At 31.8% G+C, this 71,747-nt stretch overlaps 7 protein-coding genes and 2 long non-coding RNA genes across 10 annotated transcripts; 5 read left to right on the top strand and 4 right to left on the bottom strand.

Moving 5' to 3' along the window:
- Positions 1-2,922: 2,922 nt before the first annotated feature.
- Positions 2,923-6,783, bottom strand: LOC121212228 (ADP-ribosylation factor-like protein 8a). The gene is made up of 6 exons (XM_041084625.1): positions 6,558-6,783; positions 4,654-4,735; positions 4,514-4,546; positions 4,269-4,390; positions 3,525-3,686; positions 2,923-3,384 (listed from the first exon to the last, which is right to left on the bottom strand). The coding sequence occupies exons 1-6, from the start codon at positions 6,593-6,595 to the stop codon at positions 3,267-3,269; spliced, it is 555 nt and encodes a 184-aa protein (XP_040940559.1). The 5' UTR covers positions 6,596-6,783; the 3' UTR covers positions 2,923-3,266.
- Positions 6,784-16,995: 10,212 nt separating this feature from the next.
- On the top strand, positions 16,996-19,425 carry LOC121212226 (uncharacterized). Its single transcript, XR_005907395.1, has 2 exons — positions 16,996-17,275; positions 17,393-19,425. It is a non-coding gene; the product is annotated as an uncharacterized lncRNA (long non-coding RNA).
- Positions 17,467-20,225, bottom strand: LOC121212227 (uncharacterized). The gene is made up of 2 exons (XR_005907396.1): positions 19,576-20,225; positions 17,467-19,487 (listed from the first exon to the last, which is right to left on the bottom strand). It is a non-coding gene; the product is annotated as an uncharacterized lncRNA (long non-coding RNA).
- A 12,439-nt stretch (positions 20,226-32,664) lies between these two features.
- On the bottom strand, positions 32,665-34,763 carry LOC121203560 (mitochondrial outer membrane protein porin 2). Its single transcript, XM_041084714.1, has 5 exons — positions 34,660-34,763; positions 33,810-33,906; positions 33,634-33,723; positions 33,319-33,533; positions 32,665-33,238 (listed from the first exon to the last, which is right to left on the bottom strand). Exons 1-5 carry the CDS (start codon positions 34,761-34,763, stop codon positions 32,932-32,934), a joined length of 813 nt encoding a protein of 270 aa, XP_040940648.1. The 3' UTR covers positions 32,665-32,931.
- A 5,403-nt stretch (positions 34,764-40,166) lies between these two features.
- Positions 40,167-41,082, top strand: LOC121212266 (keratin, type II cytoskeletal I-like). The gene is made up of 2 exons (XM_041084713.1): positions 40,167-40,454; positions 40,549-41,082. The coding sequence occupies exons 1-2, from the start codon at positions 40,167-40,169 to the stop codon at positions 41,080-41,082; spliced, it is 822 nt and encodes a 273-aa protein (XP_040940647.1).
- A 424-nt stretch (positions 41,083-41,506) lies between these two features.
- LOC121212265 (uncharacterized) lies at positions 41,507-43,060 on the top strand. The gene is made up of 2 exons (XM_041084712.1): positions 41,507-42,115; positions 42,209-43,060. The coding sequence occupies exons 1-2, from the start codon at positions 41,507-41,509 to the stop codon at positions 43,058-43,060; spliced, it is 1,461 nt and encodes a 486-aa protein (XP_040940646.1).
- A 2,343-nt stretch (positions 43,061-45,403) lies between these two features.
- On the top strand, positions 45,404-49,086 carry LOC121212264 (uncharacterized). Its single transcript, XM_041084711.1, has 4 exons — positions 45,404-45,937; positions 47,116-47,345; positions 47,700-48,083; positions 49,023-49,086. Exons 1-4 carry the CDS (start codon positions 45,404-45,406, stop codon positions 49,084-49,086), a joined length of 1,212 nt encoding a protein of 403 aa, XP_040940645.1.
- A 10,058-nt stretch (positions 49,087-59,144) lies between these two features.
- On the bottom strand, positions 59,145-59,850 carry LOC121212225 (uncharacterized). Its single transcript, XM_041084624.1, has one exon. The coding sequence runs from the start codon at positions 59,683-59,685 to the stop codon at positions 59,329-59,331; it is 357 nt and encodes a 118-aa protein (XP_040940558.1). The 5' UTR covers positions 59,686-59,850; the 3' UTR covers positions 59,145-59,328.
- Positions 59,851-64,130: 4,280 nt separating this feature from the next.
- On the top strand, positions 64,131-69,093 carry LOC107918598 (uncharacterized). 2 transcript variants are annotated; one of them, XM_016848191.2, is made up of 15 exons: positions 64,131-64,788; positions 65,504-65,534; positions 66,049-66,178; positions 66,329-66,409; positions 66,607-66,689; positions 66,785-66,894; positions 66,998-67,108; positions 67,227-67,333; positions 67,474-67,735; positions 67,815-67,892; positions 67,994-68,047; positions 68,111-68,200; positions 68,302-68,391; positions 68,511-68,591; positions 68,837-69,093. In XM_016848191.2, exons 2-15 carry the CDS (start codon positions 65,516-65,518, stop codon positions 68,864-68,866), a joined length of 1,326 nt encoding a protein of 441 aa, XP_016703680.2. In that variant the 5' UTR covers positions 64,131-64,788; positions 65,504-65,515; the 3' UTR covers positions 68,867-69,093. The 2 variants fall into 2 exon arrangements, with proteins under 2 accessions (XP_016703680.2, XP_016703678.2); XM_016848189.2 differs by having other exon boundaries at positions 65,465-65,534.
- The last annotated feature ends 2,654 nt before the right edge of the window (positions 69,094-71,747 follow it).

The following is a 71,747-nucleotide window of genomic DNA, read 5'->3' as shown; positions in this document are numbered from 1 at the left end:
GTTATTCTAGTTAAAACGCTTAGGTGAACTTTTTAAAAAATATAATTTTAACTCATCAAGCTGGCAAGATTTTTCTTTTCTCTTTTGCATTTCAAAGTTTTTTAAGAAAAAATCCACACAATTATTTTAATAGAAATAATTAGCGACAATAATTATTTGGGTTAATTGATGACTTTATAAAAATAGAGAGACTAAATCATGTAAAATTACCGTGAATATTAATATTAAAAAAATAAAAATATTAAATCATGAATTTAAATATAGTTGAGGACCAAACTAAAATTTGACATTTAAAATACTAAAGGGTTATGTTATGGTTATTCACCCAAAGTATGGGGTAAATTACACCGTAGGTCTCCCTAAAATAATGACTCTTATTTTAGTTACTTAATTTTATTTTGTCAATTTAGTCACTTTGGTTAAGATAATTGTTCTAATTGGTCGCTCCGTTAAAATTTCCGTTAATTCACTAACAGATTGTTGGCATGGTAATTTTTTTACTTTTCACTAAAGTTAAGGATTTCTTTATAATTAGTCAAAAACTTTTATTTATTTATTTGCAATATGAAAATTTTAATATTAGCATCATCAACATTTGAATCCTTTTTAAAAAAAGAGAATCCTCCCACCTACCGGCATAACACCAACGGCCACCCTATCGCCACTGACTACCACGATTATAATCAGATTCCTGGAGGAAAATAAACTAGAAATTATGCTTCAGGTTCCTTTTATATGGCTTTTTGTTGAGTCTCTGAGTCCATGGTCAAGCCCCATGGCCTGAACCAGTCAACATGAGTAGCTCACTTGCCCCTTGCTTGAATTACTTCTCATTTTCTTAGCAAACAAACATCACAACGCAAAACCAAAAGAAAAAAAAATTGATTAGATGCATGAACAAACATGGATACGAGGATTTTGAAGAAACCAATGAATAGTTCGAAATAGGAAGTATATATTGCAAATTTATGGTGATTGATTTTTAGTTTAAAAAAACTCTTTATTGTTGTTTATTGTAGATAAAAACAAACAGTACGGCCAACCAGTAGCAGTGCCAGAATTTTTTTTTTGGAGGGCCGAAATTAAATTATATATTTTTAGGATAATAAAAATACAATTTCACCATTTTAATAGTCTATATCTTTATAATTTTTAAAAGTTTTAATCAATTTTTTATTATTTTCGGGGGGCCAAAATATAATTTTACCATTACTAATTTAAAATTTGATAAATTATAAAAGACACAAATGAAATTTTTTTCATTTTGGGGAGGCCAGGGCCTTGCCAGCCCCCTTGGCTTCCCCATTGAGGTCAACCAGGTTAAGCTGAAAGATGATGACTTGGAAAGGTTGGCATCAGTTAGATGATTTGACTTGTTATTGAACCATCTAGAGGTGCTAATGGGTTAGGTATAATCATGATGTTAACATATTTTATATTTGCTTAGGTCCGGCTAGGTACGAAATCTGGCCTTAAAATTTTACTTAAACTCGCTCATATTTATAAAAGACTAACTCAAACTCATTTTAGGCATGTCCATATTATTATTATTTTTATTTTTTTAAAAATATTTATTTTATTTTATTTTAATATTTAATAATTTTATATATTTTTTATTTCATAGTGATCTTAACATTATTTTAATGTTTATATTAGAGTAGTATTATATGTTTAGTATAGGTTTATTTTTTTAATTTGTTATAAATTATATAATATATAAAAATAACATAATATAAAGTATTATAAACTTAAAATAGGTCGAGCCGGGCTCGGACCTTGAATGTTCAAGATCGAGCCCGAGCCATATTTTAAATGGGCTTAATATTTTTGCCCAACCTTCAAGACTAGAGCAATGAATAGTTCTAGTACCATCCAGTTGTAATTATTAAAAGTTTTTAAGCCTTAATAATGTTATGTTTGGTCGACCATGGAGTTTGCCAATTTTGGATGGCTCAGCTACATTGTTTTGAAGATTGGATTTTGGCTAAAAATTGCTATTTTTACATCCACTACCATGCATATTGGGCTTTTTACAGATGGTTTTGAAAACCAGAAACTATTTGAAGTAGAAACAATGATATGAATCTTCTTTTTAACCTTCCAACAATCAATGATTCAAGGAAGCTCCGCACTTTGCTGTCTTGGAAGAAATGATATTGAGATTACCTTCTTAAACAGGATATAAATGTTGATAATTTTATCATTTAATTTTCATGTTGCAAATAAATCTAAAAAGAGTATTTTAAACTAATTATAGAGATACTCTTAACTTTAGTCGAAAGTATAAAAAAAAAAAATCATGTCAGCAATACATTAGTGGATTAGCGGATTTTTTTAATAGCAAAGACTAATTCGATCAATTATCTTAATTAAAGTGACTAAATTAACAAAAAATAATTAAAGTGACCAAAATAAGAACGGCGCTATTTTAAGGTGACATTTTGTGTAATTTACTAGTTTTAAGATATATATTGTAATACTCAATTTGTTGGATGATGTCAACATAGTATTTTAAAAGTAATTAATAAAATTAACTAAACCAAAACCTAATTTCAACATTTTTTATACATTTGGACAAATATCATTCAATCCTATAAAAAGCATCAAAATATATGTCATGGGGCCATATATTTTTAAAAATATACTACATCACTGACTGAGTTTTAATTTAGTTGATATCAATATTATTACTAATATAAGAAGACGTAATATCAAATGCACTAAAACACATTTATCCTCTTATTTAAAAATTAGAAAAAAATTATAAGTAGTTGTATCAATATATATACATATTTAACCCTTTTTTCAAGACAGAAAATACATATTTTGAAAAGTAGGATTAAATCTGCAAAAAGATGCATACTATATGAACTTCATATAGAATTTAACCCTTTTTTTGCATAAACATGAGATCCATAAGAGTGGAACTAAAAATGTATCAATAGCCTTTTATTTGATTCAAAACCACAACACATTAACCATGTTTACAACCAATATATGTACATATAGAGGATCAAAACAAATTTTATGCCCCACTCATCCACCAAACAAATATATTATATAAATACCTTATGATACCAGCTAAGTTTAAAAATCAAGACAATGGTGTCAGACATAGACAAAACCCTGTTAGACACAAAGACAGACCCAACAGCAAAGCCATATTTGACCACCTTGGACCAAGAGAACAAGAAGAAGCAAACTCTAACTGATTATAATCACAAACTGAAAAAACAAAAAAACAATGTTACAGCAACTTTGAGACTTCAATTCTTTGATTTTGAATGCTTCACAAGCCAATCAATGACTGCATCAATGTTGGTGGAATTCTTGCATGAAATCATATAGCAACACACTTCTCTGTCAGTAATGGATTTGAGCCCCCTGCATATATATGCAGGCACCATTAATGAATATTATCATGCAATGCAACAATTAACAACATAAATCTGGTTTTTCTTTTGAGAAATATGGAGAAAGAAGAAATGGTTTCAGAGCTTTCTTATCCGATAGCTTCCACTTACATTTGCTCTGTCAAATCCTCTTTAGATAAGGCTTCTGGTTTGTCAATCTTGTTTCCGAGTACCAGCACGGGAATACCATTCAGTGAGGATTTACTTAACAGGTCATGGAGTTCTCTTCTCGAGACAGATAGGTTATCGTTATCGGCAGCATCCACAACATAACTGCAAATTGTGAAAATCGAAGAACTAGTTGATCATCAATCTGGACAACAATATACTAGTAAAAAGTTACCTACACAAAGAGGGCAATAACACATGCATGTTCGACTCGGCAGAGAGCATGTATCAATATATCCTTCTTACATGAGTGATTTGCCGGTCTTAAAAATAAAAAAGCTATTTCAAAATTTCTCTTTTGGTAATTAAGACAAGGAAACAGGTAACATGGGGTGCTGCCAGGGTTGCTAACTGTAAAATTTGTGGAAAATAAAGATCAAATCATATTCACAACTGTTCAGGGAATGCATAACGTACTTGTCAATAAGAATTACATAGATCCTTTCCCGATTTTTTTAACTGTGTTCAAGGTACGTGAAAGGAACTTAAATGACCAAAAATTCAGATGGTGGCAGTATGGAGAAAAATGAGGAGGTATATAAGAAAACCAACTTAGTTCAACACTCGAAACAAGACAGAGAAAGGAATGTCTTAAATGAACATGGTAACATCAAACAATGTAACATGTTGCAAGGTAATATATATCATACAGAGACATATAAAAGCTTCAAGGCATGAACAACATACACAATAGCTGAAACAGCACGGCAGTATCTCTCCCACATGCTCCGAAACCTTGGTTGACCACCAAGATCCCACAACTTTATCGTGACATTTCCTTTAGTTACCTTCCTCATATTAAATCCTACCTGCAAACAGAAGAGATATGGAAATTTCAGGGAACAACCCCAATAGCGAACCGGAAAAAACATGTTGCATGCCAAATTTTCAAGAATCAATGTTTGAATCTGATTTTTTTCCATATGACTTACCGTTGGTATCATATCTTCACTATATCCACCAGTCTTGAAAAAAGATACAGAAGAATAAGTCTAGCAGTCAGAACCAAGCTAAAAAGAGAAAAACAATAACAAACAAAACAATGTTATAACTCAAATAAATATTCACTTACGGCAATGACATTAACTAGGGATGTTTTTCCAGCATTCTGGAGGCCTATTAAGGATAATTCCATTTCTTGCTTGAAGAACAGACTACAAGAGGAGAAAGATAATAAGAATCACTATGTAAGAAGATACAAATATATATCAGATTAATATGCCGGAAAATGGTCAATCACAAACATGCATTGGGAGCTCTTTGAAAATTGTATGGCATTCCCCAAGTATTACATATAATGCATGCAAAGAATAAAATGGCCAAAGGAAACAAGATAAGTTTTGGGTTTTATGAGCCAATAACCAAAACCTTCCTTTGTTACCATAGGTTATATAATTCCTTCTTGTTTGAGTAATAGATAACAGATACTGCTCTTCGGCAGCTGGCCAATTTGGCTTGAGAAGAAAAGAAAGAGTAGGAGGGCACCGAATGATGCTATTGTAGTTCAATACACCATTAGGAAAGATATATGCTACAAAACCTGTTAGTCCTTAATCGAGAACTGATCCACAAGAACCCTGTAAAGTAACTTGTCTAATTCTCTTAATTTAGCGTCGACCACATCAGCACTTCCATCACAAACACCGTAGCTACCATTACACTATGGTAAATTGGTCAATCATCTAGATGATCCCAGTATAACAAGCGATCCTATCTTCAAGTATTTCATCGAGATAGCCCTATTACTCTCAATGCCCTCTAACTATAGCTGCTGCCACCAGTTGCAACTATGATTTTCTTAACTGCAATATAGAAGAAACAGGACTTCAAGCAACAATCTATGTTGTTTGCTTAAATACCTCCACAAAGCCAAGTACTAGAAATTCAAACATTAAAAAAAAAAAGCGACTTGAGCATAGATGAGATAAACATCCTCTCCAGTCTAATTCCTAACTGAGCATTGTCCACATCAGCAGTCAGCACTTCCCTCATGAACACCATTGCTACCATAACATTATGGTCCATTCATCACCATCTAGATTATCCTAGAATAACAAGCCATCCTTATTTCAATTCTCAAGTACTTCAGCAAGATAATCCTATTACTCTTAACTGCAAAACTGAACAAGCTGGACGTCAAGCGACAATCAACATTGTTTGCTTAAATACCTCTACAAAGCCACGTACACATAATTGAAGTATAAAAAACAAGCCCCTTGAGAATAGATATGAAAAAAGAAATTCCTCTCCAATCTTCTCTATCTTTTTTTTTAAGTTACTACTTACAACGATGCTAATGGTTATTGTCAAAGCTAATCATTACAATCCCTGAATTGAATAATTAACTCAACTCAAACTAACTTGCCAACAAATGATTTGAATAGTTGGGACTCGGACCTGAGCGCTCAAGGTCCCAAGGCCTTTTGCCATTACAGCCAACGCTTCCTTGGCCAGTCTCCTCTTATCTTTTTAAAAGTTACCAACATCAAGCACTTCAATAGAATGGTCAACAAACCATGTAAGCATCAAAGGGCAACCATGTGTGTAATCAACTTAACTACCCATCATCCAATTAGCACCATAAAAATCGCTTAAAATCTAGTCATCATTATAGTAATTTATAATTTTTCTTAAAAGGGCAATTATTATTTATTACATTGATAACTTTTACATATAGAGAAACAAAAAATTGCATATTTTTAGCATCCAGAAAAAAAACAACATTAAAAGGGAATTAAAAAAAAAAACCCAGTCACAATAGATTGATTCCATACGTTTATATACTCAATCCAACTTTCAAATGTCAATAATAAACAAGAAAAAGATTTTCCAGGAAAGATGAATTGAATAAAGAATCTTTCTTTTTAAAACATTACCCTCGCTTAGATTACAACTTTAAAATGAACACAGATATTAAAATTTCAAACTTTCTATTTAATTCCTTTGTTTTCTCAGTAACCAAACAAAACAACTTACCTTCGAAGCCAATTGAGGAAAGCTTCCCATAATCCCATTTTTTTTCCGTAAGAGAAAATTTTCAAGAAATTAGGGTTTGAATTTTTTAGCTGAAAAGGATCTCTAATTTTTTTTTTCAACGATTGAATTGAATTCCCTCTCTGTTTAAATCAATAAAAAGAAAATAAAAATTGAACCATGAAATGATTACAAAGAATGTTCCCTTCTGGTCTTCACGCGCCAGAAAAGGAGAGTGGGATTTAAGCCAATACCGAACCTTGTATTTTACACTTGGCGACATATAAGTGGTGAGTCGTTTACACGATTAGATGCGGAGTGGGTGATGAGTTATTAGATGAAAACAAAAGTACTTTTGGGAAGTGGTAGAACGGCGTCGTTCTGGGCTACACTTGTGCTTTTTTTATTTGTCAGATGAGGGCTATACGGTCCAGCTCTTTAGTTGCAATCTCCAGGTTGTCGCTTACAAGTCCATAGTCCAATGCTTGAATTTAAGATAAAGTGTATTTTTTATTTTTTATTTTAAGTTAGCTTTTTTAAAAATTACTAGTGAATCATTTTGCGCCAAGTTCTATGTCACTTATGTTGTACGCAGGGGTGTCCATACGTAAGGTCGGACCTAGTCAAAAGTTAAGTTCTGTTTGTTAGGCCTATACGTCGGGCCTATACGTCGGGCCCAATTAAAATTTTAGGGCTTGTTTGCTAAGCCTGAGATTGACCCGAAAAACGAGTCTAAAATTTTGTCCAAATACAGTCTGGATAAAAATGCTAAAATTCGGGTTCAACTCACCCATATTAAATTTTTTATATAATTTTTAATATATATAATATATCAAAAATAATAAAAATATTAAAATTAATATTTCCCAATAAGTTGAAAATAAATTAAAAAAATATGTATACTTAAATAACACTAAGATAAATTTAACTTAACAGTAAATGCCTCTAAAATAGTAATAAAATTAACAGTAAAACAATAGTTATACAATATCTAAATAATAACAACAAAATAGTAGCAACATAATAGTGAAATAGTAACAAAATAGTAAAAAAATAGCAAGAAGGAACAATAGGTTTTTTTTTTTGCATATTTGAGCTGGGTCGGAGCAAAAAAGCCTTACTTAAGGCCTAGTCCATTTTTTAAATGGGTTTTTTTTTCTAAGCCTATTTTTAGGCCTATATTTTTATCAAAACCCTTCTACTTTTCGAGCTCCATAGACGGGTGTAGTTGTATGTAATTTTACATATTTATTAAATCGTATATATATTTTTATAATTTTTTTAAAAATATATTTACTGATTAAATGAGAATCGATAAATTTATAATAAAATTCTATTAATTTTAAAAATAATTGAGAGAATAAAATAACTTTTTAAAAGTAATGATGAGAAGGACCAATAGTATTAAATATGATTTTTTTTCATTAATTCTTTAGATGTTATTTTGAATGAAAATGTCCTACTAATGCATATATTTATAGTGTTAAATATTGTAACACTAATTAAGTGATAATTAATAAAAAATAATAAGTGAAATTTAATATGGATTAAAAATCTAATTTAGTGATAATAACTATTATATTGATAATGAAAATAAAATTAACAAAATAATTATAATTATTATATTAATAATTTTTTATGAACTTAATTTTATATTCAAAATTTAATAGAAACATTATTAATAAAATGGTTATGATTATAATTAATTATAATTATAATTATTTTATATTATATTTAATATATATTACAATGTTTAATGATAGAGGGCAACTTGAAATGTTTAGAACCAAATTTGAAAGTAATAAAAAATAAATTATTACAAAGAATGAAAATAAAACATAATTTGAAAAGAAAATGGAAGAACGATAAAAATGATGATGGCGTGATAAACGGACAATGAGGGACAAGGAACCCCCTTTGTTTTTTGTATTTGCTTGTTTTAATTTCCCTCCCTCTTTAGTGTTCAAAGAGAAAAAAAAAGTCTTTTTTTATTTAATAAGATATTGTCTTATTGTAGTCACATTTTAGACATTTATCCCTTGTTTTATTTGAATTTCATTTATGAAATACTTTATTGACTTATTTCATATCATGGATCAAAGAAATTAAATTTAAAATCGAAAGGATATACCCTTTTCTCGAAACGAATATCCAATGGAATTCCTTGAACAATAAGCTTTAGTAAATTCTACTAATGATTTTAATCACCCCTCCAAGTTAGATAACTTGGTAAATCGAAGGATGAAGAACTCCTACGAACAATCTTGAAGAAGATTGAGTTGAAAACTTTTCTAAAACAAATAAGAAAATATTTCTTGCAAGTGAGAAGAATGGAGCTACCCCTTTTTATTCATATCAAAGTTGGGTGACCTTTATGGCCTGTGACTACCCCTTTTTATATAAAAATGGAGCTAGAAAAAAAATGTAAACTATCAAAATAATTATTTTTGTTTGTCTCAGGTTATATCTTAGTCATTTATGTTTGAAATGTTACTTTTAGTCGCTTACGTTATCGTGTTGTAACATTTTAGTCATTGAGTGTTAATTGTCACAAGTTAAATCATCATTTGAAATGAAAATTTTAGGTTAAATTATACAGTTGGTCCTTATATTTTTTTTTGTTTTGAGCAATTTAATTTTTTTTCTTTTTATGTTCTTTGAACTTACTTTTTTTTTTCTTTGTTTTTCATTCTCTTCTCATTCTCCCTTTGTTTTCCTCCATTCTCCATTTATTTTAACGTAGTTTTTTTTATATTTTCCTTTTGTTAAAACTACTCCCTATACTTTTATTTTTTTAACAATTTAATTTTTTTCTTTTTATTTCTTTATTTTCCTTTTTTTCTTCCCCTTTATTTTTCTCTCTTCTCATATTTTTCATTATAAAAACATAATCATTGCTCACCAAAAAACTAAGTCCTTGTTTATTTCATATGATTCCTAAATTGAATTTCACTCAAAATCGAATATCAATATTTCACTCAAGATCGAATATCAATCATTCTTAATCAAATCTCGATTTGAATATAACCTAATTTTGAAACCAAAAATAGATCTAACTAATCAGTATAAAAATTCATATTCTTAATCAAATCTACACATAAATTGAATTCTTTATATTCAAAACAAATTTTTTTCTATTTCTAAACTTTTACAGAATCATGTAGATTATTCATTTCCTTTTCTTTTATTTTCTGACGAATAAATTTAAGCAAATAATAAAATTGATCTAAACTTTCTTGGATATTCCCAAGCAAACTTGATTGGAACCTGAGCATGGATGAACCGAAGAGAGAAAGAGAGCATGGTACCAAACTGGTTTGGGTAAAATTGAGGGTAAGTTTCGTATGGTGGTTGTTTTAGTCAGTGAGAGTGTAGAGCTCGTTTGAAGAATTTGTGAAACAACGTAGTTTTGATAGGGTGAGAATGTTGTAGGTAAGATAAATAAGGTGGTCATTGAGAGATCCAAATTGGTTCATTAAAGTGATGATAGACAATGAGGGTTAGTAATTGTGGGGTGAGAATATGTGAAGCACGTATTACTTTAGTTTTAGCTTTTGCCTGTTCTTTTTTCATAAACATAAAAAAGTTTAACAAAATGAAAAATATAGAAAAACTACGTTAAAAGAGATAGAAAAGGGAGGAAAATAAAAGGAGAAGTAGAAGTGAATGGAAACTAAAGAAAAAAAAGTTAAAAGAACATAAAAGAAAAATATTAAATTATTCAAAATGAAAAAATATGGGGACCAATTTTATAATTTAACCTAAAATTTTTGTTTGAAATGATGATTTAACTTGCCACGTCAGCTTACCGTTACACCATTAACGACAATTAACAACTCAGTGACTAAAACGTTACAACACGTTAACATAAGTGACTAAAAAATAACACTTCAAATATAAGTGATTAAAATGTAACTTGAGATAAACAAAAGTCACTATTTTGATAGTTCCCCCAAAAAAAAGAGAAACAAATCCTTTGAAAGCTAGCCTAAAAAGGTGGGCAGCTAAGAAAGATAACATTTTCTTATTAAGAAACTTAAAGAAGGAAAGAAAAGATTAAGTGAATTTGACCAGCTTTATGGGAATTGTGCATGAACCAAATCTACAAGAAAATAAAGTAACTTTGGCTTAAAAATAAACTTTCTAGTTGGGCAATTGAAAAATTAAGCCAAAAATAAAATAATTAAGTTTTCAAGTGATCTAAACGGGCTTCAAATGAGTTGATCTTCAAAGGTGTGAGGATTTGGGCTGCTCACTTTAAGACTTTAACTCTTTCAAGCTTAAAAATATATTCGAATTAGGTCCAACTTCTAGGCTTATGTTCATGAGCTAAGTTTGTCTCAAAATGGAGTCTTCAATGTTTAAGCCCTCAAAAACACTTCCTTAAAGGCCTCTCGTCACAAACTCTTGGATCGATACATTCAATTGGGCTTTAATATGTTTGGACTTAGGGCATATAATTGGGTCTTGAGGAAAGCTAAGTTAATCATGTCCCAAAGCTGATGTGGACAACTTACTTAACTGCATGTTCACATTGACTTATATGGGGATCTAATTGAGATAATGATAACTCATTCCATGTAATTTCTTTTACCAATTTTTTCTCTCTCTTTGATGTTGAGAATGTTGTTTCATTAAAATGACAATAAACAAATCGAGCAATAAATAAATCTCTAGTTTATTGTTTAAGATACTTAATTATAAAAGGAGATTCATAACCAACATATATTCTCAACCTTCTTTGGGGGCCCATATTAATGCGTTGTGGTAGAGTAATTGAAACATATACCGCACATCAAAAAATTCTAATATGGATAATATTTGGCTCTTGACCAAAAGCCAATTGTAAAGGGGAATAATTACTATAATTTGTTGACTTGATGCACACAAATACTATTGTATGCAAAATAGCATATCCCTATGTTGTATCATAATTCTCAAAGAAACCTGCCACATTCAAATGAGTTATATCATTTAGGCCATAAAAACCATAATCTTTGCAAGCATGGTTGGCTTTAGCGTCATAGTAAAAATCTTCATCTTTTGCAAAAAAATTAGCTTTTATTTCATCATTTTGGGGTATAAAATTTGTCTCAATATTATTTCTCTTCCTTTAAATGTAATGCTTGATAAAGTTTCACTAGATGCTCAGGCGTATGTGTGACTAATGTCCCTTCATATCTCATCGATAGCATAATTTTTCAATTATCTTTGAAGGGTTATTTTGGCCACCTTTTTATTTCCCTTCACTGTTTTTTTTTTTGTGTGTGGTTAGAAGTACCACCATTATGACCACCGTGATACTAGTTACTAGTATGACCACGTACCCAACCACAACAATAACCACGACCTTTGTAATTTCTAATTTCATAATTGTTATGTATTGCTATATTCACATTAAGGAATGGGGTAAAACTAGTGGGGCAGATTCAATGACTTTTTTTTATCAATAACTCATTATTTTGCTTAGCTATCAGAAGGCATGAGATCAAATTAGAATACTTTTTAAAACATTTTTCAGGATATTGCTGCTACAAGAGCACATTAGTTGCATGAAAAGTTGAAATATTTTCTTTAACCACATTATTTTAATTAAGTAATTTTGAAAATTTCTAAATTGTATTCACTTATAGTATTAAAGTATTAAAATCATAAGTGCATCCAATCATAACAAGTTTTAAAGAGTATTACATTAATTACTGTCAAATCGTTTTGTCAGATTATTCCACAATTCACAAGGGTCTTTTAGAGTTATATATTCTACTTTTAATCTTTCATGTAGATGATGCCAAATTAAAATAATTACTTTTGCCTTATCTTGATTAGATGCCTCTTATTTGCTAAAATAGTATTCTTTAGGCCTTTAGCATCTAGGTGAATTTTGGCATCTAATGCCTATGGCAAATAATTTTTGCCTGATATATCAAGATTTGCAACTTCAAGTTTGGTAAGATTTGAAATTATTTAAGTTTGAATCAAAATAGAAATGAAATTTAATTCTAACAAAAAATCTTAAGTAAATTCATACTAATAACGTATTATAAACTAAGAGAATTTTAAAAATAATAAGAGAGAAGAGTAGAAAAAAGAAAGAATAATTCAACGTTCACTTGGGATACTAAAAAGTTTATACATGCCCTCGATTTTTAAAATCTCAATTACCATACGTTACAAAAACATAAATAAAAGAATTAAGGTACCCTATAAATTCTTTAGGGGTTACAAAAGAGTAAATTCTTCAAGGTTTGAAAGTTTTATGGATATCTATTTACCCATGGATTTACAACAATATATATAAAGCGAAAATAAAATTTTTCTTCTTATTTTTGACGTATGACAAATTTTAATTAGTTATCGATTTTAAATAGACTTAATGGTTTGACTAATGGTTGAACTATCATAGGTATCAACTTAGGGAAAAAAATTTATTTAGGTACCACTTGTGATCAAAAGAATGTCTAGATACCAGAATGAAAAGAAAAATATCGTAATTTAGTTACTAATTTACAAATTAAATCTATTAATTAAAATTTAATATTTGACGTATTGACAACATAAAATTTTATGTATCATCAATAAATCAAATTATTATATATTATCAATAAATGAAATTCATTTAAATTTATTTTTAAATATGTATAATCATTTAATTTACTCATAGTTAAAAAGAAAATAAAATGAAATTCCTTGCTTACATTTTAAAGTTGAATTATTCTCCCTCCTCCATCTTTTACATCTTTTTAACATTTGGCCGGTTTGGTGGGTGGAGTTTGACTAAAAGTGGATGATGGACAAAATTCGTAAATAAATAATTTAATCAATTAATTAAAAAGAAATATGGGCTGAGAATTTGGGTGAATTTTTTTTAACAATTTTATTATAAATTCTAATCATATATAATGTTTAGAACTATTCATAACTCTTACTCAACCTATAAATAAGAGGATAATACGTTTCAACGTATTTGAACTCACATTCTCCTGTATTGACAATGATAACTATACTAATCGAGCTAAATCTCCACTTACGAGAATTTGGGTGAATTTGATTAAAAGCTAAAGACGCATCTTTAGGGTACAAATCGAATAATCAAATAATCAAATAAAAGATTTTCTTTTATTTCTTTTTTATATTCGCGGTTTTAGAAAATGGGACAAGTATTTATTAATTTAATATATTATGTTGAATTCATTTACATTTATTATATAAATTTATTGATTGAATTTGATGCCTGAGTAATTAAATTAATAAAAAATATAATTTTGAAAAGAAAAACTTAAAAACAGTATAAATATTGAATTTCATGTGATGATATGATGGTCAAGGATATTCACCGTTTCTAAGTGTGGCTTGGGTTTGAGTTATGTTTGTTGTTTGGGCTTCACATTGTTATTATAATTCATAAAAAAAAGTATAAATATTATTTAATATAAAATTTTAAATATTTTTATAAATAATTTTCAAATTTTAGAGTTATTTAATTTGCAAAAATTAAATTCTAAATTAAACAACTCTAACTTTTGAGGAAAATTAATTTTATATGTAAAATATTTTTTAGATATAAAATTTATATATGATATTTTTGAAGCTTTAATTTAATGGCAAAGGAATTTTGAGATTTTAGGTTTATTCTAATTTTGCTTTGTTGGTTTACTATTTAATTGGGAATTAATTTAAAAAATGCAAAAATTTTATTTCAAGATTTTAAAATTTAAAATATAAATCTCCATTTACTTTTAAAAAACCCTACTCATATTTTTTTTTATATTTTTTCAAAACATGATTTTTACTTCTATTTTTAAAGTGTTAATTACATATATAAAGAATACAAATATAAATAACTATTAATAGAATTAACCATTTTAAAGTCTAATTGGACTAATAACTTAAACCATAATAAATCTAGTTATGATTCAAATACAGTGTGACTTAAATTAAAATAAATTAAAATAACATAAAATCTAAATTAAAAACCCACACATAATTTACAGAAGGTAGACTCAAACACAAGAACCAAAAATTCCCAGAACCTCAATCCTATCATTGAGATTAGGCCTTATTTGCTTTGATTTTTATTTTTTGAGTGGGCTATGATCTAATATATTATAATTAAAATATGCTCTAAGTTCATATATTTTTCATTTAAATTATAAAATTTAAGTCCAATTATTAATGCTATTAAAATTGTTATGTTAAATTCGCTTATGTGATATTTTGAAATAAAATAATATCCACTTACTAACCATGTAAAAAAATGACATAATTAACCCAAATTTAACATAAGAATTTTATCAATGTTAATACTTGAATTTACATTTTCTAATCTTTGAAAAAAAAAGTTAATTTTATGGAATAAAAAAAAAGTTAAATTCCAAATTAGAAAAAGTATGGATACCCAGAGCATACTTTTTATACCCGGAGCACTTAATTTTGAAGGATAAAGCAATATTTAATCTAAGAATTTAACAATTTTTTAAATTTAATTTCTAAACTTTTGTTAAGGTATGTAATGATTTATAGTGTCACATCATCACCTAAAAAGTTCAAATATATATATAGGGTAAAATATTAAAATAGTAATTTTTTTTATCTCAGATTACATTTTAGTCACTTATGTTTGAAATGTTACATTTTAATCACTTACGTTAACGTGTTGTAACATTTTAGTCATTGAGCTGTTAATTGCCATTAACAATGTAATAGTAAGCTGATGTGTCATGTTAAGTCGTCATTTCAAATAAAAATTTTAGGTTAAATTACACAATTGGTCCCTATATTTTTTTCGTTTTGAGCAATTTAATTTTTTTCTTTTATGTTCTTTTAACTTTTTTTTCTTTCTTTATTTTTCTTTCTCCCCTACTTCTCCCTTTGTTTTTCTCTATTCTTCATCTCTTTTAACATATTTTTCCATGTTTTCCATTTGTTTAAACTTTTTTATGTTTATGAAAAAAGAAAAGGCGAAAGCTAAAACCAAAATAAAACCTGCTTCACATATTCTCACCCTACAATTACAAACCCCCATCGTCTATAATCGCTTTAACTAACCAATTTGGATCTCTCAATGACCTAGTCCACAAGCTTACCTCACTCGAAGACATCACCAATTGTGACTTATGACAGTCCACCCTCAACAAAGTTTCCCGAGCCTATTCCTTTAACCTCCTAACCACCGCTACGACCACCTTATCTATCTTACCTACAACGTTTTTACCCTCTTGAAACTACGTTGTTTCATGGATTCTTCAAATGAACTCTACATTCTTAATGACTAAAATGACCACCATGTGAAACTTACCCTCAACTTTGCCCAAACCGGTTTGGTTCCTTGCTCCCTTTCTCTCTTCAGTTCATCAATGCTTGACTTTCAATCAAGCTTGCTTTGGAATATCCAATAGGTTTAGATTGATTTTATCATTTGCTTAATTTTTTCAGCAGAAAATAAAAGAAAAGGAAAGGAATAATCTACACAATTCTATAAAAGTTTCGAAACGGGAAAACTTTGTTTTGAATATAAAGAATTCAATTTATGTTTAGATTTGATTAATGATATAATTTTTTTATATTGATTAGTCAGATCCAATTTTAGTTTCAAACTTAAGTTATATCCAAATCGAGATTTGATTAAGAATGATTGACATTCAATTTTAAATGATTGATATTCGATTTTGAGTGAAATTCAATTTAGGAATCATGTGAAAGAAACAACGACTTGGTTTATTTGGTGGGCCAAGATTATGTTTCTGCAATAAAGAATATGATAAGAGAGAAAAATAAAGGGGAAGAAGAAAAGAAAAATAAAGAAAAATTAAATTGTTAAAAAAAATAAAAGTATAGGGACCAGTTTTAACAAATGAAAAACATAGAAAAACTATGTTAAAAAATGGAGAAGGGAGGAAAACAGATGGAGAAGGAGAAGAGAATGAAAAAAAAAAGGAAAAAAAGAGAGGAAAGTTTGAAGAACATAAAATAAAAATATAGAGACCAATTGTATTATTTAACCTAAAATTTTGTTTTAAATGGTTATTTAACGTGCCACGTCAGCTTACAGTTACACCGTTAATGACAATTAACGCTCAATGACTAAAATGTTACAAGACGATGACATAAGTGACTAAAGCGTAATATTTCAAACATAAGTGACTAAAATATAACCTGAGACAAATAAAAGTGACTATTTTGGTAGTTTACCCAATATATATAATTTAAAAATTTTAAAAAAAGTGATGGCATAACATAATCTCAAAATGAAAAATTATTATAGTTTAATGATATCTAAGTTTAGAGATTAAGGTAGGAAAAACCGTGAAATTCCAAGATTAATATAGATAAAAAATGTTGCAGAGGTCAAGAAAAAAAAGTTACCAAGTTTAGGGACTAAATATTAATTTATCCAAAATTATAACGGATTTTTATTGCAACTAGTGTCGGAACTAGCGTACGGTGTACTAAAAAAAAGGAAGCATCCTGGAAGCAGCATGTAAATTACAAAAAAAAAAAAAAAGGGGCAAAAACCCATGGCTGCATTTTCAACACTGAATTATCACTCCACAGTTTCTCTCCCCAAAAAAATCCATGTAGTAAAAGCTTGATGATGATTGTCCATTCATCTCTAAAGGCAAAAATATATAGAGTTATAAACACAACTACCAAGAATCATATTCTCCAAAAACCAAAAAAAGAAAAAGGTGAAACAATGCTGTGATTTAAAGTGAAGGCATTTGGTACTTGGTTTTTTGGTTTTTATTTTGTTTTTCATATTTTGGGGCAGGGGAATGGCTATCTTGTTTCTGATTATTGATGGTGTACGTTTCATAGTTTCCACGCTTTGGGATTTGCAGGAACTGCGATTTGCAGCCATTTTTGATGATGCCAGCTCTTTAACTTTCACGCTTTTTGTCACCGCCGTCTCCTGTTTCATAGCTATGAGAAGTTGAAAATGAAAAAAAAAAATGCTTCAATTACTGCAAATACATTGTGGTTTCCGTTTGTTTTCTTGTAATTTGATGGGAAAAACTTACACTTAACATTGCAATAAATCTTTTTGTTGCAAAAAGTAATTGAAGATATGAGAGAGCCTTTTGTTTTCTTTATCATAATTTGTTGAATTTATCTTTTGTTAATGTACTTGCATATGCTTATATGCTATTGCCATGGCTTATATAGTCCTGAATCTTTTGATCTTGGAGTTTGAAGATTGCATTCCATTTTTGTTTTTACCAGGCACAAGACAGTTCCATGATGTTGGGTTTCTTTTTGTTTACCAACTAATCTCCATGAAAGACTAGCTGGCCTAAAAGTTGTCTAGTTTCCTATGGAAGACAACTAGCTAGTTCAAGTGTTATCATCCTTGTCCCGGGTTCAAGTCTTCTCGTGCTCAAAACTTCTCAGCGGTTATGGTTTTGCCTATTCAAGCATTGAGAAGCGCCATTGGACTTTGTTCGAGCCGGAGCCTGCACGCTAAATGAAAGACAATATCTTTGTGTTATCGTAACGATGGGCTAATAATTTTCATTACGATTGCTTTCTTATGTTTACCTAGTAATCTCCATGAAAGACTGAAACTTCCAGACCATCTTTTATTATCTGGTCTAAGTTTTTCTAGTCTTAGATTTTCCACTCATTGATCAGCTTGTTTAGTCCCTCTCAGTCTGATAGGGTGGAAATCATTGAATCCGGTTCTCCGAAAATGATAATCCCTTCGACTGCAGGATTTAAACAAGATCCCTTCAATCAACATTCCCTATGAAAACTCTGGCATTTCAAGATTGTCCCAAGAAATATTATGATCTTGTAATGGAATTTTTTGTTAGAACATTCTCATATATCAAGTAAACCTTTAAACTTAAACGAATAATGAGATCAGTGAACATCTGCAATGGAGTAAATTGGTATATGAAAATTTTGATTGGTAACATCTAAACTTAGTAATAACAATTTTGTTGCAGATTAGATTACAAAGAGCCAATCCTATTCTTGGGATCTTGTCTAAAGCTTTCATATTGAATTCGGCCGAAATGTTCAAGCTCGAGTTCGGTTTAATTTTATGGAGAAGGAGGGGTCGAAGCTTTCCTCGATCGTTAAGTGTTGTCTTTGCTGTTGTTAGATTATCCACAATGCATGAAACTCCAACAGCAAGGGAACTCTTGTTGTTGGACAACCTTCTAGTGACCTCTGCGAAGGCGGAAATCTTCCTCAACCGGCCAAAATGATGCGTGTATGCTAGTCTCAGAAGGTCACCCCTCTCAGCCCTGAAATTTATGCATCAAAGCAAAGCAGAGCTTAGCAATGTTATGTCAGCAAACATACAGTATTATTGAAGCATCGTGACTTGGGTTAATGATGGAAACGCCTGCACCATACCAAGTGAAACAATGAGCAGCGGTCTTATACTTCGACTCGGTGCCACATGCAATGCTAGAAGTGGCAATAGCCGCTGAAAGCAATATGTCAGGGGATTGGTTTAGGCCTACAGAGATGGATAAAGCAGCATTTCTAAAGGATTGCTGGAATTTGAGGTTGAGCTGAAACAGAAATTGAAAACCAAAACAACTTTGCAGTGTCAAAATTATATCGAAATGGCCCGAAATATTCGGTCACTCGGTAGTGATCCCTATCATGTGAGCCTCTTACCTTGCTCGAACCATACTCGGGAAATCTCAGTGAAGCATTGATATTTGTAGATGGAAAATACTCTCTCCCAAAGTCAAGTGTTGTTGAAATCTGTCATTACAAAAGGAAAAAAAAAACACCCAGATGCTTAGAATTGATGATTTTGTGTCAGAACTTACTTTAATTAGCCGAGATAACTACCGTTGAAGCGACAAAGTTACTGTAAAAAAAGTTTACTGCAATTGCAGCATTGTTATGATCATATCTTGCTCCAATGTTTGCAGCCGGTCGTCTTCCATGTCTCCTTGCCGTCAAAGTTCCGATCTGGGAACAAATTTAGTATTGAATATAGTTTCAATAAAAACACATGGGGATTGAAATGTTAGATCATATATAAAGTTTCATAACACACCACTCCATTACAACTTTGTGTGGAGATGTCGAGTGACTCATCGTGGCAGTAGCCCTTTGAAAGCAAATCTAGAAGATGAACAATGACAAAAGTTATGCATCATGATTTTGCAGTAATGATTCAAACAGGTAATTTGGTGATTGCCCTTTGATCAAGACATACAGTATAGCCCTTTGTAAGCAAATCTAGGAAAATGAACAATAATGGAAATCATGCATCATGATTTTGCAGTAAGATTCAAATAGGTAATTGGTGATTCCCTTTTGATCAAGACTTTATACAACTAAAGAATACATATTATAAAATCTTGGGTATCGCAGGACATTGGAACCCTATGGAACTAACTCTTTTCTGTAAAACAAAAGCAAGCAAATAGTTTAAAACAGAGAGAGTTAGCCTTGCTTGGTCCACCTGCTGCTAGCGTCTTGTGTCTCTTCTTTTTCATCCGGCGGCTATTGGTCATGCTTGCTAAGTCTAGGCCGCTGGGAAGCGGATTCAAGGCGAGTGGCAGGGTGCTCGGCGGACTTGTTCAAGCACCAAGTTACCAGTCCAATCCCAAAGCTCAGTGCCAAATTTGAGAAGTTCGAATGAGATTAGACAAAACAAAAAAATTATGACCGTTTAAAATATAAATTGGGTTCAAACTTACATTTAAGGCTCGTCCCGACCTATTTTTTAATTTTGTAATATATTATAGGGTAAATTATAAAAATAGTTATTTTTGTTTGCCTCATGTTACATTTTAGTCACTTATGTTTGAAATGTTATGTTTTAGTCACTTATGTTATTATTTTGTTACGAAGTGATCACTTTTCCGTTAAGTTCCGTTATCTCCCTAACGGTAATCTTACGTGGCAGTCCAACTAAATTTTAAATTCATCCGGCTAATACATACTTTATCCGGCTAAATTATGCATTTGATTTACTATTATAATTACGTTCTTCAACCAGGGGAAGGATGACTATCCATTGTAATATACATCAATGAAACTTTTAATATCGTACAGTTGTTATTAATACTAGGATTTATAACAAGCCATATGGAATGTTTAGTTCTGTTTTATTTTAATAACACATGAACGATGTCGACATTAATATTTAAGGCAAACTCATGGATTATATAGTCAATGAAAGTTGGTAATATTGTAAAGTTGTTTTTAATACTCGGTTTTATAACAAGCAAACACCTGGACAAGAACGTCTAAAATTCGCCCTCAACGTTTGCACATTTTTGCATGTAAGTCATTATACAATTTACATTCGTAACCCGGAGGACGTATGGGTATATCTGTTAATACATACTTCATCCGGCTAAATTATGTATTTGATTTACTATTATAATTACGTTCTTCAACCGGGGGAAAGATGACTATCTTTTGTAATATACGTTAATGAAACTTTTTAATATTGTACAATTGTTATTAATACTCGGATTTATAACAAGCCACATGGAATGTTCATCCTCACACTAATATATATATCTTGTGGAGCAAACTTATAAAGTAAAATTTTCACAAATTATGCGTAAGGTATTCATGGTAAAGACAACCACATGTAAAATTAAAATTGATTACTTTCATTTTGCAGACCAAATCAACAACCACTTGAAGTAAAAAAATATATATAAATACACGATCAAAGTAATGCAGTGCCTGTTTATTTCTTTCTCTCATTTTTACAATGCCAATTGAGTGAAAATAATTATTAACTACGAGACAAAAGATTCTGATTTTTCTAGCATGAAATTGCTCATATTATTTGGTAATTAATTTCAAATTTACATGTCTGTTTCATATTTTATTTGCACCCATGATTTCATCCTCGTCCTCTTCGACCCTGTTAGCTTCTTCTAACCAGCTCTTATCTGATTTTTAGGTGGGACTACAGTAGCTTGATCATCAACATGATCGAGGGAGCATTTACGAGAAATCACAATTCTTAATATGAATTTGCAAGCCTGAGAAGATTGCATATTTCAAAAACTTAATATCAATAAACATGATTTTGTCGCATGTCTAAAAGAACATTGAAATAAATAACTTATGGAATAGAGGTAAATTTGAGCAGAATATGACCAATTCTCAAAGAAAATTAAGGTGCACATAGCATAGAAGGGGAGACGCAGGGATCATAATGTAGCTAATAAGGATGAATTAGACTAAAGCATTAAAATTATTTGTGGAACAAATTAGACACAAGGGATGTACAATTCAGATATAAAACTTAGCTAAATCTATAGCACAAATCTCATGTCTCAACGGAAGTAGTGAAACTGAACCAAGACACCACTAAAACAATCGAGTTTTGACACCCTTTAGACCATTTCATGCAGAAAAGAAATGCCTCGCTGTAATCACTTGCTTATCTAGACATGCTTTGTGCATCATTCTCCAAACAAAACTCCTAACATTTGCAATCATGTTTACCATCTAGTTTGATGTAAAAACAGTAACAAGTTGATTTCGAGGACTGCAATCTCCTAATCATATATTTCATGTTGAGCTCCATGTTGGGAATATCTTGAAAGTTAGATTACTAGGAAGAATAAAGATATAAACGTTGGACAAAGGAATTGAGTCGAACCAACCTGACATAATCAAACAAATTGTTAGAAATTTCAGACTATTCTAAATAACACAATATCAGAAAGCAACAAAGAAATAAGGCAAAGAGCAACAGTATGTAACTGTAAAAATTTAAAAACATACTTGATGATGTCTCCAGAACAACTCTCTATGATTGATACAATTGAAGCAAGGAACTTGATGTTTAACCTGATGCTTAAAGTCTCCGCTGCATATTTTGTTGTACTTGATTGGGCTTCTTTTGCAAACTTAACTGTTGCTACAACTGAGTAGGCTGTGATTGCATCTAAGACATCAGTTGCTGCTGTTGTTGTGGCTGCTAGGATGTCAGTCCTCATATTCATTAATAAGAAAGATTTTCATTTTTTGAATAAAGTATACAACTTGAATCCATTTTATATCAACAACAACGATAGTACAAACGATAGAGTGATAGATTACGAGTTTTCATACAAGATTTCGCATATACAAGAAAAGATGACTATCCTTTGTAATATACGTCAATGAAACTTTTTAATATCGTATAGTTATTAGTATACTCGGATTTACAACAAGCCATATGAAATGTTCAGTTCTCTTTTATTTTAATAACACGTGAACGATGTCAACATTAATATTTAAGGCAATAAAAGTTGGCAATATTGCAAAGTTGGTTTTAATACACAGTTTTAATATCGTATAGTTGTTTTTAATACTCGGTTTTATAACAAGCAAACACCCGGAACAAGAAACTCCAAAATTTGCCCTCAATGTTTGCACATTTTAGCATGTAAGTCCTTATACAATTTACATTTTTTGGAACCCAGAGGACATTTGAGTATATCTATTAATACATATTTCATCTGGCTAAATTATGCACTCAATTTACTATAATAATTACGTTTGACAATCCTTTGAATATACATCATTGAAACTTTGTAATATCGTACAGTTGTTATTAATAATCGAATTTATAACATACCATATGGAATGTTTAGTTCTGTTTTATTTCAATAACACATGAAAGATGTCGACTTTAATATTTAAGGCAAACTCGTGGATTATATAGTCAATGAAAGTTGGTAATGTTTAATCCCTCTACATTTGGATATTTTTGCATGTAAGTCCTTATACAATTTACATACGTAACCCTTAGAACGAATGGGAATAACTGTTAATATGTACTTCATCCGGCTAAATTATGCATTTGATTTACTATTCTAATTTTGTTCTTTAACCAAGGGAAGGATGACTAGCCTTTGCAATATACGTCAATGAAAGTTTTTAATATCGTAGAGTTGTTATTAATACTCGAATTTACAACAAGCCATATGGAATGTTCAGTTTTGTTTTATTTTAATAACACATGAACGATGTCGACATTAATATTTATGGCAATGAAAGTTGGCAATATCACAAAGTTGTTTTTAATACTCGGTTTTATAACAAGCAAACACCCGGAACAAGAAACTCTAAAATTTGCCCTCAACGTTTGCACATTTTTGCATGTAAGTCCTTATAGAATTTACTTTTGTAACCCGGAGGACGTATGATTAGATCTGTTAATAGGTATTTCATCCGACTAAATTATGCATTTGATTTAGTTATGTTCTTCAACCGGGGGAAGGATGACTATCCTTTGTAATATACATCAATGAAACTTTTTAATATCGTATAGTTGTTATTAATACTCGGATTTATGGCAAACTCATGGATTACATACGTCAATGAAAGTTGGTAATATCATAAAAACTATCTAATTGTTTATCCAAAAGAAGTTAGCATTATCCAAACCAACTTAGCGTTATCCAAATGAAGTTATGGAATTAATTGTTATGGTTTGTTATTTGTCATTCAAGCAAATTAGTCATACTAATTACAAATCAGTCATTCAAAGATTTAGTTAATTTAATTCAGAATTCAGTTTTCTCCAGCCTCTTTCTCCCATCACAGACCTCTTTAGTCTTTGGTCTGGTTGAATCAATAAAGGATTCTAGAAAGTGGGTTAAATATCTTTTTTCCTGCCACTCCCAGAACAGGGGGTCATCCTCCAGAAGTCTTCTTCCAACGATTTCACTTAACACTGAACCAGTCTGGATAGATTGATTGATTTACATTTCCTTCAATTAACGTATTTTGTTTAATCCTTCCCCCAGTTGAAGAACATAATTACAATAGTAAATCAAATGCATAATTTTACTGGATGAAGTACGTATTAACAGATATATCACGTGTATTCCAAATCTCCTCCATTTCTTTACCGATTCTCTCTCTCGGTCTCTTTTCAATTTCTTTCTTCTCATTTTTTTAACTTTGGGTAACTAAAGGCCAAAAAGAATATTTCAAACAAGTTCTAAATATATATTTTTAATAATATATTTATATTAGAACCAAATATTAAAAGAATTTTTTATAAATTAATCATATGCCCTTGATTAGAACTAGCAGCAGTTACAACTTACAATAATGACTACGAACTATTTGTTTTGCCGTGGTAGACTTCGTTAATTTCATGTAGTTTGGTCTGCTATTGCTACACTTTTCAGTTCTAGACTGAAACTTAGACTTCATTTTGCCAACATGCATCCCAGTGGTGATAGGTAGTACCTTTTTTATATTATTATGAATAATCCGAATATTAATCATAGCTTCTATGCACCTGAACACCTTGTTAGCCTTTTCCCTCATGTGTCCACCATGAAATAAGGCTTGAACCCTCACAACTGCTTTTAAAGCCCAAAGAGCCTTTCTTGCCTACTGTTAAATATGACTCTTATTTTCAGTCAAATTTGAAAAATAATCTTTCAGTTAAACTCTGTTTACTTGTTTCAATCAAACACTGATTAGTTTAGATTATTTTATTATTATTTGATCTATGAATTTAGCCTATAAATAGGCTCTTTTACAACCTTAGAAAATATACCCATTAGAGATTAAAACTCATAACACATTTAGAGAATTTTGTGTTTACGTTTTGTGGGTTCTTTGTTTTTTGGCTTTCGGGTTTTAGTTTTTATCTCCATCTTTTGTACTCTTCGTTCTTTTGCCATTATAGTAAAATTATCTTTGCCCGTGGTTTTTTATCTTCTTTGGAGGGGTTTTTCCACGTTAAATTTGTGTATTCAATTTTTCAATTTATTCTGCTATTTTCTTGTTCGTTGCTTAATCGGGTCGAAATCCTAACACCTACAAATAAATTGTTACTAAGTAACTTACTGTTTCATTTGACAACTAATGTAGGTGCAGAATTTAGACTAAGTTCAATGAATCAAAAAGCTAAAACTGAATTTCATTTGAGCTGTTTGAATTCTTAGACAACAAGTGAAAGAGCTAAAGAGTATTAAAACTTACAAAATAGCCACGAATAACAGCTTGAATTCTTACAGCAGCTTGAATTCTTATAGAAGAAACCCAACTATATTGAACAGATCTGAAATCTTTTGCAGTTGGATGTATTATTGCTACTGTCAGTTTAGTGTTAATTGAAATCGTTGGAAGGAGACTTCTAGAGGATGACCCCCTGTTCTGGGAGTGGCAGCAAAAAAGAGATTTAACCCACTTTCTACAATCCTTCATTAATTCAACTAGACCAAAGACCAAAGAGGTGGTTGATAGGAGAAAGAGGCTGGAGAAAACTGAATTCTGAATTAGTTGGGTTTTTAACAGCAGCAAAAAAAACAGAGAACACAGAACAACACAAATGTGCAGCAAGAGAGCTTATGGTTGATAGCTCATTTTGCTCTATTTTCAACTAGAAAAATAATACATTTATAATCAAAATCATCACAAAAAATTCAACTAACCTCACTAATTAGCATTGGGATTATTAAAATGTTGGGATTTTTTACAGCAACAAGAAAGAAAATAGAGCAGATGAGGAAATATAGGACACGGAACGAGGAAGCAAGAAAAATTTACTTGCTCACAAACGTGCAGCAATGAAGCAATCTGGTATGCTTAATTTTTCAATAAGAAAAACAATACATTTATAGCCAACTACATCAGTTATTGCTACCTACCAGAAGCAGCCTAGTAACATTAAAAACATTGCTTGTACACACAAACAAGCCACCTAAACTAGTCAACATTGGGACTATAAAAAGTTAACTTGCACAAAAGCTGATTATGTTAATCAGCACCTAAAAATATTAAAATAATACCAACTTAGTTCATTTTGAACTAAGTAACTTAACAAAGTAACTAAACAACCTTGCTGTTATAGTAAGCATTCGTGCTGTGGCATGCACAATTGCTAGCACGTATTTCATTCGGAGATATTACAGCAGCTTCATGCGCTGCATGCACTTTAACCAAAAATATCACAGTAGCATGGTAGGCCAATTTTCAACATAAAACTTGCTTGTGCAAGTATCCAAGCTGTTAAATCAGCTTAAAGACAGCCTAAATGACTACTAAATCATCTAAGAACATGATTAATTCTAACCTATCATAACATAAAAGGATTGCAACCAAACTAACAGAAGTCAACTATTACAAAAAAGGTATTTCATCCGGATTACATAATGGACATTTGCGTGCTACTGCTGGACTGCTTGGTCACTTGCATGCTGTTGCATTGTGGTTACCTTTCAACACTCCTCATTGGATTGCAACTAAAACATGCACAATTGCTGCTGTCGGTTTAGTGTTAAGTGAAATCGTTGGAAGAAGACTTCTGGAGGATGAACCCCTGTTCCGTGAGTGGCAGGAAAAAAGAGATTTAACCCACTTTCTAGAATCCTTCATTGATTCAACCAGACCAAAGACTAAATAGGTCTGTGATGGGAGAAAGAAGCTAGAGAAAACTGAATTCTGAATTAAATTAACTAAATCTTTGAATGACTGATTTGTAATTAGTATGACTGATTTACTTGAATGACAAATAACAAACCACAATAATTAATTCCATAACTTCATTTGGATAATGCTAACTTCTTTTGGATAAACAATTAGATAGTTTTTATGATATTATCAACTTTCATTGACGTATGCAATCCACGAGCTTACCGTAAATCCGAGTATTAATAACAACTATATGATATTAAAAAGTTTCATTAACGTATATTACAAAGGATAGTCATCTTTCTTCCGGTTGAAGAACATAACTAAACCAAATGCATAATTCAGCCAGATGAAGTACCTATTAACAGATCTAATCATACGCCCTCTGGGTTACAGAAGTTAATTCTATAAGGACTTATATGCAAAAATGTGCAAATTAACGTTGAGGGCAAATTTTGAAGTTTCTTGTTCCGGGCGTTTGCTTATTATAAAACCGAGTATTAAAAACAACTTTGTGATATTTCCAACTTTCATTGCCTTAAATATTAATGTCGACATCGTTTATGTGTTATTAAAATAAAACAAAACTGAACATTCCATATGGCTTATTGTAAATTTGAGTATTAATAACAACTCTACGATATTAAAAACTTTCATTGACGTATATTGCAAAGGATAGTCATCCTTCCCCCAGTTGAAGAACATAATCAGAATAGTAAATCAAATATATAATTTAGCCGGATGAAGTACGTATTAACAGTTATAACCATTCGTCCTGAGGTTTATGTATGTAAATTGTATAAAGACCTACATGCAAAAATATACAAACGTTGAGGGATTAAACATTACCAACTTTCATTGACTATATAATCCACGAGTCTGCCTTAAATATTAATGTCGACATCTTTCATGTGTTATTGAAATAAAACAGAACTAAACATTCCATATGGTATGTTATAAATCCGAGTATTAATAACAACTGTACGATATTACAAAGTTTCAATGATGTATAGTCAAAGGATAGTCAAACGTAATTATTATAGTAAGTCCAATTCATAATTTAGCCGGATGAAGTATGTATTAATAGATATACTCAAATGTCCTCCGGGTTCCAAAAAATATAAATTGTATAAGGACTTACATGCTAAAATGTGCAAACATTGAGGGCAAATTTTGGAGTTTCTTGTTCTGGGTGTTTGCTTGTTATAAAACTGAGTATTAAAAAAAATTATACGATATTAAAATTGTGTATTAAAACCAACTTTGCAATATTGCCAACTTTCATTGCCTTAAATACTAATGTCGACATCGTTCACGTGTTATTAAAATAAAAGAAAACTAAACATTTCATATGGCTTGTTGTAAATCCGAGTATAATAACAACTATAGGATATTAAAAAGTTTCATTGACGTATATTACAAAGGATAGTCATCCTTTCTTATATATGCGGAATCTTGTATGGAAACTCGTAATCTATCACTCTATCATTTGTACTATCGTTGTTGTTGATATAAAATGGATTCAAGTTGTATACTTCATTCAAAAAATGAAAATCTTTCTTATTAATGAATAGAGGATAGACATCTCAGCAGCCACAACAGTAGCAGCAACTGATGCCTTAGATGCAATCACAGTCTACTCAGTTGTAACAACATTTAGGTTTGTAAAAGCAACCCAATCAAGTATAACAAAATATGCAGCAGAGACTTCAAGCATCAAGTCAAACATCAAGTTCCTTGCTTCAATTGTATCAATCATAGAGAGTTGTTTTGGAGACATCATCAAGTATGTTTTTGAATTTTTACAGTTACATACTATTGCTCTTTGCCTTATTTCTTTGTTGCTTTCTGATATTGTGTTATTTAGAATAGTCTGAAATTTCTAACAATTTGTTTAATTATGTCAGGTTGGTTCCACTCAATTCTTTTGTCCAACGTTTGTATCTTTGTTCTTCCTAGTAATCTAACTTTCAAGATATTCCCAACATGGAGCTCAACATGAAATATATGATTAGGAGATTGCAGTCCTTGAAATCAGCTTGTTACTGTTTTTGCATCAAACTAGTTGGTAAACATGATTGCAAATGTTAGGAGTTTTGTTTGGAGAAGGATGCACAAAGCATGTCCAGATAAGTAAGTGATTACAATGAGGCATTTCTTTTCTGCATGAAATAGTCTAAAGGGTGTCAAAACTCGATTGTTTTAGTAGTGTCTTGGCTCAGTTTCACTGCTTCCATTGAGACATAAGATCTATGCTATAGATTTAGTTAGGTTTTATATCTGAATTGTATATCCCTTGTGTCTAATTTGTTTCACAAATCATTTTAATGCTTTAGTCTGATTCATCCTTATTAGCTACACTATGATCCCTGCGTCTCCCCTTCTATGCTATGTGCACCTTAATTTTCTTTGAGAATTGGTCATATTCTGCTCAAATTTACCTCTATTCCATAAGTTATTTATTTCAATGTTCTTTTAGACATGCGACAAAATCATGTTGATTGATATTAAGTTTTTGAAATATGCAATCTTCTCAGGCTTGTAGATTCATATTAAAAATTGTGATTTCTCGTAAATGCTCCCTCGATCATGTTGATGATCAAGCTACTATAGTCCCACCTACAAATGCTTTTTTGCTTATGCGTTGTCAATCCACTCCTACTAAGAGCTGGTTAGAAGAAGCTAACAAGGTTGAAGAGGACGAGGATAAAATCATGGGTGTAAATAAAATATGAAACAGACATGTAAATTTGAAATTAATTACCAAATAATATGAGCAATTTCATGCTAGAAAAATCAGAATCTTTTGTCTCGTAGTTAACAATTATTTTCACTCAATTGGCATTGTAAAAAGGAGAGAAAGAAATAAACAGGCACGGCATTATTTTGATCGTGTATTTATACATTTTTTTTACTTCAAGTGGCTGCTGATTTGGTCTGCAAAATGATAGTAATCAATTTTAATTTCACATGTGGTTGTCTTTACCATGAGTACCTTACGCATAATTTATGAAAATTTTACTTTATAAGTTTGCTCTACAAGATATATATTTTAGTTTATCTATATATATATTAGTGTGAGGATGAACTTACCGTATGACTTGTTATAAATCTCAGTATTAATAACAATTGTACAATATTAAAAAGTTTCATTAACGTATATTACAAAGGATAGTCATCTTTCCCCCGGTTGAAGAACGTAATTATAATAGTAAATCAAATGCATAATTTAGCTGGATGAAGTATGTATTAACAGATATACCCATACGTCCTCCGGTTTACGAATGTAAATTGTATAAAGACTTACATGCAAAAATGTGCAAACGTTGAGGGCGAATTTTAGACGTTCTTGTTCTAGGTGTTTGCTTGTTATAAAACCGAGTATTAAAAATAACTTTACAGTATTACCAACTTTCATTGACTATATAATCCACGAGTTTGCCTTAAATATTAATGTCAACATCGTTCATGTGTTATTAAAATAAAACAGAACTAAACATTCCATATGGCTTGTTATAAATCCGAGTATTAATAACAACTGTACGATATTAAAAGTTTCATTGATGTATATTACAAAGGATAGTCATCCTTCCCCCGGTTGAAGAACGTAATTATAATTGTAAATCAAATGTATAATTTAGCCGGATGAAGTATGTATTAGCCGGATGAATTTAAAGTCTAGTTGGACTGCCACGTAAGATTACCGTTAGGGAGATAACGAAACTTAATGGAAAAGTGATCACTTCGTAACAAAATAATAACATAAGTGACTAAAACATAACATTTCAAACATAAGTGACTAAAATGTAACATGAGGCAAACAAAAGTGACTATTTTTGTAGTTTATCCTATATTATATTATGTTAATTTTATATATTACATAATTTATAACACAAATAAAACTTAAATCTATACTTATGTATAATACTTTATTGTAAACATTAAAAAAATATAAGTTACCTATATATAAAATCGTAATAAATAAAAATATATAATTATTAAATTTTAAGTTAAAAATAATATAATATATTTTTAAAAAGTTAAAAAAAATAATATGGGCAACTATCCAAAAATGGGTTTGGATTAACCATTTACAAATATGAGTGAACTTAAAGAAAATTTTAGGCCCGCACTTCGGGCCGAATTGAAAAAAAATAGTGTGTTAATATAATGCTTAACCTAACGCAGTCCATGAACACTTCAGTCCCTCAAAATTTTGTAATATTGCTATTTAGCCCCCTAACAATTATCTAAAATATTGTTAATTATGTTGGCTCCCTTTTGTTGCAATAGATTTTGTTTTAAAGTACTTGAATGGCTAAAAGCTCAAATTGAGGTACAACCTTTGTATTAGGGTCAAACCTTTACAAAAGTACTTAGATGGAAGTCAAAATCTTCAAAACGATCAAATTAGGGTCAAACATATTTTAAAGAGTTCAAGTAAGAGTTTTTCAAATGTCTTATATTAAGCCCTCCTTTAGATGGACGTTTACCTCCAATGTAATGCATTTAACTTTCTTTTTGTCTCACGCTATAGTATTTAATCTCACAGTCACCACTATTTTTACACTAACCACAAATAAACGCACCGCCCATCCAAAAGGGTCATAAGTTTCAAATTATGTTTTGCTTTTTTCTTTTCTTTTAAAGTAATATCTGATTCAATTGTCATGTATTTAGTTTTAAATAAGTCTAATTTCACTTAAACCTTTTTAATTAGACGAGATAAACCACATAAAAAGCCTTTTTTGAGCAGTCTTGTAAGAGATTAACTTTTATATAATCATTTTTAAAAAATTAACCTTTATATAAATAACCCTTAAAAGAAAGATTAATCCTTAATTTGAACAAAGACAACCTCATGAAAAGTCATTCTAGAGGTCTTTATATTACATACTTTAGGTGGATGAAGTCCCCCTACTACTTCAAACGTGTATCTTCAGTTTTGAGTAGCCTTCTCAAATAATTGGCTTGTTTTATTTACATATGTGATCACGTGATATATACATATTATGAATCAATCTAGAGGTATTTATGGGTTGAGCCGGGTTTAAGTTGGATCCAATCAAAATTTTAGGTTCATTTTCTAGGTTTGGGTCTGAAAAATGGGCCTAAAATTTTGACCAAGCCTGATTTGGATAAAATTGTTAAAATTCGGGCTCGGTCTGACTGTATTAATTTTTTTAATATTATTATTTTTATATAATTTAAAAAAATAATACATAATACATCAAAAATACTAAAAATATTGAAATAAATATTTCCTAACAAATTGAAAATAAATTTTAAAAAATATGTATACTTAAATAACACTAAGATAAGTGCAACTTAACAAGCAAATACCTCTAAAATAATAAAAACAAGAGTTATACAATATCCAAATAATAACACCAAAATAGTAACAACATAATAATGAAATGGTAACAAAATAGTGAAAAAATAACAAGAAAATAACAACAAAACAATAAAAAAAAAGAAAACAATGAAAAATGAAACAACAATATTTTTTTTGCATATTCGGGATGGGCTCGAGCCCATTTTTTCCAAACTCATTTTTCAGGCTTATATGTTTATTTAAACCCTCTCACTTTTCGGGTAGGCTTTCGGGCTAGGCACAAGTCTATGCATGAACATATGTTTTTTTTTAAATTACTATAATTCAAATTATTTGACCTAATTAATGGAAAAAAAATGTTGATCTTAAAATTAAAAATATACCTTTGGAAGAATAAAGAGTTAGAAATGATAAATTATAGTAGATGTATTAAATCCTCCAAAAACACAAAGTACAAGGACTTTTTATAGAATTTAACCTTCATGAAATTATAATATGCTAGGATCATAATATTGAACCCAAAATTTCCGATCCTCCGAAAACAATAGTTAGTGCATGTCTGAGGTTGTTTCTTAGTACCAGATTTCGGTTTAATCATTGTTTCCTCACCCTTACAGATTATATTAGAAAAAAAAAACTGTATAATGGAATTATTGATGCTCTAATAGACCTATGTCACAGCCTGAGGGCAAGAGCCAATCCTATTCTGGGGATCTTGTCTAAAGCTTTCATATTGAATTCGGCCGAAATATTCAGACTCGAGTTCGGTTTGATTTTTTGAACAAGGAGGGCTTGAAGCTTTCCCCGGTTGTTTAGCGTTGCTTTCACTGTTGTTAGTTTATCCGCAATGCACGACACTCCGACAGCAAGGGAATTCTTGTTGTTGGATAACCTCCTAGTGACCTCCGCAACGGCGGAAATCTTCCTCGACTGGCCGAAACGATGCGCATATGCTAGTCTTAGAAGGTCACCCTTTTCGGCACTGAAAATTATATGTCAAAGACTGAAGCACTGAAGTTTCCACAAGTAAAGTTTAGCAAATGTTATGTCAGGCAAACATACAGTATGATTGAAGCGTCACGACTCGGGTTAGTGACGGAAATGCCTGCATCCAACCGACCGAAACTACGAGAAGTGGTCTTATACTTCGACTCAATGCCGAATGCAATGCTTGAAGTGCCAATAGTTGCTGAAAGCAATATGTCAGGGGATTGGTTTAGGCCAACAGAGATGGATAAAGTAGCATTTCTAAAGGATTGCTGGAATTTGAGGTTGAGCTGATAACAAAAAAAATGAAAACCAACATAATTTTGCAGTCAAAAATCGTATTGAAAATGGCCCGAAGCTTTCTGGTTAACTCATTAGTCCCTATCGTACCTGGCTGGAACCGTACTCGGGTAATCTCAACGAAGCATTGACATTCGTGGATGGCAAAATCTCTCCCCCAAAGGAGAGTGTTGTTGCAATCTGTCATTAAAAAATGCTTAGAATTGATATCAGTTTCATAAAATCTGAAAACTCATAAGCACGTAAGTTAATGATAAACAACGCACACTTGATTTTGTATCAAAGTTCACTTCAACTGCAGCATTTTTATACTTATACTGTGCTCCAACGTTTGCGGTCGATCGCCTTCCCTGTCTAGAAGCCCTTTAAGTTATGATCTGCAAACGTTTGTTGGGAAATTTGTGAGTGAACACGTAATCCATACGAGATCAACACATAGCTAACCGTACTAACTAGAGAGTATTCAACGTGTTTGACCCTTCTAACTTATGTCCATGATTAAAAAATGATAAAAATCACTCCACAAATAAAGCTACAAACCAATCATACTCGAATCTATTATTTGATTAACAAGAAATCTTTATTAACTATTTCGATATCACTAAAGAAAATTTGGGTCAATATGAAACGACCAAGATAGTTTCAATAAACAATGGATTGAAATATCAAATCATAGATTAAAGTTGCACAACATACCACTCCATTACAACTGCGGGTGGAGATATTCAGGGTTTGATCATGGATGTAGCCCTTTGTAAGCAAGTCTAGAAGATGAACAATAACAAAGTTTGCGTCATGATTTGCCCTTTGATAAAAGAAATATAATCGAGATGTTATCTCTCAAGTTTTAGCTTATCTGGTATCATTGTTGTTGTAGACAATGGGTTTATGATAGTTTGCTTCCAAAAATGGTGGAATTATAGTTTATTCCCTCTAAAAATTATAAAATTACTAGTTAATATAATGATGAAATTACATATTTGACTTATAAAAAATTTATAATTTGATTTTGAATTCCAAAACTTTTTGACTTCGACCCTGTATGGAAGCCTATGGAACTCTTTTCTATAAAACAAAAGGTATAGTTAGAATCAAGGAGACAAACCATTGGCAAACTTCCCAAACTCAGAGAAACGTCTTGGTCCAGCTGGTTCTTGCTGCTTGTGTCTTTTGCTTGTTTTGCTTCTCTTCTTTTTCCTCTGGTGGCTGTTGTTGGCCATGGTTGCGAAGTATCAGTGGCGCAGCCAAGTAGCAAGTGGCGGCCGCCGGAGAACCTCCGAGTTCCGAGCTTTTCACATTCGGTCAGGTTGCAGAAAGGAAAATTATGTATTGAAAGGGTAGGGGTTGAGTGGTTTGGACTTTTAAAAAAAAGGACCTATTGGTCTACTGGTTTTGATTTAACAAATGCATGGCAATGGTTAGGAAATTTCATGTCATGTTCATCGGCCTCACTCACTGTCGTTTCTTATGTTTTAAATGGAAATCCAATCATTAATGTATTTGTAAAGCCAAAGACGTTGACTTAAAGCAATTTGTATGGTAACAATAATTATTTATAAAGTAAGTCTTTTTTTTTTCTTTTTAAGTAATAAAGAGCTATGAATAGCTATTTGGTGGGGGTGTGGAGGTTGTTCATTTCGTCTATTAATTATGTAGTCATAAGGGTTCGATTCCAACTTTTAAAAATGTAGCACATTTCATGACTCTCTTCGGAGAAAACCCATGGAGAAATATTTAGGCACTGTTGTAGCGAATGCTACTACTGCCATAACAACAGCATTAGTTCCATGAACATTCTGGTCTGCCATAATAGGTGCTTGAACTCTACGCAAACGCCATTTTGAAACCTTCCAGTCCTGCTTGTTAGACAACGCAAATTAGACGATGTGAGCAGCTGCCCTTGTTTCGAACTTGTCATAATCCGCAATATTCAGCAGATAAATCAATAACTCGGTCTCATTAACACTGGATAAATCAATATTACCTCGCTGCCAAACTTGGACTGCAAGTGGGCATATAAATAAAACATGGTTGAGAGACTCAATTTGACCACACGGAAGACACAAGAGCACAATATATGCAAGGAATAAATACTTTCAAGCCACGCCAAAGAAAATCCTTGACTTCCGACAGAAGGGAGCTATTCCATATTCTCAACCAAGGACCATTAACAAAGATCTCCCGAGGCTAGTGAATTTCTTTATGGCTGTAAAACCCATTTTTTGCCTGACCCAAATTACATAAAGTACAAAACTAAGTCCAAAATAGAATTCAACAATAAAAAATAAAAAATAACAACAGACCCAATTTTGAAGCCTAAATACTTAACCCTAGCCCACAAACCCCAAAACATTTTCAGCCAAAACCCTAGCCTCCAACTGCCTCCATGCTTTCACTACCCACGTTCTCTGCCTCCATGCCTCCATTCCCACGTTTTGCCTTCACCTAAGCAAAAAGAGGCAGAAACAGTTAGAATTTAGGCTATAAAGCCATGAGAGTGTAACAATGTTTTTTTTTGGGGGGGATTATTCAATAAAAACTCAGATTTGATACAAATAGTGGCATCTAAAAATTAAAGAGCAAGAATTTTACCAAAATACAAGCATTCGAATATAGGGAAATAACCACCGATCAGACAAACAGAAAGCCTACACCATCGATTGAGAGCAAAACAGATCTGGTAAACCGAAAACCACCAAGGTTGTTGTTTGTTTCTTCTTTTTTTCATTTATTTTTCCTTTGTGTTTTCGAAACTAACCATTTTGTTGTTCGCTCATCTATTAAAGAGGATAAAAAAGATAAAAAGAACTTATCATTTTAAACTTCGGTTACTGTATGCCGTGACCGGCAATGGTGGTGGTCCGGCAGTGGCTTGATTCTTGGTCATCAAATCCCAGCAAAGAAAAATAAAAGGGCTATGGTTTCTTTTAAAAATGGCAGACTACCGTTCAATTTTTTTTCTTTTCTGTCTTGTTTGGCCCTTTAGTTTTTTAAATAGCAAATAAAATAGTGTCGTTTGGAAGGGATGGGACCCGTCCTTTGTGCTTTGAAGGGAATATTTATGCTGCTGATCCTTCCCCTTTGCACGCATGTCTACTTTGATCCCAGTTCATGATTTGTTATTTCTTTGTATTGTATAATTCGCACCCCATGTTTCGCTTTGATTATAATTAAATCCCAAGCCTTTTACTGCTCTAATTACTTTCAGTTTTTTTTTAAATATTATATTCACCTATTATATTATTCACATTATTATTATTTTGTTTTTTTGTTTATTATTTTACACTTGTACATGCTTTTCAATGTTATTCGCACTATTATATTATTATTATTTCTATTATTTTTACTATTTATTTTTACCATTTTTTATTAGTCATTTAATATTACTTTTATACGCATATTATTATTATTATTACATTTTATTATTTTTCTATTAAAACTAATTAATTTGAGTTTTGATTTCATATTATTATATTAATTATTTAATATTATATATTCATTATATTTTTATTAAAGGTTAATTATTTAAATATGATAATTCTTTTACTCATTATTATATTTATTATATTATATCTATTATTTCTTTTAAAATTATCAAATTGTTTTTACATACTATATTATTATGTTATTTTAGTATAGTTATTATTTTAATTTTCACTTTTATCATTATATTTAATATCGTCATTAATATATATTATTTTATCATTATGTTTTTATTTTACTATTAATATTATTATTGCTATATTTATCATATTATTATATTTTTATCATTATTATTGCTGTTGCTAATTTTCTCTATATTTATTTATTTATATTTATATTGATTGAGTTATTAATTGTATTATTGTTATGTTGCATATCATTTTTTTTCCTCCCCAAATTTTAATCATTTTAATTCTTTTATTCCACAATGTATTCTCAATTTGTTTTTAACATGAAGACAATTTTCTATACTTAATCGTTTTAAAAAACGTGCCCTACCGTATTGGATTCGTTTTTTTTTATATTCGATTTAAGTATTTTATTCAACATTTTATTCCCAAATAGTTTTTAATAAGGGCAATTTTCTATACTTTAATCATTTTAAAAAACGTGCCCTACCGTGCTGGGCTTCATTTTTTATTCGATTTAAGTATTCGAATATCCTTCTTAATCGATTTATTCTCCAAATTTTCTCCTAAACAAAGGCAATTTTCGATATTTGAAATTTCGAAAAATTGTGCCCTATCATATTGGGTTTCGGTTTTTGTTCGATCCAAATATTCAAATATCCTTCTTATTGAATTTCTCCAAGTTTTGAAAAGGGGAGGCAGTGTTCTGTATTTAAAAAATTCGAAAAATCATGCCCTACCGTACTGGGTTGTGGCTTTACGTTTGATTTAAATATCTGAATATCCTTTTTTTTTAAAAGAATAAAGTACACGAATTTTTTTTAAAATAAAAGACAAGCTCATAATCGGGGGTCAAAAACGTTATGTCCTACCGTACTAGACGTGACGTTTTACCTTGAAGCGAGATGGTCTTTAACTCACGTTTAATTTACTCAAATGTTTCAAAAAGGAGGATCGTACTTTAAAATATTTTCAAATCTTTAATTTTCGACATTAAGACATAAATTAATCAATAAAGTATCGATTTTGGGCGTATTGGGGGTGCTAATCCTTCCTCATACGTAACTGACTCCCGAGCCTATTTTCTCAAAATTCGTAGACCAAAATGTTTTATAAGGTGGCACAATCACACCACAAAAAGGATTGGTGGCGACTCCATTTTTGTTTTAAAGTCGATCTCCGTTTTTAAAAAAAAATGGTTTTGACAGCTTGGCGACTCCGCTGGGGACCCATAAAAAGAGTCGAGCTGTAAATTGATTATTTTCTATCGTCTTGTCGAAATTTGAAGTTTGTTTTTCTAAAAATCCACGATCTTCGCATTGCATCTTCTGTGTCCTTGTTGAATTTACTTTTGATATGCTTTCGCACCATATTGCATGACCGTTGGGGTCGCACCTCTTAAGTAGGAGTGAGAAACTATGCCTTCGTGAGGTTTTCACCTCCGCAGGGGCTAGGGGATCGCTTCCGGAATACATCCGTACCTATGTCTTTGTGAGGTTGTCACCTCTGCATGGCCATAGGGAAATGTATTCCCCTGAACTGAACTTGGTCCGTATGAGTCTATAATGGGTGAGGATCAAGGAATCTGCGGGTTCAGGTACCTTTACTCTAGAACCAACCCACATATAGTACGCCTTAGGAGCCTGCCTTAGGTAGAACTACACCGAGACTCAGTGGTTGCCGAAGTAGGTGCTTGATTGCTTTGATTTTTATTTTATATACATGATTCTGACTTGTTTTTTATTTTTATTTTTTTCTTAAATAGTGATTGCATATTATTTTCTTCATAAAAGGATGTGTGGATTTACGGTTCGGTTACTAATAGAAAGTTTTACCATGGAGAGCGAATTCTCTGATAAAGTGGAATATAATGCGTTTACCCAGAAATGGTCAGAGAATACACAATTAGAGAAGGGTGACAGTTTGGCGGAGGGGTATACATCGGAGTTATGGGACTTTACCCGTATTAGTGTGGCATAAAATGATTTTAGGTAGCTGAAAGAGATATGGAGTCATTGGGATGGTGAGATGAAGCCTTTATTCTATCATAATTGTGATGATATGTCATATCTTCTTGATATTAAGGTAGATAAGCATTTGTTCTGAGCCGTGGCTCAATTCTGGAATTCTGCTTACAACTATTTTACTTTCGGAAAGGTGGATTTAACACCTACTATAGAAGAATATACGGCTTTGCTGCGATGTCTGAAATTTCAAACTGACAAGATTTATTCTAGAATCGTCAATGTCTCAACTTTCGTCAAGAGATTGATGAATATTACCGGGATAAGTGAGTAGTGAGTTGTGGCTCGAGTCCAACAGAAGGGTGATGGGAAGTGTATCCCTTGGATAAGTTTGAGAGAGCTGATTCTGACGCATCCTGATATGAAGAGAAGAGTAGACGTCTTTGCTTTGAGTGTTTATGGGTTGGTGGTTTTCCCTAAAGCTTTAAGGCATATAGACGAAGCAGTTACCAATTTATTTGACCAGCTTGGTAAAAGGATCACACCTGTTCCTACAATATTAGCTGAAACTTTCAGATCTTTGAATGCATGCCGAAGAGCGGGCGAAGGCAGATTTATTGGATGTGCACAGATTTTATTAGTTTGGTTCAATAGCCATTTCTAAAAGACGGAGAAGGCCTCTTATCAACCCTTCCTCCAAAATTTCTCTCCTTTGAAGGAAATTGCGGCAACGTCGAGGAGGGACAATATATCAGAGGAGAGATGGATGGCGATACTGCAAAATCTTCAAGAGGATGATATCGAGTGGAGAGCCCCTTGGATGGTTCCCGGTGAGATTATTTTCAGCTGTGGAGATTATTATTGGGTTCCTTTGTTAGGGATTTGGGGAGGCATCGGTTATGCCCCTTTCCTCGTATCGAGGCAATACAGGTCGAGGCAATTCATACCTGCAACACAGGGGCTGGTTCAGAGCGAGTTTTGTTATAAATGGGATAATTACAAGAAAAAGTTCAAAGAGATTTGTAACGCCTGAAACCGAACCTACCGGATGGAAGGAGTTGCTGTAAACCCGATAGTGACCCTTGGGTATAACAAGTGGCAGAGAAGAAGGGTTAATGATAACATTCTGAGGCCAAACCTAGAAGATGCTCGACTGATAGAGGAATATCTACGAGTGGTTCCCTCTGAGTTGGAAATTATAAGGCAAGACTTCGAAAAGAAAAGTTCGGAGTTAGAAAAGAAAATGAAACGGTTGGAGGAGGAAAATGTGTACTTGAAGTTAGATGTTGATGTCCAGAAGTCGAAGGCCGAGAATTTAAGAAAAGGAAAGAGAAAAGTTGAAGAGGATCTTGCTAGCTTGAAGGAATATTACAAGAAGTATCGAGCTTTAGTAAAAAAACGCTGGTTTAGGTAAGACATCTGAATAGTAGAGGCAAGAAATTCAAGAAGAAAAGGCTAAAACTGATCAGTGGAAGAAGAAGTTCCATGATACTAAGGCACGAGAGGCTGGGTTAGAGAAGAGCTTGGATGATAGTCAAAGTGAAAAGAAGGTGTTAAGGGCCCGAGTAGCTGAGTTAGAGAAAGTACTACACCAGCATCGGAGTCGTAACTCGGTGATTGAATTAAAGGCCAGTTTAAGCAAGATCGAGGATCTGAAAAGAAAAGTAGAAGAGCTTAAGTCTACACTTCAGAATTGTGAGCTCCAAATTGAACGACTGGAAGCAAATAACTGTCAGTTAAGCGAGCAGCTTCATCGATCTCAAGATCAGGTCCGGGATAGAGATTACCTCATGGGCCAAGCTATAGCCCAAATACGAGAAGTGGCTGATTACTTACAGACTCTTGTAGTTCAGGCAGATGTGCTAAGTACCAAATATGAGTTAGTGTCAGATCGAGGGCAGGAGTTAGCCTCCCTTCTTAGGAAAGTGAAAGTTTTGAGCATTAGGGCTAAGCCATATATGTAATCCGTTTTATGTAAGGGATTTTGTTTTTAAGTAAAGTTTTCTAAATGGAATTGAATCAGATTCGACGTCATCTTTTTTGCATTCATCTCGTACATTTGCATTTATATCATATCATATGCATTAAATTTCATAAAAAAGATCCCTAAATGATTAAAATTTATTTTAGTTAAATTTGGAAGCTCGTGAAAGTTCACCGATTAAGCACCACTATAGTACGCAAAGGAAAACGAGAGCCATGGACCAAAGATTAGAGAAATTAGAACAGATGCAAAAGGAAATACAAGAGCAACTGTATTTACAGATGCAAGAGCAGTTGGCCAAAATACAATAGGACATGAGGGATCAGATGTTAGAATCCCAGAAAAACATGATAAATCAATTTGCACAAATGTTGGCTAGAGCTTCGGATAAATGAAAGAGCCCTATGATTGGTACCGGAAACGATGATGAGGACCCTTCTATTCCCCCAGGCTTTACTCCAGTGGGCATTCAAATGCCACAACCAAGGGTATCTGTTAACATTAAACCTCCGTGTCAAACTGGTACTTCAGCCCCGATAAATTTCCCAATGGGATCAAGCTCTAACCCCGAGGATAATTTGGTGAATCCCACGGTCCCTGATTTTGATGAGGCAGTAGAGGTGGAAAAGGCGAGAATGGAGATCCCAAAGAACCTAGAGGATCGTTGCAAATGGTTTGAGGAGAAGTTCAAAGCGTTAGAGAATGTTGATTATCACGATGGGATTGATGCTAAGGATCTGAGCCTGGTCCCAGACCTAGTACTTCCTCCAAAGTTCAAGATGCCGGAGTTTGAGAAATACAACGAGACCAGTTGTCCTGAGGCTCACATCACAATGTTCTGTCGAAGGATGACAGGATATATCCATAATGATCAGTTATTAATCCACTGCTTCCAAGATAGCCTGATTGGGGCAGCGGCCAAATGGTATAACCAGTTGAATCGGGGCCAAATTAGTTCATGGAAAGACTTGGCACAAGCTTTTATGAAGCAATATGGCTACGTGACGGATATAGTGCCTGATAGAATCACTTTACAAAGTATGGAAAAGAAGCTGAACAAAAGTTTTAGGCAATATGCCCAGAGATGGAGAGAAATCGCTATGCAGGTTCAACCGCCACTGCTTGAGAAGGAAACGACCATGTTGTTTATCAATACCCTGAAAGCACCTTTCATCAATCACTTGCTAGAAGGCGCAACCAAGAGTTTTTCAGATATAGTAATATCCTGTGAGATGATAGAAAATGCAATAAGGTGCGGAAAGATAGAAGCTGGGGAAAGCACCAATAAGTCGGTCCCACGAAAGAGAGAAAATGAAATAAACAATGTAAGTAGGAGTTATGCAAAACTGATCACTGTGAATCAACCGAGAATAGTAAACGCGAGTCAGCAAGCCTCATCAAAGCAAGAGTCTGATACAAAGCGAAATACGGAGAAACTCCAGTTTATGTCCATCCCAGTGACGTATAAGGAGTTATATCCAACTTTATTTAATGCACATGTTGTATCCCCGGTTTACCTGAAACCGATGCAACCTTCGTATCCCAAGTGGTACAACGAAAATGTCCAATGTGAATACTATGCGGTAATCACAGGACATGCGATAGAAAATTGTACCGCATTTAAGAGGTTAGTGGAAAAGCTCCTTGAAATGGGCATAATAAAATTCGATGAGTCATCTGGCGGGGAAAATCCGTTACGCAATCATGCCGACAAGGGGGTAAATGCAGTAATTGAGAATACCGGAAAAAGAGTTAGAATGACTGTGGCTGAAGTAAGAACACCATTGAGAAAGGTTTGGAAGGAAATAATGAAGAAAGAGTTAATCGCGCAGAGTTTGGGAAACAGACCCCAGAAAATAGGGAACTATTACGAGTTCCATGATGAGGAGGATCATGAGATCCAAGAATGTGATGAATTTAGGGCCCTAATACAGGAACTAATGGACAACAAAGAGTAGGAATTCTTTGAATATGTAGAAGAGAGAGATGTATGCACCTCGGAAGGAGGGTCGTTAGGAAAAGACTGTGAGATTAATCGCCCAAGAGTAATTATTTTACAGCCAAAGATTAATGAAGTTGGATTGAAAATGGCACCAAGAATAGTGATACAGAACCCCGTTGCTTTCCCTTATAAGGATAGCAAGAGGGTACCTTGGAGCTATAATTGTAATGTGACAATTCCGGGAGGGAAGAACTAGGTCAACACCCAAGGGGAAGCCCAGGATGTAGGTTTCCATACGAAAGCCGATTTAGTAAAAGGGAAATCTTTAATGAAGCAAGGAGAGGAGCTACCGGTTAAGGAGCCAATAGTTGAGAATGAGGCAAAGGAATTTTTGAAATTCTTAAAACACAGTGAATATAGTGTCGTGGAGCAGCTACACAAACAGTCAGCTCGCATCTCGGTACTGACCTTACTTTTAAGCTTGGAGATACACCGTAACGCGTTAATGAATGTGTTAAATGAGACCTATGTTGCAAATGACATCACAGTAAACAAGCTAAACCGCCTTATCAATAACATAAGTGTAGACAATTTCATCTCATTCAGCGACGATGAAATACCATCAGGGGGTAGGGGATCTACTAAGGCCTTACACATCACTACCCGTTGTAAGGGGTATACTGTGCCGGGGGTTCTAATTGATAATGAGTCAGCACTAAATGTTTTGCCCTTATCTACATTGAATAGGCTACCAATAGACAGCTCTCACATAAAGACGTGTCAGAACATGGTGAGAGCATTTGACGAGACTGAAAGAAATGTGATAGGAAGAATCGAAGTACCTCTTTTAATTGGTCTGAATACATATGAGGTAGATTTCTTAGTGATGGACATTAAGCCCTCCTATAATTGCCTGTTAGGGAGGCCTTGGATTCATGCGGCAGGGGCAGTACTGTCATCATTGCATCAAAAGTTGAAATTGATAATGGAGGGTCGATTGATAACAATAAACACGGAAGAGGATATTATTGCATCTGTGACCAGTGATGCACTATACATTGAGAAGGATAATGGGGCGTTGGAGTATGTTTTTCGTTCATTGGAATTTGTGAATGCCACTTTTGTTATGGAGGGAAGTAAGATCCTGATGCCCAAAGTGTCCAGTGCTATGAAAATGGGTTTACAACTGATGGTTGGAAGCGGAGCATTGTCCGGAATGGGACTCGAAAAGTATCTGCATGGAAGGGTTGAGGTACCGGTCTTGATTGATAAGCAGGATTACTTTGGCTTGAGATATGAGCCGGATGCAAAACAAAGAAGAAAGGAAGTAGAGAAGAGACAAGAGAGACGAAGAGCACGGTTAAGTGGGGCAGAAGTCAAATGGGAGCCAATGAGCTTTCCCCACATATCCAAAACTTTTGTGTCAGGAGGAATGATTCATCTTGAGAGCGGAATGACAAGGGAAGAATATTTTGAAGACATGTGCGATAGCCTAAGCATTAATGCTATCCTTGGAGAATGAGTAGAAGAAGGAAACTTATCGGGTATTCTCCCTTACGAGCCTGGAAGTGTGCTAAAAATTGGACTGCAGAAGATATTCCTATATTTTTAGAGCAAATTTAAAGTAATGTTCAGTACATACTTATTGTTTTCAGCCTAGAACAATAAGAATCTTTTGTGAAATAGGCTCATGTTTAAATATCATTATTTCAATAAAGAAATGCATTTTCCTCACTTTTCGAGCAAATATTTTGTTCTATTTTCATTCATTTTCATGTTACAAATAAGTTATTCTTAGATTCCTTTTTGGACATTCTTTCATATTTGTAACAGGTCCCCAGATATCAATGACACGAGTAGTACTGATATGGACCCTGAATCTCTTTTTGAGCAAAATTTGCGCTTAGAGGGATCTCAGGATTTTGAAGATAACGAGGATTATAGTTTATCTCCGGACTTGTTAAGGATGGTAGAGCGAGAAGTGAAACAGATTCTGCCTCACCAGGAGACAATTGAGAGCGTGACCCTGGAAGAAGGAAATGAGGTGAAAATTGGCACTTGCATCAATTAAAAGACAAGACAGGACCTTATTGAATTATTGCGAGAGTTCAAGGATGTCTTTGCATGGACGTATCAAGATATTCTAGGTTTAAACCCTAATATTGTGATACGCCGTGTTCCCACAAAGAAGGAGTGCAAGCCGGTACAGCAGAAACTCCGAAGGATGAGACCCGATATGGCAGTGAAAGTAAAGGAAGAGGTCAAGAAGTAATTTGATGCTGGTTTCTTACAAGCGGTTAATTACCCAGAATGGGTAGCTAATGTTGTCCCTGTCCCTAAAAAAGATGGAAAAGTGCGGATGTGTTTGGATTACAGAGACCTAAACAAAGCTAGTCCAAAGGACAACTTCCCGTTGCCTCATATTGATACCCTAGTAGATAATACGGCGGGCTATTCACTGTTCTCTTTTATGGATGGATTCTCGGGGTATAATCAAATTAAGATGCATTCTGAAGACATGGAAAAGACTATGTTCATAACCTTATGGGAAACGTTTTGCTATAAGGTGATACCATTCGGTTTGAAGAACGCGGGAGCAACGTATCAAAAGGCTATGGTAACCCTCTTTCATGACATGATGCATAAAGAAATCGAGGTTTACGTTGACGACATGATCGCAAAGTCTCGAACAAAAAATGAGCACTTACAAGTCTTAAGGAGGTTATTTTTGAAGTTGAAAAAATTTCAGCTTAAACTCAATCCGACGAAATGTACTTTTAGAGCCAGGTCAGGAAAATTACTGGGTTTTGTCGTCAGTGAAAAAAGAGTTATAGTTGACCTGGATAAAGTCAGAGCTATACAGGAACTGCCTCCACCCCGTACTCAAAAAGAAGTTCGTGGTTTCCTAGGAAGATTAAACTACATTGCCCGGTTCATTTCACAACTAACAGAGAAATGTGACCCCATATTTCGTCTCCTTAAGAAACACAATCTAGGTGTATGGGATGATGAGTGCCAAAAAGCCTTCGACAAAGTTAAACATTACTTGTCCAACCATCCAGTGCTGACGCCGCCTAGTCCTGATAGGCCACTGATATTGTATTTAACAGTATTTGACAATTCAATGGGATGTGTGCTTGGCCAACATGATGAGACCGGAAGGAAGAAAAATGCGATATATTACCTCAGTAAAAAATTCACTGAGTGTGAAATGAGATATTCGTCAATTGAAAATTTATGTTGCGCTTTGGTTTGGACCACCCGGAGATTGAGGCAGTACATGTTGTACCATACGACGTGGTTAATTTCAAAACTAGACCCTTTAAAGTACATGATGGAATCAACTGCGTTGAGTGGAAGAATGACCCGATGGCAAATTCTACTTTCCGAGTTTGACATAGTCTACGTAAACTAGAAGGCCATTAAAGGGAGTGCCATAGCAGATTTTCTAGCCAGTAGAGCCTTAAAAGATTATGAGCCTCTGAACTTTGATTTTTCAATGAAGATTTAATGTATGTGGCAACTACCGATGAAGGCACGTCCGAAAATTTTTCTTGGAAACTAAATTTTGATGGTCCATTAAATGCCATTGGTAATTGAATTGGGGCAGTTTTGATATCCCCAAGTGGAGATCATTATCCATTCACTTGCAAGTTGGATTTTGACCGCACAAACAATATGGCAGAGTACGAGGCATGTATCATGGGAATTCGTGTGGCCATAGATCAAAAAATCAAAGTGCTAGAGGTATATGGAGACTCTGCATTGGTGATCTATCAGCTCAAAAGTGAATGGGAGACGAGAGATCCCAAATTGATCAGTTATCGAATGTTAGTTCTGGAATTAATTGAGCAGTTTGATGACGTCACTTTCTTTTATCTCTCGCGTGATGAAAATCAGATGGCTGATGCCCTGGCTACATTAGCTTCTATGATCAGAATAAATGAACAAGGAGATATGAATCCAATCCAGATAAGTATTTGCGATGCTCCAACTCATTGCTGCAATATAGACGAAGAAGAAGAAAGAAATAACCATCCTTAGTATCATGACATTCTGCGATACGTGAAGAGTCGTGAATACCCTGTCCAGGCAACGGAAAATGATAAAAGAACGTTGAGAAGGCTAGCCAATGACTATGTCTTGGATGGAGAAGTCCTGTATAAAAGGAGGAAAGATCAGGTACTGTTAAGGTGTGTTGATGCTGTTGAAGCTAAGAAAATCCTGGAAGAGGTCCATGAGGGTGTCTGCAGGACGCATGCCAATGGGTTCACAATGGCCTGGCAAATTATGAGATTCGGGTACTACTGGTCCACAATGGAAGGAGATTGCATCAGCTATGCCAAGAAATGCCATAAGTGCCAGATTTATGGTGACAAGATCCACGTGTCTCCTTCACCCCTTCATGTCGTGACTTCTCCGTGGCCTTTCTCAATGTGGGGCATGGACCTTATTGGGTCGATTTCACCGAAGGTTTCTAATGGGCATCAATTCATCTTTGTGGTTATCTATTACTTCACTAAGTGGGTAGAGGCTGCTTCATATACCAACGTTACAAAGTCGACAGTCAGTAAGTTCTTGAAAAAAGAAATCACATGTCAATATGGTATGCTAGAAAAGATCATATCAGACAACGCGTTGAATTTGAATAACAGCGTGATAGTAGAGGTTTGCAGGCAGTTCAAGATTAAGCACCATAACTCGTCACCTTATCGTCCAAAAATGAATGGTGCGGTTGAGGCAGCCAATAAGAATATCAAAAGGATCGTGGGAAAAATGACTGAGACCTACAAGGATTGGCATGAAAAGTTACCATTTGCTCTTTATGCCTATCAAACATCTGTCAAAACTTCTACCGATGCAACACCTTACTCATTAGTTTATGGGATGGAGGCAGTTTTGCCCATTGAAGTCGAAATTCCTTCTTTTCGGGTTTTATCAGAGTTGAAGCTAGACGAAGCAGAATGGATTCAGTCCCGGTATGATCAGCTGAATTTGATTGAAGAAAAGAGACTGAAGGCTATTCATCATGGTCAAATGTACCAAAGGCGAATGATGCGAGCTTACAACAAAAAAGTTCGCCCTAGAGTATTCCGTGAGGGGGATTTGGTGTTGAAACAAATTCTCCCTATGCAAAAAGATTTTAGAGGGAAATGGATGCCAAACTAGGAAGGACCTTACGTGGTAAATAAGGCTTTTTCTGGAGGAGCACTGATATTAACTGAGATGGATAGTAGGAGCCTGCCTAACCCAGTAAATTCAGATTCAGTCAAGAAGTATTTCACTTAAGAGGTGAAAACCCGTAAAGGGCACCTAAAAAAAAGGGGGTGAGGCCAAGGTGAAAACCCACAAAGGACGCCTTGAGACCAAAGGGGTTATGAATTGAAAACCCGAAAAGGGCACCTAAAAAAATAAAAGGGTGAGGCCAAGGTGAAAACCCGCAAAGGGCGCCTTGAGACTAAAGGGGTTTTGAATTGAAAACCCGAAAAGGGCAATTCAAATTTTGACCAAGGATGGGGCATGCGGTAATTTTACTGTGCTGGAATTAATGAAGAGAAAGCACGTATGTCTTGGGGCATCGACAAAATACGTTAGATCTCCTAGGCATATGATAAGCTCAGAATGGTCTTCAAGAACTTTGTACCGGGAAGCTCGGACGGTGATATCTGGGGCACCTAGTTCACATCTCACCTATGTTGTATTTGTTTTGCTTTTCTATTTGTTCTAAGCTATGCTCTCAATAAATTTTCCTTCTTATGGTATTTGCCATCTTTAATTAACGTTTTTTGAGCTATGCTCTCAAATAATTTCCTGTTAGCCTATTATTATTATTATTTTCCTCATCTTCTTCTCTCTCCTTTTTTCTTTTTCGAGCATTTTTTGCATTGAACTAACGATTAATGGACTAATAATACTTTCACAAAGGAGGTTTTACATATTACTTCGGAAACTTCTAATGTTGCAAGAATCGGAAACAGGACTATTGTTCAGAACTCCTCAAGCCTAAGGGTTGGAAATGTTGAAAAAAGGGGTCTAGTTTAGTGCACTTCTCAGGATTTTGTTTGTCAGAGGTACCTCGACGAATAATAAGCAATGTCCACTCAAGTATTAAAGTGAAATCATGATTGGAAAATAGATTAAGATTTTGCATCTGGTCATATTCCCTAGAGAGGGTTTAATAGACCATTTGATTGAAAAGATGGTACAAATCCTATACGCCTGAGTCGAAGTGGAATGGATTTAAGAAGTGGATTTTCTATCAAGGATACTAGTTGAGTAAAGAGGATAGGATTATATGGCAGTGATAAATTTTTGATAAATGACGAATAGTAATAACCTAAAAAGGGGATCATTTTCATGACATTCTACATTCATACAAATGTCATTCATGACACATTTAGTTAGGAGCATTTGATTCATGTTAATCATGGCATCTTAATCATTTGACGTAGGCATAAACCTCAAGAAATCAATTTTACAGATAGATTCTTCAGTGGTCATATAGCAAGATTGAAACTACAAGTTTTAAGCAGATCTTATATTCGCTAAGTAAGAGCGGAGCAGATCAATTTTCAGCAGATCTTATCTTCGCCGAGTAAGAGCAGAGCAGATTCAAGCCACTAGCTTTGACCCCCTAAGCAGTAGGGTAATAGGCTAAAAAATTACAGATCTTATCTCCCTAAGCAGTAGTGGAGCAGATCGAAGACGATGAACAGGCTTTATCGAAGACGATGAACAGGCTTTAACTCCCTAAGCAGTAGGGTAACAGGCCGAAGATTACAGATTTTATCTCCCTAAGCAGTAGTGGAGCAGATCGAAGACAATAAACCTTATCTCTCTGAAGTTGCAGAGAGCATGTTGAAATTACAAGTCTTATCTCCCTGAAGTTGCAGCGGAGCAGACTGAAGATAGCAGATCTTATCTTCCTAAGTAGTGGTGAAGCAAATCGAAGATACCAAACCTTATTTCTTTGAAGTTGCAGAGAGAGAGTTGAAGATACAAACCTCGTGTCCCTAAGTAGTAGTGGAACAAGTTGAAGTTACCAGTTATTATCTCCTTCAAGTGCCAGTAGAGTAGATTGAAGCTACAAATCTCTTCTCTCTGAAACCTATTGGAGTGGATCGAAATGTTAATTTCTATACCCCTGAAGATGCAGTGGGATGGAATGTGGCTACTTGAGCAAGATGAGCAACAAGGAGTCAGGATTCAACAAGACCGGGCAAAATTGGTCTTTCTAAAGTCTTTGTTTCGTTCTCGTTACACAACAACGAGCAAAGAGGGGCAGCTGTAAAACCCAATTTTTGCCCGGCCCAAATTACATAAAGCACAAAAACAAGTCCAAAATAGAATTCAACAACAAAAAAACAAAAAATAAAAACAGACCCAATTTTGAAGCCCAAATACTTAACCCTAGCCCACAAACCCCAAAACATTTTCAGCCAAACCCTAGCCTCCAACTGCCTTCATGCTTCCACTACCCACGTTCTCTGCCTCCATGCCTCCATTCCCACGTTTTGCCTTCACCTACAGCAAAAAGAGGCAGAAACTGTTAGAATTTAGGCTATAAAGTCATGAGAGTGTAACAATGTTTTTTTTTTTGGGGATTATTCAATAAAAACGCAGATTTGATACAAATAGTGGCATCTAAAAATCAAAGAGCAAGAATTTTACCAAAATACAAGCATTCGAATATAGGGAAATAACCACCGATCAGACAAACAAAAAGCCTACACCATCGATTGAGAGCAAAACAGATCTGGCAAACCGAAAACCACCAAGGTTGTTGTTTGTTTCTTCTTTTTTTCATTTTTTTCCTTTGTGTTTTCGAAACTAACCATTTTGTTGTTTGTTCATCTATTAAAGAGGATAAAAAAGATAAAAAGAACTTTTCTTTTTAAACTTCGGTTACTGTATGTGGTGACCGGCAATGGTGGTGGTCCGGCAGTGGCTTGATTCTTGGTCATCAAATCCCGCAAAGAAAAATAAAAGGGCTATGGTTTCTTTTAAAAATGGCAGACTACCGTTCAATTTTTTTTCTTTTCTATCTTGTTTGGCCCCTTTAGTTTTTTAAATATCAAATAAAATGGTGTCGTTTGGGAGGGATGGGACCCGTGCTTTTGTGCTTTGAAGGGAATATTTATGCTGCTGATCCTTCCCCTTTGCACGCATGTCTACTTTGATCCCAGTTCATGATTTGTTATTTCTTTATATTGTATAATTCGCACCCCATGTTTCGCTTTGATTATAATTAAATCCCAAGCCTTTTACTGCTCTAATTACTTTCAGTTTTTTTTAAAATATTATATTCACCTATTATATTATTCACATTATTATTATTTTGTTTTTTTTGTTTATTATTTTACACCTGTACATGCTTTTCAATGTTATTCGCACTATTATATTATTATTATTTCTATTATTTTTACTATTTATTTTTACCATTTTTTATTAGTCATTTAATATTACTTTTTATACGCATATTATTATTATCACATTTTTATTATTTTTCTATTAAAACTAATTAATTTGAGTTTTGATTTCATATTATTATATTAATTATTTAATATTATATATTCATTTTATTTTTATTAAAGGTTAATTATTTTAAATGTGATAATTCTTTTACTCATTATTATATTTATTATATTATATCTATTATTTCTTTTAAAATTTTCAAATTGTTTTTACATACTATATTATTATGTTATTTTAGTATAGTTATTATTTTAATTTTCACTTTTATCATTATATTTAATATCGTCATTAATATATATTATTTTATCATTATGTTTTTATTTTACTATTAATATTATTATTGCTACATTTATCATATTTTTATATTTTTATCATTATTATTGCTGTTGCTAATTTTCTCTATATTTATTTTTTTATTTATATTGATTGAGTTATTAATTGTATTATTATTATGTTGCATATCATTTTTTTTCCTCCCCAAATTTTAATCGTTTTAATTCTTTTATTCCACAATGTATTCTCAATTTGTTTTTAACATGAAGACAATTTTCTATACTTAATTGTTTTAAAAAACGTGCCCTACCGTATTGGGTTCGTTTTTTTATATTCGATTTAAGTATTTTATTCAACATTTTATTCCCAAATAGTTTTTAATAAGGGCAATTTTCTATACTTAATTATTTTAAAAAATGTGCCCTACCGTACTGGGCTTCGTTTTTTATTCGATTTAAGTATTCGAATATCCTTCTTAATCGATTTATTCTCCAAATTTTCTCCTAAACAAAGGCAATTTTCGATATTTGAAAGCTCAGAAAATTGTGCCCTATCATATTGGATTTCGGTTTTTGTTCGATATCCTTCTTATTGAATTTCTCCAAGTTTTGAAAAGGGGGAGGCAGTGTTCTGTATTTAAAAAATTTGAAAAATCATGCCCTACCGTACTGGGTTGTGGCTTTACGTTTGATTTAAATATCCGAATACCCTTTTTTTTAAAAGAATAAAGTGCACGATTTTTTTTTAAATAAAAGACAAGCTCATAATCGGGGGTCAAAAACGTTTGTCCTACCGTACTAGACGTGACGTTTTACCTTGAAGCGAGATGGTCTTTAACTCACGTTTAATTTACTCAAATGTTTCAAAAAGGAGGATCGTGCTTTAAAATATTTTCAAATCTTTAATTTTCGACATTAAGACATAAATTAATCAATAAAGTACCGATTTTAGGCGTATTGGGGGTGCTAATCCTTCCTCATATGTAACTGACTCCCGAGCCTATTTTCTCAAAATTTGTAGACCAAAATGTTTTATAAGGTGGCCCAATCACACCACAAAAAGGATTGGTGGCGACTCCATTTTCATTTTAAAGTCGATCTCCGCTTTTAAAAAAAAAATAGTTTCGACAGCTTGGCGACTCCGCTGGGGACCCATAAAGAGAGTCGAGCTGTAAATTGATTATTTTCTGTCGTCTTGTCGAAATTTGAAGTTTGTTTTTCTAAAAATCCACGATCTTCGCATTGTATCTTCTGTGTCCTTGTTGAATTTACTTTTGATATGCTTTCGCACCATATTGCATGACCGTTGGGGTCGCACCTCTTAAGTGGGAGTGAGAAACTATGCCTTCGTGAGGTTTTCACCTCCGCAGGGGCTAGGGGATCGCTTCGGGAATACATCCGTACTTATGTCTTCATGAGGTTTTCACCTCTGCATGGCCATAGGGAAATGTATTCCCCTGAACTGAACTTGGTCCGTATGAGCCTATAATGGGTGAGGATCAAGGAATCTGCGGGTTCAGCCAACACATAATCGGATTTAACATCATAACTGCCTGGTTTAGAGAAATGCCAAACGAGGTCGTCACTAGGCTTTAGGAGACTAATGGGAACACATCTGACACATTCAACATCCATGGGAGCGAGCAGGCCATTTAAGAGATCATTTTCCCAATCCATACTATCCACCTGTAACAAATCACTGACACGTATATCTTCAAGACCCGGAGTACCTTCAATATTAACATAAAAATTAGCCTCTTCTTTCAGCCAAGGGTCATGCAAAAGCTGAATCATCACCAAATCTTCATCTCATACCTTCTAAAGAGACTCCTCCAAATGAAAGAGGAGTTAGATCCCTCAACCGGGGATTTAAATTGCAGTCGCGGCCTCGTTTTCAGTCACATTGCGTTTATCGCGGTTGCGGACATAACGGATGTTATTGCCGTCACTACGGGTATCGTGGTTGTGAATTTTTTTTTAAATTTGCACAACTTATTGTAAAACATAATAGTGGTTTCGGTAGTAGCAGTTTCGGACAACGTCGCTATCGCTATATAGCGGCTGCTATACCAATATCGGACCGCTATTTAAATCCTTGCCTTCAACAGTTCTACTCGTAAGCGTCTAAGGCATAGAAAAGAATCTCCACCCTTGCTTGCATACAAGAGCCATATTAAAATACGAACCACACCTTTTAAATTTTAAATTATGTCATATAGAATTTGATGTGTTAACAGTGAATTTGATGCAATTAAAACGTTTTAAAATTTATAGACCAATTTAAAATAAGAATCATAGTTCGGGGACCTTTGATACAATTTACTCATTAAAATATACTTCAAGTTTGTATGTCTTTGCATATTTAAAAATTAGTTTTTTTTAATTTTAATTTTAAAGAATTTAATTCCTATATTTATTGAATTTAAAAATAAAAATTTTATTTTTATTTTAAAGAGTCATATCCATAAATTTAATAAAAATATTTTAATGATATTAACAAATAGATTTAAATTTTAAAATTTTAAAAGTGGAGAAATTAAATTTCTAAAAGTATACTTAAAATATATTTTAACCTTTTCTAATTTTATATATTAACAATAAGAATGTAAAACGTTTGATAAGATCAATCATTTCAATCCATTCAATAAAAAATCAAATGATTTTAGCGATCCAAAAAAATATCCCAAAAAAAAGAAAACAAGTAAATGGATTGAAAACATAATATTTTTTTATTAATTTTGTTTTGATATTCTTCATATCCATTTATAGTTGTTTAGGATTCGGGATTACCTCTCCTAACAATGTAATTTCTGAAGTTCGAACTTGTGTTTTCTTTCGAGAGTGCAATATATTTTATCAATGCACCTCTAACAATTATCGGTAAATTCCAAATTAATTAATGAATAATCCATGCTTAAAATAAATTTTTTGCCCCTAAGTTTGGAAAATAACTCCATTTTAGTACCTGAAATTTTTGTCCATGTGAATTTTGGAACTTAACAATTTTTCTCAATTTTGTCTATGGACTTGAATTTCACCATAATATGATGCTGTGAGATTGTGTCACGTCATCACATAAATATTTAAGAAATAATGGCAAGTTCTACCCTTGTACTTTAACAAAATTTTCAGTGTGGTACTTCTTTTTTTAATTTTTTTAATGTGGTACCTACACTTTTAATTCTGTCTATCATTGTGGTACATCTCTCTAATAGGAAAAATTATTTTCTGAATCGTCTTTACCACATCATCCATGGTCTCTACCAATTAAAAATAAATACATTATTTTTTTCTACATCATATGTACTATTGGTAAAAAAAGATCATGGATGATGTGTTTATTTTTAATTGATAGGGGTCATGGATGATATGATAAGAAGGGTTCATAAAATAATTTTTCCTCTAACCATGTTATTTTTTTGACCTGACACATGACCCACTTAAATAATAACATGTGTCACTTATACCATATGTTTTTTAATTTCAAAATATGAAAGGACTTAAGATTAAATAACCCAAATTTATTTTTAACCGAAAAAACCCCTAATAGCCTCATCTAATTCCAGCTTTAATAACAAAATTAATTACTCAATTCTCTTACCATACTCTTCAACTCATAAAATTTATGAGAAATTATATGAAACTAGGATACCATATTATTTATATTCCTTTCCAATAAGAGTATCCTATTTCAGCATTTTCACTCTAAATTTCAGAAGATCATGTTGGATTTGATTTTTTTCAGGATGAAAATACTAAAGTGACATGCTCTTATTGATAATTAATACAAATGACATGGTATTCCAGTTTCATATAATTATTTCTTTAAAATTTAGTCAACCATTTTCATTGTCTTTCTCTTTTTTTTTAATAAAAAAAATTAATGTGCTAATTATATTTTAGTCATATGTCAAATAGTGTCAGTGATAGAAAAATATATATATATATATATATCAAAACGAATAAATTAAAAAATTAATGGAGTGGAGACAAATTCCTTTCATTTGAAAAGGATAAAGAGAGATTCGTCCAAACATACAATCAAGAATCTATCTCGCCAAATAACATATAGGCACCATATTTATAATATCTAGATTATAGCTTCCATTGAAACTTGTCTTCAATATGGATTGTATTTATATAAACACCAAACCACATCAACTCTTACAAAAACTCTATTATAACTTAACTACTAATTCCCATTCACAAAACAACTAGAAAAGAACCTAAATCATATGATAAAAGCATCCTTTCATTAATCATCGTCGCTCAAGACACTCAAAAACCTAATCTTAGAACTTTTACATGAGCGGCTTGTTAAGTGGATTGGGACCTAAGTTTGGCAAGTTTCCTTTTATCATCATATCTTCAAAGGTCTTCATTAATTAAGGACCATGAGTAACTTTGTTTGGTCCACCAAGACCTAAATTTGTCGAGTTTCTCTTGGAATATGTTTGGATAAAAAATTTAAAAGATTTTTTTTATTTTATAGAAATTTTTAAATTTTATTTATTTAGATGTATATAATAAAAATTCAAAAATGGGTTGTGAGTAATTCAAATTCTCTATTTAAATTTCACCTAAAAGGTGTTTTTCAAAATTATTTTCATTTAATATATATGGTCCTATTATAAAAATGAAAATTTTAAACTTCAAAAATGTAATTTTTATTTAATTCCATTATAATTTTTTATATTTCATATTATTAAAAATATTTATATATTTTGCAAACATAATGATAACTACGTCACATATTTTATATTATTATTTAACTTATAAAATTATAGTAACCTTATTTATAAAAAAAAAAAGAATTTCTACTATCACATGCGTTACGTTTAATTTTATTCATTTAATTTTTAATTATTCTTTTAAATATCGTATTTTAATCAATGTAATTAATGTAAAATAATATTTTTTAATTGAATTGTTAAATATAGTTAAAATATATTAACTTATTCATCAATTTAAATATTATAATAAAAAAATTTAAATTATAATTAAAATATTTTTACATATTAAAAATATAATATAATTTTACTTCATATAATTAATGCAAAGCAACATTATTAAAAATAATAATTAGTTGACAAAATTAATATATACAAATTATTTTGAAAATTCAAAGTTGGCTAAATTTTTTATATTTTTTCTTGGTTTTTTTTCTAACTAATACTTTTGAATTAAATTATATTTTTAAAAAATTTAATTTAGTTATATGATAGAAATAAAGGATAGTCTCGTCGGCTCAAAAGTTTTTTCAAACTCGTGCTTTTACGCAATTAATAGTTAGTTATTTTTTAAATATTATATTTTTAATTACACTAATTAGTGTAAAATATTGTTTTTATTTGAATTATTGATATAATTAAAATATATTGACTTTTCAATTCAAATATTATAATATAATTTTTTAAATAATAATTAATATATTTTTAATATATTCAACTACAATATAGTTTTTCTTTATGTGATTAATGCAAAGCAATTGTTCAAAATAATAACTAATTAACATAATTAATAACTCTAGTATCAATTAAGTGATAAATAACATACTTAGACTTTTATTCAAGCAATAATTTTATTTTAAAATTAGCACAATTTTTTCAACTAATAATTGTAATTTAAATTCTAATTATTTTTAAATGTATAATTATCACAATATTTATTTATTTAATTTTTAACTAATAATTATAAATTAAATATTATAATTATTTTTAAACGTATATTTAATAATATGATGTTTAAAAAATTTTCTATACATAATTATTGGGTCAAACAATTTGGTGGAAAAATTTCGCCATATAAAGCCAGACAAGGCTGTTAAGGGGGAGCTTTGAGCCTTTGATAAGTTTATGTCAAACCAAATTTTGTTTCCAACTTATTGATTCATCTAATTTTGATCAAAAAAAGAAATCATCAAACTCGAATTTATTGAGGGGAGATCGATTTTGTTAGAAGAAGTCTACAAAATATTATCTGTCGAGAGTCGATGAATATTAAAAGAGATGATATTTACCTCTAATGAAAAAGATAACGGGTTTACAAAATGAGAGTGTTTCATCAAGTATCTAAGAACGTGGATAATATAAATGTCCATAACCACTCACTAAAAAAATTTCAACATTTGTAAATTAAAATGCAACTCGAATTTGAGAAAACAATATTTCTTTAAAAAAATTAAAGCCCTGATTATCTTAATTTAAATTTAAAAGAAAAATGGAAAATTTCATAACTGGAATTAATATATAGGTGTAGTTGCAGTTGATCTTGGATTCTTCTACTTTCCTTTATTTTTAAAACGTTTTCGTTGAATTTGCAAACGCGTTTATGCCAAAGCTACGAGTGGTTTCACACTTGCTTTTTGACAAAACATCACCGTGGGGGTGTTTTTATTGAATTCAAACGATTTTTATTTTTATTTAATCTATATTTTTTATGATGTAAAAATGTATTTTATATTTAAAATAAAATTTTTTCCAAAAAAATACCAGTTAATTGATTTTTTTATTTACTTCAAAATTTTAGGGTAAACTATTAAAATAGTCACATTTGCTTACTTCAGGTTATATTTTAATCATTTATGTTTGAAATGTTATATTTTAGTCATTTATGTTATCACGTTGTAACATTTTAGTTACTGAGCCGTTAATTTCCGTTAACAGTGTAACGGTAAGCTGATGTGACATGTTAAATCAACATTTCAAATAAAAAATTCGATAAATTTATACAATTGGTCCCCATATTTTTTCGTTTTGAACTATTTAGTTTTTTTCTTTTATGTGATCTTTTAACTTTCCTTTTTTTTCTCTATTTTCCATTTTTTTCTACTTCTCTCTTTATTTTCCTTCCTTCTCCATTTCTTTTAACGTAGTTTTTTTATGTTTTCCATTTGTTAAAAATAGTCATTATACTTTTATTTTTTTCGAGTGAGGCGAGCTTGTGGACTAGTTTTAACAAATAAAAAATATAGAAAAACCACGTTAAAAGAAATGAATAAGGGAGGAAAACAAAGGGAAAAGCAGAAGAAAATGAAAAAAAAAGTTAAAGGAACATAAAAGGAAAAAAATTAAATTGCTCAAAATGAAAAAATATAGGGACCAATTGTAGAATTTAAGCTAAAATTTTGTTTGAAATGATGATTTAACGAGTCACGTCAGCTTACCGTTACACCAATTAACGGCTCAGTAACTAAAATATTACAACAAGATAATATAAGTGACTAAAATGTAACATTTCAAACATAAATGACTAAAATGTAACTTGAGTCAAATAAAAGTGACTATTTTAATGGTTTAACCAATTTACAAATTCCAAAAATCCCTAGAATATGACAAATAATCACCGACAAACACACACAAAAATCAAAACCATACATTAATCACTAATCACAGCAATGTAAAACTGTTTAAATTTACAATTAAATACAAAAATCATCAATTTTCCGATTATCAAAACAAAAGCAACAAACAAATCTTCAACACCAAACAGTTTTTTTCTTCATATTCTACAGAAAGAAAATGTAAACAGATGATCATCATCGTGGTCGAACATCAGAAACCTGAACGCTATTCACCTTCGAGTTTTGCTGGTAATAAGAACCAGCTTTCGAGCTTCCAGCCATTGAAGAAGGGTAGTTTAAATAAGAACTATAGTTGTCGCCCTTTGAGCTAACCAAACCAAGACCAGACCTTTGCTCAAAAAACTCCACCGTCGTTGGTGGCTGAAACTCCGACCTCGTCCGCCTATGCGACGACCCCTCGACGGATTCCGCCGGTGACTGTTCCATCAACAAATGGTAACCACGGCTAGACCCAACGGACATGGACCGGTAACGGTTGCTGGGTTTTTGCTTCTTCATGGCATGGATCAAATAAGGGATTAAACCTTCCATGGATACTACTTTATCAACTCTTTTAATTTCCTTCTAAATGTGTGTGAAATGCAATAAAATGGAAGAAGATATATTTATAGCAAAAGGTTGTCGTTGTTGAGAAAGTTGACATTAATGGAGGAAATGGTAAGGATATTGAATACGTGTGTTAAGGACATTGTCAAAATTTTATGGACCGATGCTTTCATTTTCATTTTGTTTTGGTAGTTAGGTTATACTTATCTACATAAAAAATATTAAATAAAAACACAAACACACTCACACATACACTAGCTATTAATCAATGGATTATGTTCTTATCAATATGGGATTTCTTTTTCCCTAGATGGTGATCTCGTGGTAAAGTAAGGGTGAAGTTAGAAATTAATAGTTTGTATATATAATTTTTAAATAATTAAATTAAAATTTTATTATTTTTAGGAGGTTAAAGTGTAATTTACTTTTACTAAATTAAAGTTTTGTAAAATTTAAAGGGTAAAGTAAAATTTTATATTTTTAAGGGGACCAAAATAGGGGTGTTCAAATTTTGGTTGAAACCGAATTAACCGATTTAATTTAGTTAATTGGTCGGTTAACCGATTTAATTCAGTTGAAAGTTGGTTAATGATTTTTTAAAAGTTGGGTTATCGGTTAATTCGATTATTAACCGAACTAGCCAAACTAATTGAATTAACCGAACTTAATTATGTGGTGTTTCAAAACTTAAAATTTCGATTAATTGGGTTAATTTTTCAAAACAAATAAACATTATCAATGTATTTTTTTTATATGTTTTATACTTGTTTTAACCAAAAAATAAAAATATATAAATTTTGGTTAATTAGATCCGAAATATTTCGGTTCGATTAATTTTTTAAAAAAAATTTAATTTGGTTAACGATTAAAAAATCATACAGTCCAATTAATTCAATTAATATTAATTCAATTTAATTAACCGCTCCTTAAAAATTAACCCTAAATATGTATGTATTATAAGAAGTATGGGTAGGAACTCGAGACTGATATAAATAAAAAAACTCGAATATAAGTATTTTATTATTTCACCAATGATTAATTCAATGTAATATAATCAACTTTTAATGGTTAGATATTTCGTTTGAAAAATCAATGAACGAGCGACGGGATAGACCAATCGTAGTTTGAAATTCCGGAAAATGTTGAGAATATTAAGGAAATAATGTTTCTTTTTTTCTTGAATTTGTCAAATCGTAGGAAGTTGGGGACAGCTGAGCAGATTTGGTTCGAAAATGGCATTGTGGATATGTTTTGAAGGACTGATTTCATGGGCAATGGGGCGGCTCTACGCAGCAAGTTACATCATTAGTTCCCATCCCAAAACAATGCGCTTCTCGTTCTTGGAAACTAGTTTTAGTTATTTGGTCAAAAGCAAGCGGGATTGAAGAGATAATTACAACTCTTATGTTAGCTAATATGTTAATTGGTGAATTGAGTTTGATTTTGGGTTTGAATGAATTTTAATTAAATTAATTTTAATTTTAAAAATTTTAAATTATTTTAAATTTGGATGATTTTAGGTTTAGGTATTTTTTTGTTTAAGCCGTTTTAAGTTTAGTTAACAGTTTTAAAGTTTGAATTATTTAAATTTGTCATTCAAGTTTTATATTTAATTCGAGTTATTTTTAATTTAAGTTTATTTTCAGTTTAAATTATAGGGTTTAGAGTTAGTAAGTTCAACAAAGGTAAAGAGGGATTTAATGCCTCTTGATTAAATGTATAGTTGTTTATAGACCAAATCACCCAATTAGGCTCGAAGGCATTCGAAAATAGGAGAGTTTGGACAAAAATACAGGTCTAAACTATGGATTTGGACAAAAATGAAGCCCATAACAGGTTGGACCTCAAGTAAACTTTTTTTGCCCAAACTCAGATATATGTCTTTTTAAAATTTAGAGAGAAATATTTGTTTCAATCTTTTTAATGTATTTTCAAATTATCAGGAAACATTTGTTTCAATGTTTTTAGTATATTTGATATATTATATATTTAAATTTTTTTAGGGTAAATCATCAAAATAGTCACTTTGTTTTCCTCATGTTATATTTTAGTCACTTATATTTGAAACGTTACGTTTTAGTCACTTACGTGAACGTGTTGTAACATTTTAGTCATTGAGCCATTAATTGTCGTAAACGGTGTAAGGGTAAGCTGACGTGACACGTTAAATTATCATTTCATACAAAAATTTTAGGTTAAATTATACAATTAGTCCCCATAAAATTTTTTCTTTTTGAGCAATTTATTTTTTTCTTTTACGTTCTTTTAACTTTTCTTTCTTTTTTATTTATTTTTCATTCCATTCTTTTCTACTTCTCTCCCTCTATTTTCCTTTTTTTCTCCATCTATTTTAACGTAAAAGAAAAAATTAAATTGCTCAAAAAAAATATAGGGGCCAATTGTATAATTTAACCTAAAATTTTTACTTGAAATGATGATTTAACATGCCACATAAGCTTATTGTTACACCGTTAACAGCAATTAACGCTCAGTGACTAAAATATTACAACACAATAACGTAAATGACTAAAACGTAAGATTTCAAACATAAGTAACTATTTTTGAAGTTTGCCCTTATTTTATATAATAAAATAATTTTTAAAAAATTTAATACGGGTCAAGTAGAGTCGGGCCAGACCTGACCTATCAAACGAGCCTAAAATTTTATTAAGACCCGATGCATGGACGATTTTAATTAAATTCAACTATTCAATTTAAGCATTTTTAGTTATTGGTTAAATAAAAAATTTATATTTAATCTCTCTAAAAAAAACTTTTAATTATAATTGTATTGTAGTGATTTTAAATTATTAATATTAATAATGGAATAGAATTTTAATTGAAATTTGAAAATCAAGTAAGATGTAGACTGAATTGCTTATAGCATTTGTATCTATCTTGATTATGGTATCAAATGGAAGGTTCCAAAGACATAAAGAAACAAAAAAAACAGCTACCACATTATTTTGGAGTTTATATCAAACCAATTTATAGATTTGACAAGTCTATATTTCTCGTCATATTCTGTAGTTTTTTCCCTCCTGTTATCAGTGTAAACCCTCTGAATATTATTTAATAGGGAAATATGATGGCCTAAAATAATAATAAAGTCCTTAAACCTTTATAATTTTTCTTTTTTAACCACAAATATATTACACATGTTTTTTTCTATTTTTATATAAATTTAGATAAATAGATGAAATTTTAACTCAAAACATCATGATTTAACATAAAAATTAAAAATAAAAAATGCTTATGCCCATGGAAAAAAAATATCAAATTAAAAATTAAAACCCTAAGTCTTTCTATATAAATCCAAAAGATTTAATATGCGTATGACCAAAACATCAAATAAATATATCAAATTCATAAAATTTTAAGAACGAATTAATTTATAATAACAAATAGTTTATTCTTAATGATTCGACATAACAAGACTCTAATACTACTTGTTAAAATCAAAATTTTAATATGAAACTTAATAAATCGGGATCTGTCATGTCAAATCTTCAAGAATAAAACTAAATATAAAACCGTACCTGAATCTATTGAAATCTTGAGATTTTGTGGTTTTGATCTTCCAAATAAACACACATATTGCGTCTCTCTCTCTCTTTTTAAGATAAAATATTAAAAAAAGTTAATGTCCGTGTAATTTGAGACTATAACCCTAACATATAATTTTTATACATTAGTCTTAATTACTAATCAGCCCATCATCTATTGAAAACGAGTTATTGGAGTATTTACACATATTCGAGCCATACTTTATGTAATAACTGAAGCCCAATAAGCATTCACCAAATTAGATCACTTTTCATTTGGAGTAATCTTTTATGATAGTGAATAATTATAATTATTACTATATATGTGATGTCGATATTTTTTTCAACAGATTTTACATTGCAAATTGTTTTCTCTACTCGAAGATTAGGTTTCTATATATTTTTAAAATAAGAAAAACATTCAAAATAATTGATTTGTAATTGTTCTGATTAATTAATATGATATTTTAATCTAAAATATGAGAGTTAAATAATCGAATTTAGGCCAACTTGATTTTTTTAACCACGTTCGCGAAGGTGACATTAGTTTATGACAAGCAAAATATGAATTAGGTTAAATACTCTTCTTGTTTAGCGAGTTTTGAAGGTACGCTAAGTAATATTTGTTTTCTTTTTGAATATTTTAGAATTAGAACTAAATTAATAAAATTTATAATTATTGATGGCTAAGTTTATTGAATTTTTTAAAATTTAAATTAAATTGATAAATTTTGTAAATATTAATAACTAAATTTATTGAATTTTTTTAGATTTAGTATCAAATTGATAATTTACAAGCACAAATATAGTGTAGTTATAAGTACAACATAATTACAAGTACAAAACATGTTGAAGCACCTACAAATTAAAATTAAACCAGAAACGAACAGAAAACCAGAATAACTTGAACGAATTCCATCCATTAGACTAAATCCACGAATAACAATTTCGCATAAAGTGCATATTTCCAATTACATCATGAATTTTTAAATTCCAACCAAATATTTGCATTTGATTTTGACTTAGGAGCAGCCTATTTAAAACCAGTTACCTAAAATCCAGGGTCCAATATGTTAAGATATAGCCCCCATCGATACCTTTTAACCCACATTATTCTACGGTAGAACAATCCCCAAAATAGGCTGCAATCTTCCTTAGAAGCATTTTGCCGAACATCTCATGAGCATTGTCTAGAAAAAAAAAACACAACTAAGCGGGCAGGAAGCTGGATGATCCTCTCAACGGCAAGATTACAATCACGAGAGAAAAAAAAATCACATTACAATTCGAGAAGAAGATCAAAAGAGCTTACGATCTCAAATTCACAACTGATATGAAAGTGATAGAAAGATGGAGACTGGGCTTTGGTGATAAAGTGGGCAACAAGGTTACAAATAAAAAATGGGTTTCTGGGTTTATTGGTTTAGAGCTTCATTAAGGCAGTAATTATCTCTTCAGCTAGTAGAAAAGTTTGGGAGTCCTATTTCATTCAGAAGTTGAAGTTTTTTTTTTTTCCTAAACAGCACGGACAAGAGGAGAAAGCGTAAGTTTCATTATATCTTTCTTGAGTTTTTTCATAGATTTTTCAGCTTCTTTGATTGGAGTGTATACAATTTTCTATTGCAATTTTCGTTGTCTTCTGCATTCATCAAATTAGAATTCATCCTACGTACTTTGAGTAAAAAAATCATAATTTATTATTTATAAAGAAATTAAAACTAAAAAGTGATTTTTTTTAATTGAATGGTTATTTGTGGTGATAGATATTTATTGCGACTCTTAAATACCTTTGGCAAAAAGGAAAAAGAATCTTATAAAAGATTTTATAAATAAATTAAAACTAAAAAGTGATTTTTTTGCATTGAATGGTTATTTGTAGTGATAGATATTTATTAAAAGTCTTAAATACTTTTGGCAAAAAGGGCAAAAAAAATCTTAAAAAAGATTTTATAAATAAATTAAAACTAAAAACTGAATTAAAAAACTAATTTTTTTTAATTGAATGGTTATTTGTAGTGATAGATATATATATATATTAGAACACTTTATACCTTTGGCAAAAAGGAAAAAAAAAAATCCTTAAGCCGGTGGTTAACTTCTGCAGCTAAGTATAAAAGTGAGGTTGGGTTTTCTATTTGTTTCAGTCAGAACTTGAAGTTTTCCAGAAGTGCATAAGTAAAAGTTTAGAGTTTATGCAGTAGTTAACGTTTACTTTGCAGCAATTATAAAAGTTTGGGGTTTTACTTGATCTCTTTCAGTCAAAGAAGATAATGGACAAGAGGAGAAATAGTAAGTTTCATTATCTTTTTTCGAGTTCTCATAGATTTCCAACATCATAAAGCTGTCATTGCTATCTTTGCTTTTTCCTGACTACATCAAATCAGAAGCTTGTAAGCAATATGAACCTGCAATTGTAATTTGTGTTTTTAGATGTATCTTGATGGTGTTTCATGTTTTCAGTAGGAAAAATAATGAAATTTCGTTTTCAAATATTGCTTCTATACTGCGGCTAGCATCCGAACCCTATGTTTTTGATTAATGTGATAAGTGATAATTATGTTTTATTATATGAATATCTAGAGGGATACTTGTTAATGTTTTCCATGAAATTATATGATAATGTGATAAGAGGGAAATTTTGTGAAAATATGTTGAAAACTAATGCTAGGTGTTTGAATGAATGAAGTCCAACAGTTATGCATTGAATATATATATATGCATATGCATTGGATATATGGTTTAGTTTTACAATTTTTTTCATTGATCTTAATCAATTTTATATTATGGATATCATTAATTGTAGGTAAAGGCGGCCAACGATCAAGAAGAGGCATTCTACTTGATGATGATGATGATGCTAGAGGTGATTCGCAGAATTTCTGGGGTCCATGCAGGACTCTTCATGATTACTTCATAGATTTGTCAGGAAAAAGGTATATCATAGGTCTCTTGTCTGAAATTGGTGTTTCGGAATTACTTTTAGTAACTCATTAGATTCAAATTGTTTACATTGTTTCAACGTGATACTAACACTGCATCCCAACTCGATTTAAAACTATTTCTGGTTTATTTCTAAAATGCAGGGCATCGGTGAGAGAGGAAGCACTTTCAACAATTCTCAAGGCTTTAACTCTCAACATAGAGCAAAAATTTGTAGAACTGAAGTAAGCATTACTTCCTTTTCAGGGTTTTTATATAAATGTGTAATTGATAAATAACTTTACATTAAAGAATTTAGTAGTCAGAACTTCATTTTCAAGAAGTACCTAACCATTGTCTCTAAGACTTGCAAATTCAATCTTCTTTTCTAATAATACATTTTAACCAGGTAATGCTCACAATTATAATTGTCTTGTTGCAGTTTTGTAACACTAGTGTATCAATGCTTGCATTTCATTAAAAAGGGTTCTCCTACAGAGATGAAGCAAGCAGCACATATTATTGGTAGGTTCATCCTTCATGAAGTGCAAATATTATTCGATGTCATTTGTTCAACTTTAAAATTTAGCTTATGGTTTTGGTACATATTCTTCTTGTAGGATTGCTGTCAATGATTACTACTACTGTTGAGAAGGTGCACGAAGCATATGAAGATGTGTTGACTGCACTTTCCCAGGGAGGACTAAAACCTAAGCTTAAAACCTTGGAGGTAACACTACTGATAAGATAATTAATCGCAATTTGATTTTTTGGATAGCTCTTTCATGATTATGCTTCATGGATTTTTGTTATAAGTTTATTGTCTTGCACAGATTCTTGGTTGCTTGACTGTTGTTACATTTTTCGGTGCAAGCAACTCGGATGAGACTGAATCAGTAATGAAGCTACTTTGGGACTTAATTAATCCTGGAACTGACTCTAGTGTATGAATTTTAACTGATATTTTTATCTATATATTCTGTAATTTTTTAGTCAATTCCTAAACTTAGTTAACTGTAAATTGGAGCCTAAAAGGATAGGTTTCCTTTTATGTCTCATCAGATTGAAAGGAAAGATTCACCAGCTGTTTTAACTGCCATGATATCCGCTTGGTCCTTTCTTCTTTCTACCATTGATGGGTGGAGGCTAAGTCACAAAAATTGGCAAGGGTGAGCCTTTTAATTAAAAAGTTTCATTTATTGTAAATTTTTAACAATTTCAACCTCTATATAGTTATCGTCTTTCTTTTTGTTTTCCATCTACAAACAAACTTGAAATGTCATTGATAGATTTGCAAATTTGGATGCAGGGCAATTACATATTTCTCCAACATAATAGACAGTGACGATGAAGAACTATGTGCAGCAGCATGTGAGGCTCTTGCTTTAGTATTTGAATCCAACTGTCTGGAGAAATTCTCAAGTGCAACCAAGGATTCAAACAAAGAACTTAAGGACAACATTATAAAGCAACTCAGAAGCCGGTTGTCAGAAACAGGCAATGAAAGAATTTCTAGTCAAGATCCAAGAACAGGGTTCAATTCTGCTTCGGCTGCTTTAGATTTCCTAGAGGTTCTGATTTGACTTTGTTTTATGCATATATTTAATAGATTGTATCTTGAGCTGTCATAATAGTCTTAATAACTTTCAGGATAGGAAATGTGCAAATACTCATGTGACAATTGGTGGGCAGAAACTCATTTTATCAACATGGTCTCAAAAAGTACAGGTATTTAGTTTCCTTTGAATTTCATCGATAATTGGTTTAATAATTTATTTTATTATCTCAATATCTTGCAAAGAAGCTAAACTGTTTGCTTCCTGTTGCAGCTAAAGTTTTTGAAGCATTTTCTAAGAAATGATGGATTCGTGAAGCATATGATGGTAGGTTTAATGATTTTAAATTCATCTCTTTTTATGCTTTTAACTTTTTTGTTTCATGAACAGGAAAATGAAAACTTCCATAATGTTTTCGACTTCCATCCGAAAAGAAGGAATGATTGGGGCAATGTACTATATGTGCCCGAAAGAGAAGAGGTTAGTTTACTTGTTTTCATTTGAATGGTTCATACAACTCCATGTGCATGTATACTGCTTTTGCTTTGATATCCATCATCCTAATTCTTGGTGATTTACAGGTTACTATTTTGCTTTTCCGACCTATGGTTGCTAGACACAATGATTGCTCTCTGCTACCATCCCTAACCAGAGACAAGCAGTTAGCAAAGGTGGGTTTTGTTGTCTCATTATTGTTATTACTCTGATGTATTCACCTCTGCAATTATTCAATGAATGAAGAGATTTGAGTTTTGTACTAATTTTTTTTGAATCTTTCACACCCTAACAGAAGAAGACCATGTCTCCCAATTCCCACTTGAGCAAGGCAAGGACTCAATTACTTAAAAAACAGCGAGACTTATCATTAAAGGTAATCTCTTTATGATGCTTTACTGCAATTTGTTAAAAAGCTGGTCACTGTGAAGCTAGGCAATATGCAAATTTAACATAACTGAATTACCAGAAAAAAGGTGTAATAACTGCCATTAACAGCTTACCACGTCAAGACAACCTATGAATATCTGTTCCAAAGTTGTAATATCACAATATTTTTCTTTGAATAATGTTCTCCTCCTTAACTGATTGTTTGAATATGCCTTTTTTTTTCATATGCAGGAGAGAGAGTTTGATTGCTTTGACTACTGATGAGTTGAGGTTATGTTGATGCAATTTATTCTTGCAGGCTGCAGCATTTTTTAAATTATAGCTTTGATTAGAGGATCATCATTGCGATACTTGTTTAGGAGGCATTCACTAGTTATTTTTTCTTTATTTTTTTTATTTATTCTTTCATTCTTGATATGAATGGCAAGTAAGATTTTTGTATTTGTTTGCATATCTGCCATAATAAAGTTTGATTTTATATTTTTTTATATTTATTTTTTCATGTTTGTTTTACAATTTATGTTTTTCTCAATAAAAGTAAGTAGATAATGAGTTTAGATATGCATAAAAATAAAGTTAATTCGGATAATGGATATCTAAATCCAAATTCATTATTCATAAAAGTAACGTGGATTCGCTTATTGAGAAAATCAATAGTTATGCATAATAATCAAAATATTCAAAATAATACTATCTCAATTAGCAATATCTAAATTCATAAAAGAAAACCATATCTGTAAATTTATGAATAAAATTTAAAATCTCCAAAATCAAAATCCTTCCATTGATTTTGAAAAATATTTTTATTTGTAAAATTAATTTTCATTTTCTAAAAATTGCAATAACAAAAATGGAAAAAATGGTTGGATGAGAGTAAGAAATTCGATATTAAAAAAATATTGAAAAATAAAATTATACTTAATGAGTTTAAATCATGGTGAATTAAAAATTCTGTTTTCAATTGTTCTACAAAACATTTAAAAAAAACGGTGAAACAATTTTTTATTATTTATTTAAAATTTTACAAGAAATCAATTTCAAAATATTCAAGTTTTCTTTAGTGATTGCCATGTTGCATACAATTCAATTTTTGCAATGGCAGTACTAACTCTTTATACTGCTTTGATAGCAATAGTAGTAGCCGTGTATTTGCTTTCACTGTCATTCAATAATCTGAGGAGCTCAAAGGTTAAGTTGCCACCCGGCCCCTACGGGGTATCGCCCCTCGGTTACCTCCCATTTCTCAGCAAAAACATCTACCAAACCTTCATGGAATAGGCCAACATCTACAGTCCAATCTACAAACTTTCTATAGGTCAAACTATTCATCTTAATAAGCTCCCCCACCTTGGCAAAACAAGTAGTACGTGACCAAGACATGACGTTCGCCAACTGTAACCCGATTATTGCAGCCTTGGCTTTCTCTTTCGGTGGAAAGCATATCGCATTCACTCCTTACGGCCCCAAGTGGCGCATGCTGGGTCGGATCTTCGTCCATGAGATGCAAAGTGATGCCAACCTCGATGCGTTTTATGCTCTTCTGAGAAACCAAGTTAAGAAAAGCTTTGGAGGTGTGTATGGCAAGAATGGAACAGCCATTGACGTCGGGTTGCTAGCGTTTTCAACTGTTATAAACATGACAACGAACATGTTCTGGGGTGGCACACTTGAAGGAGACATTGGAGCTAACATCAATGCTCAGTTCTGAGATGCAGTATTGGGACTCCTTGTTATATGGGGGAAACCAAATATTTCGGAATTTTTCCCATTTCTGGCTTACTTTGACATTCAAGGGGTACAAAGAGATATGAAAATGGCATCACGATTGATAGAACAAATTTTCGATTTTGTGATAGATGAAAGAAATAAAAATAATTGTGATCTTATAGGACAAGGTACGAAAATTACTAGTAAGGACTTCCTAGATTTCTTGTTGGAGTTCAAAGATCAAAATACAGGAAAGTCGCTCACTCAACCACAAATCAAAGCATTTCTAGTGGTATGATTGGTTTTATAGGCCGAAATTTTTTAAAAATTTAGAGAAATAAATCATTTTTGGAGAGAGTGAGTGAAAGTGTGCTCAATTGGACAAATTTTCCTACTAATTGTAGAGAAAAAGTGCCCAACTAGACGATTTTTTACATTCTCTATCTAAAAACAATTTATCTCCCTAAATTTTTTAAAAATTGATCTATTTAGTCAATTAACTTTTTTTATATATACGATTAATTTAGCCGGTATAAAATATTGATAACATTTTATTACTATTTAAAATTATATAAAGTTTTTTACACTTTTCAATTATTATATTTATGAAACGTTGGATTAGATATATATAACATATTTAAAAAAATTGTTTTATATATTTAAACCCTTTTTAATGTTAATTTTGATTAAGCAATCATTTCTTTTTCATTCAAGATGGAATGGGCAACAAGGTCTTTTTTGCATTTGTTTCCATATATATGCAAATAATAAAGTCTAGGGATCCTCCGCTGGTTGCTCCACTAAGGTCAATCCAATTTTCATGAAATTCAATTTGGAATCCCTAAATTTCTTCCAATTTTATATTCGCATTAATTCAGGATTTTTACACCAATAATACGAAAAACAAATTATGAAAATGAAGTGTAATACAGATTTTTACAAGAATAGATTATTTTATATAGTAAAATATGATGCCGTTCTGTTGTCAAGTGACACCCCCTTAAAAAAGTACACCTATCATTATTAAATGATAATAATGAGAAAAAAAATTAACTAGTGTCACTATTCTAATTGGCGATGTCAAAAAAATTAATTTCCTCATTTATTTTCTATTTTACTTATTGTATATTATGGTATAAAAATGTTGGTGTAGTTGTTTCAGGTGGCAACACAACTTTTTTGAGCCTTACACGCATGCATGCTTACCTGGAAAAATAGTAAATAAAATTTGAATGGTGTCACATTGGTTGTTGACAACACCCGAATTATCATTATAACCCTCTTCCCCAAAAAAAAACATAAGTTTGGTTGTTCGGGATTTTTTTTTATAGAAGAAAAGAAAACGTCATAATACCTTATTTCAATTTGTTCTTACAATATCATCTCCTAGCTTATCTTCTAGAAGTAATTTCTTAACATAAAATGGAGGAAATTC

This window comes from Gossypium hirsutum, chromosome A13, assembly GCF_007990345.1.
Source record: "Gossypium hirsutum isolate 1008001.06 chromosome A13, Gossypium_hirsutum_v2.1, whole genome shotgun sequence".
Classification (NCBI taxonomy): Eukaryota; Viridiplantae; Streptophyta; class Magnoliopsida; order Malvales; family Malvaceae; genus Gossypium; species Gossypium hirsutum.
The sequence above is the reverse complement of the archived record's forward strand: the minus strand, read 5'-3'. Positions and strand labels throughout refer to the sequence as shown.

Coding starts and splice junctions, on each gene's coding strand:
- LOC121212225 (XM_041084624.1), bottom strand. CDS start 59,685: ATGGAAGGTTTAATCCCTTATTTGATCCATGCCATGAAGAAGCAAAAA.
- LOC121212264 (XM_041084711.1), top strand. CDS start 45,404: ATGTGTTTGGATTACAGAGACCTAAACAAAGCTAGTCCAAAGGACAAC. Junction 45,938..47,115: donor CACCCCGTACTCAAAAAGAA/GTTCGTGGTTTC, acceptor CGATACGTGAAG/AGTCGTGAATACCCTGTCCA. Junction 47,346..47,699: donor TGGCAAATTATGAGATTCGG/GTACTACTGGTC, acceptor TTTGAATAACAG/CGTGATAGTAGAGGTTTGCA.
- LOC121203560 (XM_041084714.1), bottom strand. CDS start 34,763: ATGGCCAACAACAGCCACCAGAGGAAAAAGAAGAGAAGCAAAACAAGC. Junction 33,724..33,809: donor ACTTTGATACAAAATCAAGT/GTGCGTTGTTTA, acceptor TTTTAATGACAG/ATTGCAACAACACTCTCCTT. Junction 33,239..33,318: donor CGTGACGCTTCAATCATACT/GTATGTTTGCCT, acceptor TATAATTTTCAG/TGCCGAAAAGGGTGACCTTC.
- LOC121212265 (XM_041084712.1), top strand. CDS start 41,507: ATGATTGGTACCGGAAACGATGATGAGGACCCTTCTATTCCCCCAGGC. Junction 42,116..42,208: donor ATGGCTACGTGACGGATATA/GTGCCTGATAGA, acceptor ATCGCTATGCAG/GTTCAACCGCCACTGCTTGA.
- LOC107918598 (XM_016848191.2), top strand. Junction 66,179..66,328: donor ATAGATTTGTCAGGAAAAAG/GTATATCATAGG, acceptor TCTAAAATGCAG/GGCATCGGTGAGAGAGGAAG. Junction 66,410..66,606: donor CAAAAATTTGTAGAACTGAA/GTAAGCATTACT, acceptor GTCTTGTTGCAG/TTTTGTAACACTAGTGTATC.
- LOC121212228 (XM_041084625.1), bottom strand. CDS start 6,595: ATGGGATTATGGGAAGCTTTCCTCAATTGGCTTCGAAG. Junction 4,547..4,653: donor CCCTAGTTAATGTCATTGCC/GTAAGTGAATAT, acceptor TCTTTTTTCAAG/ACTGGTGGATATAGTGAAGA. Junction 3,687..4,268: donor CGTGCTGTTTCAGCTATTGT/GTATGTTGTTCA, acceptor CACAATTTGCAG/TTATGTTGTGGATGCTGCCG.
- LOC121212266 (XM_041084713.1), top strand. CDS start 40,167: ATGGAAGGAGTTGCTGTAAACCCGATAGTGACCCTTGGGTATAACAAG. Junction 40,455..40,548: donor TAAGAAAAGGAAAGAGAAAA/GTTGAAGAGGAT, acceptor TCTGAATAGTAG/AGGCAAGAAATTCAAGAAGA.